The sequence below is a fragment of the Lolium perenne genome, chromosome 2, assembly GCF_019359855.2.
Source record: "Lolium perenne isolate Kyuss_39 chromosome 2, Kyuss_2.0, whole genome shotgun sequence".
Taxonomy (NCBI): Eukaryota; Viridiplantae; Streptophyta; class Magnoliopsida; order Poales; family Poaceae; genus Lolium; species Lolium perenne.
Window position 1 is genome coordinate 13914848 of NC_067245.2, and position 72089 is coordinate 13986936.

At 41.2% G+C, this 72089-nt stretch overlaps 3 protein-coding genes, 1 long non-coding RNA gene and 1 other non-coding gene across 9 annotated transcripts in view; 2 read left to right on the top strand and 3 right to left on the bottom strand.

The window, feature by feature from the left end:
* LOC127331243 (uncharacterized) overlaps window positions 1-1587 on the top strand; it is a 3808-nt gene extending 2221 nt beyond the window's left edge. Inside the window, exon 4 of the mRNA XM_051357321.2 lies at window positions 1197-1587. Coding sequence (XP_051213281.1) covers window positions 1197-1568 — 372 coding nt within the window. The 3' untranslated portion in view covers window positions 1569-1587. The remainder of the gene's footprint in view (window positions 1-1196) is intronic.
* A 1582-nt stretch (window positions 1588-3169) lies between these two features.
* LOC127331244 (probable cleavage and polyadenylation specificity factor subunit 1) lies at window positions 3170-21356 on the bottom strand. 3 transcript variants are annotated; one of them, XR_007869674.2, is made up of 27 exons: window positions 20926-21356; window positions 20679-20816; window positions 20022-20175; window positions 19618-19753; window positions 18020-18165; window positions 17476-17571; window positions 17327-17379; window positions 16559-16690; window positions 16395-16446; window positions 16176-16292; window positions 15178-15318; window positions 14822-14947; window positions 14222-14299; window positions 13266-13385; window positions 12240-12334; window positions 11072-11271; window positions 9166-9908; window positions 8263-8343; window positions 8117-8182; window positions 7954-8031; window positions 7579-7809; window positions 7222-7350; window positions 6951-7124; window positions 5444-5629; window positions 4381-4739; window positions 3727-4044; window positions 3170-3304 (listed from the first exon to the last, which is right to left on the bottom strand). XR_007869674.2 is itself a non-coding variant. In XM_051357322.2 (26 exons), the coding sequence occupies exons 1-26, from the start codon at window positions 21252-21254 to the stop codon at window positions 3930-3932; spliced, it is 4275 nt and encodes a 1424-aa protein (XP_051213282.1). In that variant the 5' UTR covers window positions 21255-21356; the 3' UTR covers window positions 3405-3929. The 3 variants fall into 3 exon arrangements, 1 of the variants encoding a protein (XP_051213282.1); XR_007869673.2 differs by lacking the exon at window positions 3170-3304 and adding an exon at window positions 3405-3633; XM_051357322.2 differs by lacking the exon at window positions 3170-3304 and having other exon boundaries at window positions 3405-4044.
* Window positions 21357-28570: 7214 nt separating this feature from the next.
* TRNAT-CGU (transfer RNA threonine (anticodon CGU)) lies at window positions 28571-28642 on the bottom strand. The gene has a single exon. It is a non-coding gene; the product is annotated as a tRNA-Thr (tRNA).
* A 690-nt stretch (window positions 28643-29332) lies between these two features.
* Window positions 29333-40250, bottom strand: LOC127331245 (probable protein transport Sec1a). The gene is made up of 21 exons (XM_051357324.2): window positions 39947-40250; window positions 39393-39448; window positions 39206-39287; window positions 38417-38495; window positions 37000-37050; window positions 36822-36918; window positions 36720-36752; window positions 36478-36606; window positions 36156-36347; window positions 35966-36049; window positions 35764-35862; window positions 35589-35680; window positions 34725-34818; window positions 34070-34195; window positions 33888-33983; window positions 32900-33016; window positions 32722-32799; window positions 30456-30658; window positions 29973-30063; window positions 29766-29855; window positions 29333-29683 (listed from the first exon to the last, which is right to left on the bottom strand). The coding sequence occupies exons 1-21, from the start codon at window positions 40026-40028 to the stop codon at window positions 29630-29632; spliced, it is 2025 nt and encodes a 674-aa protein (XP_051213284.1). The 5' UTR covers window positions 40029-40250; the 3' UTR covers window positions 29333-29629.
* Window positions 40251-68193: 27943 nt separating this feature from the next.
* LOC127331246 (uncharacterized) overlaps window positions 68194-72089 on the top strand; it is a 5132-nt gene continuing 1236 nt past the window's right edge. The window contains exons 1-4 of one of the 3 annotated variants that reach the window (XR_011751369.1): window positions 68194-68756; window positions 68881-68955; window positions 69346-70112; window positions 70264-72089. The exon at window positions 70264-72089 is cut by the window's right edge and continues 307 nt beyond it. This is a non-coding gene — a long non-coding RNA (uncharacterized lncRNA). Of the gene's footprint in view, window positions 68757-68880; window positions 68956-69325 lie in introns of all 3 variants that reach the window. The other 2 variants (XR_007869676.1, XR_007869675.2) reach the window with 2 other exon arrangements.

The window sequence follows — 72089 nt, forward strand, 5'->3', positions numbered from 1 at the left end:
TTGTATGCACACATTCAAGTTGGGCATGCTTAAAGTTCGAAAGAAAGAAAATGTCCTTATTTAAAATGAGTTGTTATTTGCATGTTATATTTGCACCTATCTGTCCTGACAAGTAATTTTCTTATAGCTCATTCCCATCAATATATGAGGGAAGAAAAACATGTATGTAGCTATTAATATACGATCACACTAATATAGGACTTGAATATTTGATCACAACCTATTTCATCAACCGTGATAGTGTTGCAGTAGTATAGTACATTGAAATGCACAGTTAACACTACATATGTGGTTGGCCAATTTCTTCATGATTGTTGAATATCCATTCATTATCCATTTTTGAACATTTTAATATGTATTAAAATTCTTTGTTTGATTGTGTTCGTCCTCCATAGCTAGAATAGGCTTGACTCGTTGCCATGTTCCTATGCTTTCTCTGTTAGTATACATTCTTTACTAACTCTTTTAGTACAAATTTTAGTACTCTAAATTTATGCTATGTAAGTAAGAAAAAAAATCTAAGCTGATGAATTATGGTCAACCAATTCAGCTTACTGTATGCTACTTGCTGTGTGTTACATAGTAATAACATAGAATTAAAACCCAGGGAGTTTTGCTGACGTTTTGGCGGAAAAGATGGGAGCGGAGAACACAATGAGTTTTGGGCTGATAACTAGTATGGTATAGATTAGATGAAGTTTATAGGACCAACTGATTCAACTTGAATTGAACTCAACCTCCTAATGCAAATTGGATCACCTAGTTTAGTGAAGGAAAACTTTTAGGATTTTTTTTTTCTGTTGGGTTTCATATTTGGGCTACCCCAACTTGCTTGGGACAAAGGCTTTCATGTTGTTGTAGTAACCGAATCTGCCTACTCTATAACATGTAATCTTACAAGATAATGTTTCCGACATGGATACTTCAAAAATTAACACTTCCCCAATCTACTGCCTTCTGACTCTCAAGCAGCTGCATGCTAGTCCTTGTCCCTTTTCAGTTGTGAGCTGATAGTTGTGCTCATTAAAATACCAAACAGTTGTTCTGTGTGGACTAAAAGTGTCTGTTCCATGTTGATGGATCTTGGATTAGATGGTAAAATCATGTTATTTCAGGGAATGTATTTTGTGAGCTGTCATATGGGACTGAATAATCACATTGCCACTTGACACTAATCACACTTTTTTTTATCACAGATTTATACAGAAGCATTCACCTGTCCTTGTGTGAGATATCACCCCTACGAAGCTTCTTTTGTTGCTCAATCCAATGGTAACTACATCGCGATTTTCTCAGCTAGGCCACCATTCAAGTTAAACAGGTATACGCGGTTCGAAGGACATGGGGTATGGGGTTTCCCAATAAAGTGCAGTTTCTCTCTAAGTGGGAGGGAACTTGCATCTGGTTCATCTGATGGTTCTATCTATTTTTATGATTATAAATCATCAAAGCTTCTAAGGAAAATTGAAGCCTTCAAAGAAGCGTGTACCTATGTTGCGTACCACCCTGTAATACCTAATGTGATTGCTTCATGTGGCTGGACTGGTGAGATATCCGTTTTTGAATGAAAAAACAATGATTCTTACAGTGCTTCTCCTTCTCCCCGAATCACTAACCAGAGATTCAGACTAATGTGGCCGGACTCGTGAGATATCCGTTTATGTATGAAATAACACTAATTCTTACAGTGCTTCTCCTTCTCCCCGAGTCACTAACCACAGGTTCAGACTAGTGTAGCTGGACTGGTCAGTGGATCTGCTTTTGAATGAAGGGAGAGAAAAGCAATCCTGATCTGATCTAGGATTTTCGTCCCCTTGTCGGTGATGCTGCGGTCTGTCCTGCCTCCGGCGGCCCTTGGGGCCTTGGAGATGCGGTGGGACACAGCTCCTCACCAGTGAGAGGATTTCCGTCATTTTAGGAAGTTTCAATGTCTTCTTTTTGATGATGAAGCGGCAGCGACATCCAAACTTAAAATAAGACTCTTCTGCTCTATCCTCACTATAGATGGAGGACATGTGGAGTTGTGTATTCGGTGGATCACCTCGGATCCGGTAGATTTCCGTCTTTGTTGGTTGGTTGTAGGTATGCCTTTTCCAATCTATGGTTCTCATCATTGGCTATGGTTGCTTTTGTGTTGATCCTTCATGGCCTAACACGACGACTTTCCATTTATCTATTACAGCAAACTCTACTACGATAAGCTTTGTCACGCTCCTAGGACGAGAACGGCGTGACTTTGGCTTGCTCTACTACGATAAGCTTTGTCACGCTCCTAGGGCGAGAACAGCGTGACTTCGACTTGCTCTACTACGATAAGCTTTGCCACGCTCCAGTGACGAAGGGCGAGGACAGGCGTCGCGACTTTGGCTTGCTCGTAGTCATGGCTAGGTAGTCATGTAACCTATTTGTAACTTCTTTTTTTGGGATTATTTGTACTGCCGTTGATTACTGGCAGGTGATTTTCGCAAAAGAAAAGTTAGCTAGCTCTCTGAATCTGGATAATTGCGACTAAGGAAAGTTAGATAGAATACTCACATGATAATAAGCTAGGCGTGTGCACCCCTTCGATCAACTCAAGTCAAGGATAACCAACTTAATTTGAGGCACAACAATACTAGTTCATTTTAAGGGAGTGTTATGCCTTGTGTGATGTCTGTGAAGAATCTTTTGCAACGTTTACCAACGAGTGAACCTTTTCTTACATAGAGGTTCTACAAACTTTGATCTTTTCGGTTTTCAAAAAAAAACGACATGAGAAAACCCATATAAGGCCAGCAGAAAACTTTTTTGCTGATTGCTAGCGTTTATAGGATTATATAACTGATGAGGTTTTGCTCTGCCTTCTGATAGATTGAAAATTATAGCTGATTACTAGCGTTTGTAGCAAAAAGACAGAAACCCATATAAAGACAGCCACCCCTTGTCAAACGAATTTTTTTTTGCGTTTGGAAATTGTATGACTAGAAGTCTACAACAGGTAGATATACCTCATCACTCGTCACAGATGTGTCCTACAGGAACTACCGGCTGGTAGGAGTAACTAGCGGTTCAAAACGTTGGCAGGTTGAATCAGTTTAGTAGAAGAACCTGCATAAACTGCGACCTTTTTTACCAAGTATTTTTACAAGAAAAATGACCACAATTTCTTAGTCATGGCATAATATCATGTCATTTGGCTTCACAATCGCATGCACAGTCAAGATGAAGTTATTATCCGTGCAAAGAGAAGAAAAGGGTCAAGGAATCTTGACGTGCCGAGCACCCTAGTTTGGAAAACAAGGAGGGCCACTTCCACCAATGCATCCTAACACGAGAGCCGATAAGTTCAATTAGAGGAGCATACGATTAACATTTTATGTGGAGAGATAAAAGACTATCCAACAGAATCAACATGGACAAATGAATTTCACAAATGATAATTCTTTGGGGATGAGCAAGAGTAGAACAATTTGATCTACAAAAAATGCAGAATAAAACTACAAAAGACATCTACTCCCAGAGATTAACAGGTCTCTCAGCAGCTAAGCAGCATGTGGAAACCCAATCTTTTACATCCTAATAGAAAATTGCATCACGAGTCCTTAAGATGGTAAATTACAGTCCCCAAGGAGACATCAGCTAGCTAAAAGCAACCTGCAAGACGCTCAGGTAAATAGTGTGAAACCGCCATGAGCATCTACAATGCGCTTTGAAATGCTAAATCATATGCCTGTGGTCATAACTTACCGAGTAAGATCAAACTGGCCAGGCAATGATTGTTCCCTTGGTTACACTACATAATCCTAGCCTGCAGACATGATCTTAATGAGAAGGCTGGTGCCAGAGTGCAAGGGTCACTGCAGTTCCGAAGAATCACCAAGCGGCAAGCAGCTTTGGATGCATTTACCATCTGTATCATGGTGTTGCTTTCAGCACCTCCCATCTTTAGCTCACAGAAAACTAGTGCCCAGCGAAAAATCACTGAAGTTGGAAAGGATCTGTGAGCGGGTGGTTCCAATCTGCTGTGCAATGTCAAGCTGCTCTTCTAGCGATAACATCTCGTAGCTACAAAAAGAGAGTAAAATGTGGATTAGAAAACAATATAGCGTAATATAGGATTAAAATAGAACAACATTCTACAGTAGCGAAGTTAACAGGCTCTACAATCTAGTGATAAATGGTCAGCTGGAACAGAGTCAGCAGGATTCAGTCACAGGTGCGATTAGTACCTGGTTTCTTACAGAAGCTGGGTTAATCTGAGTTTTTACCAATCATATTGATTTTCACAATATGATATTTAAAGCATATGATTTTGGATATATTTAATAAGATTGCATAGAACATAAGAGTCGAATAACAAGTTGTTAATGCAATAAACTGATGTGTGGGAGCTTCACTTACTATGAAAGAAGCTCAAAGTCAATGATGTTATCTGGTCCAGGACGATGCGCCTTCCCGTTAGATTTAAACTGCCTGAATGATTTTGGATTCAGGCCGCACACATGGGAGACAGCATCCACAAGCTTCCTTTGTAAGCTCTGGAGCCGGCGGAATGTCAACTCATCAACAGGTGCGATGCATCCGATGCCACCATCTAGAGTACTAAACAGAAGAGCAAAACGATTTGTCTTCTCAGATGCTATGGGAAGCATCTGCAACCTCAGAAACTTGCTTATATGGGCTCCAACATGAAATTCTGCTCTGGAAAGGAGCTTCTGCCCCTTCCAGCTCTCCACCATTTTGGGAGCATAGTACAAAATCTGCAGATGTAAAGTGCAGTGAGTAATAAGGTGAACAGAGGAAGCATATGCCATATAAGTCAATGAAATAGTATCCCCATTTCTATTAGCAAATGTAGCACACAAGCAACATCAATGTGTCAAATGGTAGATCAACTAACTATTGGCAGCGTAGTTTCGCTGAAATGGAGTACTGCAAAGTGCTCAATCATATCCAGCTAGCTCAAGTAGATGGACTTGAAGTGTCATTTAACACTAGTAACATGATTAATTACTTGATTCCGTACTACCAGTTGATTTTCTGATATCAAGTCGGCCACTAAAAAAAGTTCTGTAGGTTTAGAGTTATTACTTGATACATGTTTACTGTTAAGCCCTGGTAATTGATACTCCTAGTAAAATTACTACTCCCTCCGTCTCACAAAACATGTCGAAGGTTTGTCAAAGTTTGGCTGTATCTATTACTATTTAGTGTCTAGATACATCTAAATTTTGATAAACTTTCGACATCTTTGTGGGACGGAGGGAGTACTACCTCTGTCCATAAAAAGATGTCGCAAGTTTTTCTATGAACGGAGGGGGTATTACAGGAGCCAATCTGGCAGTATCGATGCAATTTTGATTTAGTACCATCAAGAACTCAATAGATCACTTGCTGATGGATTTAGCAAGAATGAACATTGAACATAAGCCAGTAATACAAAAGATTATAAGGAAGAAATAACCTGCACATTCTTGTCAGAGTCAGAAACTATAAGGCTCAATGTGCTTCCATCAATTAGGAACTCAGTCGCGAAGCAATCAAGAGATCCAAAGTCCTTTGCAAGCAGAGTCAGCTGAGAACCTTGCTCCTTCCAACTAAGAAAATACACACTTTTATGGATGTCACCGAACAAAACGAAATTTTTGACCTGAAAATTAAAAGAATATCAAAGGACTGCACAATTTTCAGACCACACTGACCAAAAAACCAAGCGTAAATGGCTACTTCGCATGTCGCTTGAAAAATCACCCTACAAACAGGTCGTTACAGCATGCAATAGCTAACTGTAAGGCAACATCAAATACAAGAAGAAATATACCATCATAAAGAATATGAAATCAAGACAGTAGGGTAAGGCGTAGTATCCAAAGCTTAAATAGATACAAACTTTAAATAAAGACAGCATGTCAGTGGACCATATAATTTGCCACCAAATGAATATATGAATCACAGCCCTGAACGAGGCTGCAAGTGGTGAAGTCAGGTGGTGAAAGAGGAGCTCATGCGCCTGCTCAAGTAAGAGCAGATACATACAGCGTGCCGGCTCTTGAGGAAGAGCGACACAGCATCCCAAAGAACAGAGAGATCACAAGCGGTAAAATTATCCACTGGCAAAAAATCACTTGGGGGACATGGAGGCACGGACCTTCTACATGAGGCTCTGATCAGTTTGTCAGAACAGAAAACATGGCTCAGATATCACATTCGCTCTCCGAAGTGAGAACCACTTGACTGAAATGACTCGTTGAAGTATAATACAGAGGAACTGGCAAGCAGAAAAGGTCCAAATCAAACATTCAATTTTGCCCCAAAAAAACTAGCTCAACCAACACGCGGAAAGTGCATGCAGCAAGCAGAGAGATGGGGGCGCATGCATTCAGATCAAGCGATGGGAGGGCCAGTGAGAAGGCGTAAAAGATTCGATTTGAACATTAAACTGTGCACGGCTGTAGAATACATCCATCCATGGTAGACGCTTCATTTGAGAATTCATAGTGAACTTCTTAAAATGATCTCCACAGAATTTGCTTCAAAACTTGTCCAATTGCACGCGAACTAGCATCACAGCAGAAACTCTATGATGGGGAGACACTAACAAAGTAGGACAAGAGAAAACTCTGGGAATTAGCCAAAAGCAATATTCATCTACTGGCCGGGTTCCTGTGTGCCACCTAAGCATGGTATTTCAGTTTAGTCTTCCAAGCAGTCAAGAACAGAATAGATTATATGTTCGTGGTTTTGGAGAAGGGACAGATAAATTCACTCCTTATTTGCTTTCCTTAACTAATTTGTTCTTGAAACATTGGAAACAAAAGGATTTCACTTTGTAGGAGGGAGGCTAATTACATAGATAAGAATTTAATGTTCACATTGGACAAAATGATGTCTAGAGAAACCAAAACAAGTAATTAAGCACCCAATTGCGTGCTTAAGGATGTAAAGTGAACCAAAGGTTGTGCAATACTCACAATGTTCAAGCTCACGACATGCAAAGGGGCATCATAGAATGCAACAGCTGTCAATTCAGAACCAGACCATTTGTTCAATGTGATTTTTGGGCCAGAAGCTATCACAAGATGACCTTGAAGCGATGCAACAGCTGATACAGCACCTTTACTCTCTTTTGAGTAGACTTCGGTCACCTGAAATTAATCTATACATGTTAAAAAATAATACAGCGGTAATTTAGATGTAAGTAGGAAACATTTTCACATGATTGGCAGTTCTCCCGTGCAATACCAGATTTTGAGAATTTTCACTTTTCGTGAAAGAGAACAGAAGCACCCGTCCTCTAGCAGCTACGTCCTCCCCTTGGACATAAGCAGTCCCGATGGCCATCAGGGTTTCATTTTCCTTGGTGGTTGTGTTCTGAAGTCAAAATGCATAACCTTTTGGTGATTAATAAGTACATATGGACATTTGGTCATCAGATTTTGGGCCCAAACAAACTTTAAGACCAAATATAGAAGGTAGCAAAGATGAAGATAGAGCATGTGGCTACTCAATCTGTCTGATTTTTGTTTAAGCAAAGACTAATAACTGAACTGGAACGAGCTGAACTAGCTTGAAGTGTGGAAGGAGAAAAGAAGTGCATACATGTAATGTAACAATGCGCACAGTCAGAGCATTTTCAAATGATTGCATTGGAATAGTGGACCTTGTCTCCCAACGTCCACCAGGTTTCTCCAACTCCAAAACGCGAACCTCGAATTCCTCAACAGTATAAGTCTTTTGGAGGTCATCAGCACTTGTAGCATCGTTATCCATGTGTTGAACCAATTCTTGATCAGCCATAATAGAAAGCACTTGATTTAAGGGGCGCACAACCTGCAAGAAACATAAATTACATATCTTGAAAAGGTAAGTGTGCATATTTTGTTATTTGATACTACCAGGTAAGTGCAATCAAAGATGGCAACAACGAAACAACGTTATCAATTATCAATGAAGTAGCAGGTGCATACTACTTACAGGAATAGACACAATAAGTGGATACAGGGACTGTTCTGCATAATATGTGACCTGATGTGGGGTACCATGCAAAGGTACCTGCAAAGTGCAATATGTGAAAAGCCTGCAAATAATCGTAGAGATACAACTTATGTGTAGTTGTGTACATAAAAACAAAATTTACCTTCTGAACAGGCCAGTAGTTGTCATAGTTATACGCTGAGGGCAATTGGCATATCTTCAGAAAACCCTACAGAGGCACGAAAAAATCATCAATCCAAAAATTCTAATAAGTTGTGAGAACGATAAAATATCCAGATAACTCTTTACCAGTGATGTAACATATATAAGTCCATGAAAACAATTTACGTTGTGGAGAACAGTGAAAGCTTCAATGGGACCATCACATAACTGCAAAACGGAATAAGCTTAAGACAGGATGGCTCCATTGACAAGAAGTAAATATAGGAATACTTGAAGTTGCATACAAATGCAGTGTATTGCTAGATTTCGAGATGCATAATATACCATAAAAGATTTGGATGTTGTAAGAAAGACCACACCAAGTCATGTCAATTTGGCATTATCAGCTTAAGTGTGATGAGTTGTGGACACATCTCATCATGCAGATGACAAATTGCGAATATATTTTTTCAGAGCAAAGGAAAATAGCGAATATATAAATTAGCTTCCTACAAAAAAAAAAGTGATGATAGTGTATGCGGTCATTTAAATCTTTGGAGAACTTGAAATGTTGAAACATTTCAATATCATCTATGGCTGTGTTTGACATTGCAGTGGCTTTTCAGAAGCAGTGGTTTAATTATCCTTCCATATATTGAAGTTAGTACTTACTAGAAAGACTCTTTCAATTAGATGTACCAGCAAAATCTTGCTGGAAAAGTAGAAAATTCCGAACTGACTTAATTCCACAGTTCAGTACATCACACTTACGCAACCACAAACTAAGCCTAATTGGAGAACTACACTCTTTCTCAAAGTGTTGTGTCATAACACTAACAGCGATTAGAGAACTAGAGGCATCTACTTGAATAACTTCAGGTGATATTGTTTTCGAAATTTTATTCAGAGTCAGATTTAAAAACTATACATTTCAGCATGCAAAGGAATTAAATTAGTGTGAAATACTTGTAAACAAGCATGGAATCATAGAATGAAGCAAAGAAAGAGATCGAATACAAGACAGCAAAATACTTCAGCTTAACAACATACCTGTGGATGCACCCGAAGTCGTTGTCGACAAACCATAACCCAGACTGGCTTCGTGCCACTAAGAAACAATCCCTCATAACCTCCAATATTGTTAAAAATCGTGATTCTTGGTCGTGCAAGATTTGATATGTCTTCGCGTGACGGGAAGTCAACAGAAACCCGGTGAAATCTCAGATTTCTTAGTCTCGTGTCACTGGTGTTGCCAACATCCGCAGAACCATCAGGTGAAAATGAATTAGCTTTCATATTGCCTTCCAAGCCTTCATAGCAATAAGCATGGTAACACAACAATGTCCCATCGTTCAACAAGCCAAAAAGGAATGGGCGACTGAACTGACCAGACCATCTATTCATTGCAAGCTCAACTATCCGAATGTTATTTGCTGCTTCTTTCTTCAGAGAAACCTTAGTGGCATCCGGTCCTTTTGCACCATCAACCAGAAGTGACTCGCCAGAGAAGAAACTTTCCACAGAGAAAACACATCTGAAGGTAGGCACTTCGAATATTTCTAGTTTACCACTTTCATAGCAAACGATACAGTATATATCAGACTGATCCTGAGATGAACTACCACTACCATCAATCGCCTCTGTAATGCCACTAGATAGCCATGCATCACTACGCGTTTTTCTCAGCCATGGCTCGGGGCCTCTGTCACGATAAAGTGTGCATGCAGATATTCTTTCACTTGAGCTTGTGAAAATACTGGGAGCATTGATGGAAAGAGCACAAGTAGACTGATCTGAAACAGGCAATAAACAGATGTATTTAGTTTTTTTTCATGATTGGAGATAATACAAGTCAGAAAATAAGATGTAGTAGTCAACTTTTTTGTTAACTGGGCATGACTTTTATGGTGGTCATAGGATGGGAAGCCTGGCAGCAAGAGATGTGACTTGATGAGAAACCAAACCCCAAGGGCTGGGAGGAACTACGAAGAAGAGAACCAGAAATTATATTGGTTTATTCTTGCTTGATAATTCCTCAATGACATATCCTTTATACTGGAAAAGGCTGATACCATAAGAGTACTCCCTCCGTTACATATTAATTCACGCTGAGGGAGTACGAAACGAACAAACCAGACTGCTAGATGAAAGGAAATTACTGAAAAGGATATATAGGTCCTAGCTCAACTAGATACCTAAAGCATGTCTACTGCTTCCTAGATTGGGCATGGCCCATGGGAGATGACTTGCATAACATAGGCCAAATAAATTAAATGATTGTCTTAGCTTTGACCTATTAGTAGTGACTCAGGATTATGGGGGCGAAAATCAGGCTATTCTATGGAAGGGGGGTACCTAGCATGATGATGTAAAAAATCTTCTAGTACTAAAAAGAGAACATCACACATGTGACAGTTCATAACGAAAATATGAGGTTTTAAGGAGGGGCAGTAATTCATATATGGTCTCTTTATCTATGAAGTATGAACATGATCTTCACAAAGCATCATTCTGCATTGCCTGAGAACTGAGATTAGCCTTTTTATTCCATCCAGACCTCACCAGATCACAGGTTTGGCGCTGAAATAAGGATTTAAAATAGATACTTCCCTTTTACAGACATGTTAAAATAGCTGAATACACAACTTTATAAATAGTTTAACTAATGAGAGAGCTTTGCTACACAGTATTCAACGTCCTGAAAACCATGCATGTTACTTTTCCTATAAAGCCATATGAAGCTAGATGAGTAATTTGTACCACTCCCCTCTTATTTAGTCGCTACTAGGATCTCTGCAAAAACAATTGTTTTGGAGCTAAGTTTTTCACACTGCTGACAAATTTGGCCCAGTTTATGACTGGCCAAGTTTAAAATTTCAAAGTTTGACTAAATTTTGAAAGACCACAGCAAAAAAGCATGAAGTCAAAGAATGCTGCAGTAGTGGATATACTATACCCCCAACAAGAAGTTGAATAGTTCCATCAACCATTTTCAAAAGAACGTATGGATCTGCGATGGAAGCAGATGCCACTCCAAGAGGCTCAGAACTTGACGACGACGATTCTGAAGAATGCGCGGTAAAGTTTAGCTCTTGCGTCATGAAAGAACCATCAAGCACACGAGCACCTGTGGCATATACCTGTATGACACGCCTCCTGCAAAGATTCAAACAGCATAAGAATGATAAAAACCACTAAATAATAATCTTGCACTGTGACAAACATAATTCAAAACTAAATCACGAAACATCTCCATCCATTGTTATAGAAAGATGCCAAAAATTTGCTCTCCAGGCTCCAAACTGGCTTAAATCTAACCCGCTACTATGCTGGTCACACATACGTAGCAACCAGCATGCATTCGTCCTCACTTCACATAAAAAGGTTAACTGGGAGTGCCGAGTGGCAGCCTTCCAAAACATGGGTATATAATGCCGATGCTCTACCTTCCTAAGAAATGTGGGACTATTACTTATGCATGCCATTTTCATGGTCTGCGCATAGGTGTGAGCTCAACTAGGCTGGTTGTCAGTTTGCCACACAAGACCTGTATTACACTTGCCTGATGATATAAATAACTACTCCCTCCGATCCAAAAAAACAAAAGTGTGAGAACTTAGTACAAAATTTCCGACAATTTTTATGGATCGGAGGGAGTAAAATAATATAAGTAATAGTGACTGACTTTAGACGTTTACAGTTTACATGCTTTAAGATTTGAGAAAGATTCTCATGGAGCAAGGAAGCATTTCCGTTGATTTTTAGCTTTATCACATGAGGGAAACCTTCCAATCAGTCTTCAATATAGAATTACTTTGAGTAAATAAATGCAATGACAAATTAGACGCCTCAAGAGTTTGAGCAGGCTTTAGTAGCTCATGCAGCCCAGGCAACAGATCACCATCAGCATGTCATTGGGCTGTGCTGACCTGGCTGGCTCATGCAGACGGCAGACCAGGCATCCAATTCCCCAAGATACATGCAACCCAGTCGGTATGTCTGTACATTCTATAAGGCTACTGATGATCTAATACACTGTGCAAATTATGTCAATGTGCTGTGTCAACCCTGTATAGGGTAGTGTCATATAAATTTAGAAAAAAAAAAAGTAATCATCGGCATACCTTCCAAACAAATTACCAGCAGCAATGGTTGCCCCTTGAACATAATAGTCAACTGTTTCAGTGACTTCCCCTAGATCATCACCTGTCTCGAGTACCTTGCATAACATAAGTACAGACAATTCAGTGAGAACATACGTTAAAAGAAAACTATGTCACACACAGCTGACAGAAACTTACAAAATCTAGTACAATCAAACTAACCCACTGAGGTTTATAAGCAGGTGGCCAACCCCCTAATCATTGCAAAACCGTTCAAATAGGATGTCGATTGGTTGCCAACATGGAATGCCACATCAATGTGGACCCAAATTGTCATAAGTTCCTTCACCTCTCTCTCTCGATTGGTTGCCAACATGGAATGCCACATCAATGTGGACCCAAATTGTCATAAGTTCCTTCACCTCTCTCTCTCTCGATTGGTTGCCAACATGGAATGCCACATCAATGTGGACCCAAATTGTCATAAGTTCCTTCACCTCTCATACTGGAACACATGGCAACTTCAAAAATACCTTTCCCATTTTCCTTCAGGCCCTGCTTGGAATGTAGGTTTAATATTCCTGGCCTGTTTTGTTGTGCCCACGAACGGCCGGATTTGGAGCAGGGCCTCAGCAGGCCCGTGAAGTTTTCTGGGTCTGCCGTGCACTAAACGCACGGGCAAAAAAACGGAGCGGCAGAAAATAAGACGAAACAAGCGATGATTCCGGGAACAGATACGGCACCTAACTTTTAGGTCTGTTTCGCTAAAAGAACGCAGAAATAGGCAGGGCCTCATGATTTTTAGTGAACCGAGATTCTGGTTTACTAGGAACAGATGGCTGGTCCTATTTTGAAACTAGTCCTGATGTTCTCTATAGCCATGAATCATTTTTAGAATTTTTGAAGCTTTTAGAGATGGGAGCGGTCAGCTTCCATGCAAAATGCTATGTTTAGTTCCACGTGACACACAGATAAAAAAATATCATAAGCATTTAAGTTTAGAATACATGTGCAAGGAAATGGTACCAAAAATCAAATTTATGTTACCATTGTCCGGCTCTCCAGACTTATTATCAGATACGCATGATATTCATTATATTCAGTGGTATGTCCACGGGAGCTTTTATAGTAGACTGTCCAAATACCTCTGCAACTTGGTAATTCCACCTACACAAGTAAAGAACAAATGTAAGTAAAGATAGAAGTAACATGAAGTTTCCATGAAAATAATGAGAAACAACATTGCGACATAGATCTCAACTGAATACCACTAAAAGGCATGGGATTTAAGGTGAAATCTGCTGTTCAAGTTCTTCAAAATGCATTGATGGAATTATTAAGAGTCCGAATTGAACAAGATATGACCCAGTGGTAACACTCTCCTATGTTAATAGGGATTGTCATTAGATATGCTCCCATAGATTTACTTATTTTTGGATAGTCGCACAAAATTAGCATCACATCCCACCAGGTTCAATGTAAAAGTACGGCAGATTAACACGATGTCACATTAGCATCACAGCAAGAGTCTGAATTTCTGTGATTGTCTATGGCAATATTACCTTTCCCGCAAACATCTACTACTACCTCCATAAAAAATAACTGTCTTAGTTATGTCTATATACAGATGTATCTAGACACATCTTAATTGTAGATATTCCGTGTATAGAAAAAGTTGAGACACTTATTTTTGGATGGAGGGAGTACCAAATTAGCAATAAGTAACCAACCACGTGTTTCAAATCACTATTTACCATAGTATGTTATTGTGCGTAGTACAATGTTTAAAGTGGCCCAGTCTGATCTATCTCATGCCTAAAGTCCAAAACAATAGGCCACCAAACAGATAGAGGTCCAACAATATCTGCTGATCGGCTATCAGAAAGCCAACAGATCACAGTGATATCAGATGAACAAAGGAAGCAAATAACATAGTAAAGCATTAACTTCTATCCAAAAGAATGAGCACATGTACCGGGATGAAAAAAAGGAAGAAAATGCACCTCAGTAATTAAATCAGGCCGAATAGATTGTTGAAGCACAGAAAGTGCTCCATTCTTTCCATGACCAGAACAGCACACCTAAAATAGAGTTATTAATGTTACAACGAGAGTAGCTGAAATGGAGAAACTAAGGTCACATATAATAAGTTAACGGTACTGACACATTCATGCATGATGTGCAATTTCGTGTATATTGAGAAACATTGGAAAGTAACACACAAAGTAAGGACACAAAAACAAATATTCTGATGATAAACCCGTTCCTCATTTATGTTCTATTACATTTTTCACATGCGTTCCACTGCTTGTCAGGGTTCAATCTACCCATTCTTTGACTTTCTTATTATTTATTAAGTGTTTTCTTGACCCCAACATCATATGAGATTGTAAATTCTTAATAGAACCACATAAGAGGCTAGTACTGAACTACTAATACCATAAACCATCAGGCAAGCAGGATTTGGGTCCTTAGTTGTAATGCAGTAGTGATTCTCTAAATAACAAATAGGCAACATGCATATGTAACAACAAAAGCTTGTACAACTCGAACAAGATAGATCTAATTATAACAAAAGACAGGTGAAGTCCCATGCAACTGACCAACTCATAATTGCTTTGCTTCGCATTTCCTGTCGCATTGGGATCTGCATTGGCTCTTAAACCATATGAAAAATCTTTCAGAGGACCAACATTGATCAACGAATCTCTCACAATGTATGAGATTTTCTGTAAAGTATAAGTGAAACAAATCAGTGACACAAAAGAAAAAATAGCAAGCAACCACCATCATGTGTTCCGTAAATTCATCATGCATACTCTAAGAAAACAGTACATGGAAGTTGTAACTAACAGGAGGATACATAAAGGATATCTATAGTTCTACACACAGCATGATTTTAGCGCTAGAGAGTTACATATAGAACAGATTACCATGCAACCGAAAGTAACATTCAGACCTGTGCTGACTCTAGACTGTTTGGCAACATATTATTCTGAAAAGAAAGTTCCTCAACACTGGTTACATCCTGTAAAACATCAGAAGGCACCCTCTTTAGGCGCTTCGAAAATGGGAGATCACCTTCAATATCAGCAGACCGCTGCACAAGTAGATCACCATATATCAGCAACCAAATGATGTGTTTCAAACCTATTAAGGAAAGAACGATCATATAAATTTGTGAAATGAGTGCACTGATTAGTTTTGGTTCAACGTCAGTTGTATGCAATATCTCAAAAACAATCACACATTCCATATAACTACCGTATACTGGTTTTATGCAGAATGAAGAAAGTGAGCACATAGAGACAACCCAAAGTTGTGGTTCCACATGCTAGTAGTACTGTGGGAGAAGTGAACTCAACACGAACTCAAAATTTCATACAGTAAATATGCGCATATGTTCAGTTATACAGTAAATATAACTGAACATATGCGGAAAGCTTTAATTAAGTAGAAGTAAGAATTCCATGTCTGCTTCGTAGGTCATTTTCATCGAGCACACCGGAGTATCAATGTTTTGGATCCCATTTTGAACATATCAACAGTACTTGAGTGTCACATTAAGTCAAATCATGTAGAATGTGTGCTTGGGTGTGCAATGGAGAGATTGCATTGGCAGAGGCCTGCCATACCCTAGTACTACAAAAGGAGGAAACCTCGGTCAAGATACAAAAACAAATTGGCATGGTTCTCGGCTCTCAAAAACCTAGCAGTTCATCTGGTTGTTTTCACTTTTCAAGAAATATTGTGTTGAAGATATTTGAAGCAAAACAAGCCTGTGTCGCCCATGGTTTTGCACTTCTCCAGTTTAAACGAAGGTCTGATCGGTTTTAGCAACTAAGCTTAAAACATTAGGTAGAAAGCCATTACAAAATCAAAATATAGCCCATGTACAGCACATACGAAAAGTATTTCTTGCACATGACAAGTAGAAGGAGGAGTCTCAGAACATACGTCGTCTGTCAAATCTGGTAACACAGATGCTGGCAAGCCACAGGAAAATTGCACAAGAAGGCTGTCTCCCAGACGGCTACCGAGGAAGAAGAATGAACTTCCAATAGTCGTAACACCCTGCAGACAAATGGATCAATAATATAAGAGAAAACCCTTCGGTTGGTAATTAACAAATATAAAAAAAGGCATATAAAGCAAAAAAGTGTGTAGGTAACCAACCGAACTGATGACAGATGCTTTTGACTTCATTAGATCTAATCTATGCACAGTTCTGCAAAAAAATTGAAGCAGATGATGAGATGATGTTTAACTCTGGCATGCCAATAAAATCTAGAACAGTCGCACAAATAATAGGACAGACAATGATATGTATAATATCATACCTCCCATCATAGACTACTGTAAGTAACAGCATTTCTCCAGTCTTTGTCGAGAACATTACAATGTCATTGGATAACCACGTCGCTTTAGCTGCATCAAGCTCCACATGGAAATTTATTTTAGGAATTTCTGGGCTGCAAAGTTGGCAAAGGAACATAAGGTTGCCAGCTTTGGCATATACTGGATGGGGAAGAACTAAGGTATATGAATATATGGTACTGCTTGGGGCTAGTAAATACACTATTCCGCAGAACCTGTCCAGCTGAAATATTCAGTATTAAGAGAACCATGGAAAAACTAGGTACGTCCTTTCATCTTCTAATGTTTAAAAGCTGATTTCTCCAATTTTGACAACCAAGGCTCCAATATCCAATAATGGAGAAATGCTTTAGCAAGCTGTGTCTGTTAATACTGGTATTTATTGACGAATAGGTGGAGATGGAGGTTCGAACAGTCAACAAGTGTGCATATATGACATTCATTAGCAAGCAATGGTGGATGGCTATGCCAGACAGCTTAAGCATATAAGAAGCACCACAAAGCAGGTTTAAGAGCTGTAACTTTTTTTTCCCGGACAAGCTTTAACTTAGTTGTTAGCCACATATAGACCAAAATGTATGTTATGCAGACAAACAATCAACAACCAAGCAAGTTACTGAAAATTCACTTTCAAATCCACCCAATGGACATCTTCGATAGATCAGGTATTCAGGTGTGCTCAATTGCCAGTTGGATCCAACCTATATCAAAAAGGGAGTCACAAATAGTACCTGCCATCTGTCTGTGATGAGAAATTGTTGAGGGCAAGGGAACAAGAAGTGGACTGCAACAACAACAAAACTTAAAGTTCAATAACTCAGGATCAGCAAATGAAAAATAAAGTAAGCACATCCACCAGGTGTATTTAGAGGGACCAAACCTGACTATGATAATGGATCGAATTTGCACAGACCACAAGAACACCGCTAATAGGTGGAGGGACAGAAAGAATTTGATATGCATCATGCGGTAGGTTCTGGAAGCAAAATATCACCAATGTAATTTAAACTGAAAGAAATATAATGCGCAGCAGACAGAAAATGCCAAACATACAATCAATGTTACACCTCACTATGTTACAAAAATTATTAATGAAAGAACATACCCTCCGTTCCGCAAAAGAAGTCTTATTAAATTTTGTAAGAAGTCTAACCATGCTAAGTTTGACTAAGTTTATAGAACAAATTATTGAGGATTATAATATATAAATATAATATGAAAATATATTTAATAATGTATCCAATAAGACTAATTCAATGGTGTAGAGGTTGACAACTTTTTCTTGAAGTTTGGTCAAACTTTACATTGTTTGATTATTGACAAAATTTATACGCCTTCTTTTACGGAACAGAGGGAGTAGAAATCGATGTGGAAGATACAGAAGGCAGGAAATGTCAAAGGTACAATCAATTTTATATACTTACAGTAGCGGACCATATCATGGGGTGTTGCTTCAATGTCATGCTTATACTAAATGCAGATATCATACATGTGTGGTGCTTTGATGCGATACGCCCAGCCCATGTAGGCTCTCGCTCATGTAGTATGACCAATACAGGCTCAATATAACCTGAAGAAATCATAAGAGAAAAATGGTATGAATAGCGCTGTTTCACATTTGAATTATAAATGAAGTGAACAAGCACTAGTATGATATTTCACTAGAGGCTGTTTTGGATTTTTTTTTTTTTTGAACACGGAGCGCCCCGAAGGGTGAAGAAGCTTCATTGATCACAAACGGTGGGTGTACAATACATTACAAAGGACCCCATGAAATAGTAAATAACACATAGGTCCCTGATATTTGGACGGGCCGGATCTGGCCAAGAAGATCCCACCACCTACTCCAATACTCCACAAGGGTAGCAGACAGTACTAGGAACCCTAGACTACTATATACATCTGGCCAGGCTCCTCTCCTTCCTCCGCTCCACACGGCATCGCCGGCGGAGAAGAATCCGGATCGGGCCGGCAACAGGGGAGAAGAGCGGCAGACTCTCAAAGCGGCCTGGCTACTGTAGCGCCTTGAGAGGAGAAAAGGGGGAAAGCGCTTAGCCCCGGCTGTTTTGGATCAAACAAGTGAATTACGAATAAAGGACTAGGAACGAAAAGAAGGGTTTCAGATGGTTCGTGCTCAACATGCAAAGGCAGGACACATTTTTGGAGTCATCCCTACAATAAACAGAACCATGTGAAAAATTCTACTCCTTAGAACGTGAGATGATAGTAACAACTATATCCTAGCATGAAATAAGGACCCTAAGAACGTGTGGGAATGTGTGATTCCCTCCAAAATCCTTTCATTCAAACAGGCCTTTGTTTTAGTTGATTTTAACAATATAGAAGATTATTTAAGAACTTTAAGCCCTAGTATTGGACGTGTTAACGACTTTTTATGCATTTGGTGTCCTCCATAGATATCAGATATGTAGGGCACAGACCACAACACCAGCTAATGTTCTACAATCTACACTGAGGATTCCATACTAACAATTATGACTGTAATTGATGTGATAGATCTTTTAATGGTTTAGCAAGGAATGCAACAATTTGTTACACTACCTGGTAATGCAAGTAGGTTGAAAATATTTATCTAGTCCTCTTTGTGTAAATAAAAAAAAAAGTTCAGGCTACCTACTTATTCATTGTGAGATCCATCCCGCTAATTAGTAGTGTAACACACAAGACACAGCTATACGATGGTGATTAAGCTGTGAAATGCAAAATAGCACTCAGATATGATAATTAAAACAAATAGTTAAAACTCGAAAGACAACTGAAATTCATGGCATGGAGCCTCTCATGGGAGAATAAATATAAACATAATGGCAGTGTGAACTACTGAATACATATTTGAAAGTGATTTAAGGCAATTTCAAAAGCCTGACAGAAAATATGCCACTACACCCTAATGGCATACGTATGCACTAAAGTCCAGCAGAATTTATAAAATCATAGAAGTTAATACTGTAAATATAGGATGTGCAACCAATCTATATGCAAATGAGAGATCTTATCTCACCATGTACAAATGTAAAATCTTTGACATGACTCGTATCTAAAGCACGTAGGTCAATCGAATATGATGACTCAATACGGACAGCAGTAGAACTCAGTGCACGTGTAGGTTCATCTTCTCCTACTAAGCTCTGCCCGACCTAAGTACACAAAGCCAGAAGTTACAAATCAATATGCGCAATGTAGGAGTATAGAGAACAATAACATATTGGTAATTCTACTGGCCAGAAAAAGAAACCATGGTGCACCGAACTAACTTTAAATGATGAATCTAAAATCTAGAAACAAGTTAACGAGATGATAGGAACCTCCTGCTACTAGAGAAAAATGATAAAAGGGAACAAGAGACAGAAAAAAGTACCAAAAACTATGCACTTGATGAAATGAGATGAGTCGATGGAATATAACCTGGGCAGCTTTCAGAATGGTCATCTGTTGTCCGTAAACAAGTGCAGCCCCACATCTGCCTAGCGGATCGGCTTTTATGTCAGGACCCCAGGCAAATGATTCCCTGCCTCTTTTCAGATGCTGCCATTCTGGGCCCTCAAAGCAATGCATTGAGCTGAAATATCAAGAGAAGTAATCTGATAAGGTAGTGTGGCATTTGTAGCAAGGGCAAGATAGCAAACCAGCTTCAGCAAAAAAATAAGAATTGTAGGGTTCTTTTGATACCCAGGATTCGAAAATTGAGAGTTTGTATTTTCATGCCACCTTGAATCCCACAGGATGGGAAGGTTGTCAGAGAAATAGATAAGTTGAGTGAATGGAAATAACCAACAAACAAAGGGAATGGGGATGCTGTAGTTCAACCATGACAGCCTCTTGATCGTGTAATGCTGTAATACCTACTGTATTAACTAGACTGTACAAAGGAGATACTTTTTCCTAATAATTCACAACTATTGTGCCTACTGCTCTTGTGGTTGCAAAGTTTTCCAAGTGCCAAAACTACATTTTTTTTAATAGGTTTTTCTGTTCAGCTATGTATGGCAAACGAGAAAGCTACAGCCTCAATAATCAAATAATTTATCAATTACAATGAAACTAAGAAACCAGTGTGCATACCTAGTCCGCAGGCCATGGACGGCGTCATCGAATTCCAAACAAGTTATCTTGGCATCTCTGAAAGCAAGCGCAATGGAGTCTCGCCTATTTTCCGCCCCGTCCGACAAGATGGCCATCGACTCAATGTTGCCATGCAGCCTGCGCGCCATTCAGAGAGTTAGTCGACTGAAAGTCTGAAACTAACACAAGCTCCAATTCCAGAAATCCAAACGGGGAGGTAAATGCGAGAGCCCCAGGTGGTCCGCACCTGTAGTGGCACACCAGCTCCAGGCGCGCCCCCGAGATCCCGTCGAACACGGCGCCGGATGAGGAGGACGGCTGCGCGCCATCGTCGGCGACCGCCTCCGCCCTCACGGCGTAGACCTCCAGCACGTTGGCGGCCGCCACGACGAGGTTGGGGGTCGGCCCCAGGCGCTTCGGCCGGCTCGCCGAGTCGACGTCGCCCTCGGGCCCGGAGGCCGCCGCCGCCGCCGTGGAGAAGGCGGCGGCGTCGGAGGGGCAGTGGGTGATGAAGCCGGCGGCGCAGTGGTCGATGCCCGTGGGGCAGTGCATCATCTTGTACGCCACGTAGCTCATCTTGGCGGAGGTGGGGAGCTAGCTAGGGTTTTGGAGCGTGGTTTCGAACGTTCAGTAGGAAGAGGCGCCGCGAAGACGACGGAGGGGGAGGGGGAGGGGGATCGGGAGGTCAGCACCAGATTTGTCAAAGCCCTAAGAGCATCCCAGCCGTTGGCCTCCCAGGGACGAAATCCCGCGCTATTTAGCGGCGGATTGGACGAAACTTTTAACTTTGGCCCACGGAGCGCCGAAGTTTCAGCCGTCTCCCTAGTAGACACCCGGGTTCGCCGTTTTTTAGAGAAAAACATACCTGGATGATAAATTTCATGCATAATTCGGCGAATTTGACCACTTTTGCCAACATTTGGCTTATTTTTACAAATAAACGTTACAGTTTAACAAAATAAGACAAGTTTTCAAACAAATCAAATGGAAACTAGTTCGTGTTGCCTCGAAGCGTCCATAAGTGCTCCACCAGATCATCCTGCAGCTGTTGATGCATTGTGGAGTCTCGAATCTCCTGACGCGTGACAGACTCGGCGTACAAGCCGGACAGGCAAGCGAGGATGAGCAGGTGCTCCTCGTCTTGGGTGGCGGCAGCCGTTTCTTCTTCAAGAATCTCGGCGAACATCTGCTCCTCCTCCTCGTCGGAGTCCATGTCCGGCCGGGCAGTTGGACGAACACCTGCCGGGCGTGTCGACGAGGAGCGACGCGGGAGAGCTGCCTGGCGGCGGAAAATAGGCAGAGGGTACGACGGGCGGCGGAATATAGGCTGATGCCTGTTGGATGGAGGAACGGCGGTGTTGGGGCAACCCGCCGGCGGATTGGCGAGGGGTGGTGCCGGCGGCTAGAGAGCAAAGGGAGGGGAGGAGGGATTTGCGTCGACAAAGTGGTGGGGTTCGTCTGTTCTCTCGCCGACGAAGCGGGCCCGTCCCTGCTTTTCTCTCGTCCAGAGTCCCCGAGCGCTCCCCGGAGGGCCGGGGATGGCCTGGGCTCTCCGGACGGATGAAAGGCCTAATCCGGAAGAAATCGAGGAGTCGGGGGCGCAACTGGGCCATTTTCGTCCATCCGGATGACAAAAAGGCGTCCTGGGGGCCTCGTCGAGGAGACGGTTGGAGATGCTCTAACTTCTTTTTTTTAAAAAAAAATCAAAGCCCTAACTTCACTTTGGCACCTTAGAGCATCTCTAAGGTGTATATTATATTGGTGGAATCTCATGGTTTTACTTATCTACTCTTTTATAAAGATTTAATGGATTTAAATAATTTATAAGTTATATTATGTTAATGGAATCTCATATTGTGAAATAAGTATTTGTATGAGTATTATGTCCTAACATAGAGATGATGCAACACAATCTCTCTTATACTCTTTCAGAAGGGAAAACTCCAAGCAATTCGGTATTTTAGAATTAACACATCTCTCTTATACTCCTCTTATACTCCTTCGAAATGTTTGGATCTCAAATATAATACCTTAATTTAACAAGACTACGTAGAATGTCACTAGATGAAATTATAGCACACGTATCAATTTAATCCCTAGCGAGTCAACGGAAAAAAAAGGTAAAACCCAAAGTAGATCTTGAATTTTATGTCACTATTCAATTACTACCCCATGTTACTCCATCTATCACACACGTTCCTCACAAATCTTCTCTCATACAAGTTGGATAAAAAAGTACTTAAGAAGGGGTACATAATATGCATCTACTTATACATCTCACATAAAATGTAAGGGTACATTGCCCCTATGTGTGGTTTTGGTAATTAATGATAACCCCTATGGACTAATGTTTTCATTGAGTTTATATGAAGGAATATTCCATAGGTACTACTTGTAGTTCATGTGTTGGATTCAAGTATGGATGCCATGATGATAAAAGATATACCTTGAGTATCGGCATCAAGATCATTGATTTACAGTCATATATGTGATATGATCAAGCAGAAGAAATGAAGATGGAGTTCTTATGTGGAACTCAATATTATCCATGCTCTAGCTTATGTGTTAAGCAATGAATGATCAAGATCTTGAGTGCTTGATTCCAAGTGAAGAACTCAAGATATGGCTCTAAGTGGGTGTCATGATAGGCTCATGAGTTGAGCTATGGTTGACTAAGATTTAGAGCATGCAAATAAATGAAGAGTTCTTTATACACCTCAAGATAGTATGATAGAGCATGAGAAGATACAAGGTTGACCAATACAAAGAGTGAAGAATAGATTCAAGTTTGGTCAACACATGAAGCATGAAGAATGTGCCACGTGAAGTCATGTGGTATGGTAAGCCTTGTCAATTATGCTTCATGAACTAACTCATCATATATATGTCCTTGTGTTGTCTATATGGGTTAGGTATCTTTCCATGGGCATGCATCAAAAGTGAGATCTCATATAGCCCATGAGAGGATGACATCAAGTGGTGATCGTCATCAAGGTTGAGTTGGGCAAGTTCAAGTTGAGCATCTCAGGAGGATCACATGCTTGAAGCTTGCCGTCCATTTAGTGATAATGGACATGTGAAAATGTGCATCAATGGAGTTTTCCCATCATGTTGTATGGGGGAGCATTTATGAGTCTTCACGAAGCAACAATGATCAAGTAAGCCATTCCAGCTTGAGTGAAGCTTGAAGAGTTATCATCAAGATCAAGCGGGATGCGCAAGGCAAAGGTATGGCCTTGCTAGATTTTCCTTTTACCGGTCTCAAGGTGGTTGTTGGGAGACCGGGTTATAGGATAGATAGCCGCACTATCAAGAGGGGTTTTCGATTGGGTAACTTGATCACATCGTCTTAGGGAGTTCAACCCTTTGCATACTTTGCATATCCCTAGCTAATACTTATTGGTGTTTCTATGTGTGAGGTTCTTGAGCTTGTTGCTAGCTTTACAACAAGCCCAAATTCATCGAAAACGGAATCCGCATGCATCTTCTATTGCGTTTTCGAGTTTGGACGTCTTCACCGTTTCTTGACGGTGGGAGACTCCCTCTCTAGAACCATCTAAAAATATTCTGTGAGGAGTCTCCAGCTTTGTCGTTATCTTTCCAACAAAATTGGTTTCATGTCAATCGGAATTCAGGTTTTAAAGAAAAAGAAAAAGGTTTTGGCCTGAAGCAGTCCGGCCCACCGACTGGCACCGTCGGGCCTGCCACCGGCCCATCCGGTGCGCACCGGCCCACCGACTGGCACCGCCAGGCCTGCCACCGGCCCACGAAGGAGTTCAGAAACGTTTTCATCTTCGCCCGGATCTGGCCCCGCGCACGGTCCGGTTTGGTCCGGCCCTTGGCCCAGCCGAACTGCCTCTGGTTCGGATGGTCCGGCTCCTAGCCCGGCCGAATCGGCCCCTCCGGTTGGGCTCTTTTGGCCACCATCGGCCTGCTGCACCCCATCCGGCCTATCGGTCGGCGCTGCCGGCCTGTGCGCCGGCTTGTCCGGCGCCCAGCCCGGTGGACCGGCTGGGTCATTTTTCTGCCCGTTTTATTCCCCAACGACTCTATTTTTCCTTAGGCTATAAACAAGCTTTCTTCCACCTTCGACCGGAAAAGTTCTTCCACTCCCTCTCCTCCATTGTTGACTTTGATGAACTTGTCCTATCTCTTGATTCCCCCCATGATTCTTGCTCATTCTTGAGGGATCTAAGAGAGGAGATCTAGATCTACAATCCCCACCAATTCATTTCTCCTCTAAGTGAGGGGAACACTTTGGATCTAGATCTTGGAGTCATTTGTTGATGTCCTCTTTGTTATTCCTCTCTAATCTCATCCTACCATTTGTTGGTTTGGTGGGATTTGAGTGTGAAGGATTTGAACACCTTTGGTGTTCTTGCTTTGCATCATTGCATAGTGTTGAGCTCTCCACCATGATTAGTTCGAGTGAGAGACTGTGAACTTGTTACTCTTGGAGGGTGACTTCCTAGTTGGCTTGGTTGTTGTCCCGGTGATCTCTTCGTGGAAGATTGTGAAGAGGCCCGGGCTTCTCCTTCGTGGAGCTTGTGAAGTGGTTGTGGAGCTTGCCATCTCCGGAGTGGGGGAATAGCTAACCATAAGGAAAGGGACATTATCCTTCGTGGTTTTGGCTCGAAGAAGAAGGTGAGCCTTCGTGGCATTGGGGAATCCTTCGTGGAACCCCCACCTCTCCAAACGTGGCGTACCTTCTTGCAAAGGAAGGGAACACGGGAATACATCTTCGTCTCCGTGTGCCTCGGTGATTTCTATACCGGAGCTTACTTTCCTTATGATAGCCATCGTGCTTGAAGTACATATATCTTGCTATCACTTGTTGTTCATATATATATTGTGTCTATCTTGCTTAGCTCTAGTTGTTGCTGTTGCACTTAGTTGAGCCTAGCATATTTAGGGTTTGTGCTTGTAAACTAAACATTAGTTTAATTCCACATTCTTACAAGCTAAATCCGTAAGAGTTTTTAAACGCCTATTCACCCCCCTCTAGGCGACATCTCGCCCTTTCACAAAAGAGGATTCCAATCTCAAATATCAACTCATAGAAAAGAGGCCCACCACAAAAAGGTTACATAGATGATCATAATCATGTTTGGTAGATCATATGGTGCTAATACAATGATAAAACAAGAGAGAGATAGAACAAGATACTTCCACAAACCCATAGTCCAGAAGTGGATTATTCCCTTCTCATCATGGTGGTGTTGATGCAGATCTTCAAGGGGGTAGGAGATCTCTCTAGCAGGGCCTCCGGCAGAGGTTCCCCCCTCCAATCTTTGTTGGTGCTGACTCTATTTCGGTGTTTCTGATCTACGCTCCGCCTCCTTTATGATACACGGCGGAGGTCCTTTGTATAGGGGGTTTTATGCCAGGACCATAAGCTGGGGCTCTTGATGGCCGGCTGAGGATGCTCGAGGCGCCCAATCCTATGGATGGTGCGACCTAGGGTGGGGGTCGTGCCAGCTATAGGATTTTGGGCCTCCTGGCTCCGTTTGCGTGAAATATCATCAGTCCTTGTAAAATATTGATTCTCGAAAAAGCCCAGGTCCATTCACTCCGTATAGATCACTGAAAGTAAAAAATACACAAAACAAGATATTCCTGATTTGCAAACTTATAACTAAAATAAATAGGATCATTAGAAAATCCCCCAAAACAATATAAAACATTGATATAATCTTATATGAGATGCAAATACGAAGTAAGTACTATGTGGGAATAAACTACAAAGCTCATGTATGCATTTTAGATGCATCATCCGCCTGTTTCAACTTTGATCCAATCTCCTAAACAGAAACATTGCACAAAAAAGATGGTTTCCTCTAGATGTTGAATCTTCACTTCCTTCGCAGGACTCCAAGCAACTCTCATATGCTACTCAAATGTTTGAGGACTATAGAAATTTTTGGTATGAACCCTAGCAAGGGCAGTCCACTTCATACCTTCCTTCCTTCGGCGCAGCCTCTCCATCTTCAAAGATCAGATCGTCCAATTCATCGTCCTCTATCCCAAGGCGCTGAAGCAGATCATCAAACGCCTCCTCTTTTTCGCTTCTCGATCCTCCAGTTTGGCTCGAAACACTCACCGCCAGACTTTTCATCGCAAAAGTTGAAACAACCCTTGCCAAGATCTTGAGAAATCCCAAGGGGATAGGAACGGTATGGTGATTGGGACTTGAGACGATCTATTAATACCCAGAGGTATCGAAGGATCGGCCGTGGAGGATTGGAACTCCGTGTCGGGGTTGAAACCGGCACCGAAGGCTTAAACCCTGGTCGCCCTGACTTCCGCTAGAGCACTAGGTCTCGTGTCACACAAAAAGGCGTAGCTAAAACACCATCCCATTTAAACCTAGTTTCGAAACTAGCTATACAAGCAACCATCTTAGTTAGTTTTTCTATAAAAGTGGACTCGAGTGAGCAAAAACTAGAGTTGACTTACAAAAAGGGACTAACTCTAGGGCTGCACACCTGTTTAGTTGGCGCTGCACGAGGAGTCAAATCTAATACGAAAAAACTAGAGTCGGTTACTTTGGCGAAACCTGTTTTGACTATATTTGCCAGAACACTAAGCAATGTTGTTAGTGTGTCACATCTCCACCAAGTCAAATGTTTGAGAGGACTATAGAAATTTTTGGTATGAACCCTAGCAAGGGCAGTCCACTTCATACCTTCCTTCCTTCGGCGCAGCCTCTCCATCTTCAAAGATCAGATCGTTCAATTCATCGTCCTCTATCCCAAGGCGCTGAAGCAGATCATCAAACGCCTCCTCTTTTTTGCTTCTCGATCTTCCAGTTTGGCTCGAAACACTCACCGCCATACTTTTCATCGCGAAAGTTGAAACAACCCTTGCCAAGCTCTTGAGAAATACCAAGGGGATAGGAAGGGTATGGTGATTGGGAGTTGAGACGATCTATCAATACCCAGAGGAGTCGAAGGATCGGCCGGGGAGGATTGGAACTCCGTGTCGGGGTTGCAACCGGCACCGGAGGCTTAAACCCTGGTCGCCCTGACTTCCGCTAGAGCACTAGGTCTCGTGTCACACAAAAAGGCGTAGCTAAAACAACATCCCATTTAAACCTAGTTTCGAAACTAGCTATACAAGCGACCATCTTAGTTAGTTTTTCTATAAAAGTGGACTCGAGTGAGCAGAAACTAGAGTTGACTTACAAAAAGGGACTAACTCTAGGGCCGCACACATGTTTAGTTGGCGCTGCACGAGGAGTCAAATCTAATACGAAAAAACTAGAGTCGGTTACTTTGGCGAAACCTGTTTTGACTATATTTGCCAGAACACTAAAGCAATGTTGTTAGTGTGTCACATCTCCACCAAGTCAATTGGAGTTTCAAAAACTGCATGTTTACATTACAGTCACAATCACATCACCTTAAGAATGTGGAAATTCATCAAAATATGAAACTTGATCTATATATTCATCACTTCATTAGTAATCAAGGCGTCATTTTGTAATTCCGTGCATGCATATCATGCCAAACTTTCATGGGAGGTGGAGCGGGAGCTCCTCGAACCGATGAGTTTGCAGTAGTTGAACTGTGATGTGTTGTACTTATTTTTACCTTTTGTTGCCATAAAATTGATAAAAGCATGGAAAACAAGCACTAAAGAAAATCAAAATAACAAGGTCAAATAGGATGATGACAATCCACCACAATGTCAATCCTGCAAATAAGTGATTATAGTTCATTTAGTTTTAGCAGTTAAGTAGCAGGAAAACACAATGTAACCATCGAAATAACTAGGTCAAACAGGTTTACGAGAATCCACCAATACCAATTCCGCGGAGAAGTGATTATAGTTTTATCCATTCTGATTTTCAAAGCAGCACAAAAAAACACAGGGGAAGAAAAACATAAATCAGCCCCCGGTGAGGATCGAACTCACGACCTTTCCCTTACGAAGGGAACGCACTACCACTATGCTACGGAGGCTTTGTTGTATGGTGATCCGTCTTATTATTTTCTATTTATGGTTATTTTCAACACTATGCTTGACCCAACGTCACTCTGAACAAGATTTATCTAGCCTTCATCTGGAGTTGTGCGACGGGGTTACCAAATCGAGTAACCAAACTAAACTAAATCCGGAGCATACTGAAATTCAGGGGAGCAAAACATCTTACTCAGCCACGAATTCAATTGATTGTGTCGTGTAAGTGAAATGCTGGCGTCAATATGGCACGAGAACAGCACACCCTTCTCTTTAGATCTTATCTTGATCATGGTAAGAAAACACTGGTCCAACGCATCTCACAAAGCAGATCAGACAGAAGCAAGATGAGCTGTAAACGTCTGTATCCAGTGCGTTAGAACCCTCTAAAAGATGAGCCTTTTGATCTGAGTTATTCCCCTCCAATCCATAATAAGTGTCGTGGTTTTAGTTTAAACAACACTTGTTATGGATTAGAGGGAGTACTTTCTTTGTTCACTAATGTAATTTTTTTAGATATTTTTAAGCAGACTAGATACAAATCAAAATAAGTGCTAAAATACATCTAGATACATTTACGAAAAAAGATAAAAGATCTTAGATTAGTGAACGGAGGGAGTATTTATGTGCACTAACTTCTTTCGAAGAAAAGAAGACTTCTCTCATCAGATATACTCAGTGCTACCCGCCAATAAACAAAAATGAACACCCCATTCACTGGTAATAATTGTCATCAGATATGTTACACCCGCTAGCCAATGTTATGTACACTAAATTATGAGAAACTAACGGAGGGCTTGCCCTGCCATGTGAATAGCATGCCCCTCCAGCCAGCCTGAGAACCTATGCCCTGTGTAATGTTCAGCTACATCTAGAGCCGAGACTGACAACTTTAGTAGATAATAATTACACAGTCGATTTTCTCTCTCTGAATCTTAGTGACAGTTTCATCGTTCTGAAACCTGAACCTGTCAGTTCCCTTCCTATTGTTATATCTGCAGATCGTCCAATGTAAATTCCTCGGTTGATAGCATCTTCAGTTTCTGCAAATAAGGGACCAGTCAGGTTGGCAGGTGTATATAGCTAGCATGTCAGAAAGGAGACAAGCACAATCAACTGACTCACAGTCATGAACTTGGGTGGATCATCAAGACTAGAGGAGCCAAGGATAATATCTCTCTTTAGTTTTGATGACAGTTTGTGAGCAGCACGCAACTGCAATATCCATCGACATAAAACGTGCATCGGAGAATGAAGGGAGTTAATAAGTTAAATAATAAAACACTATGGCTGGAAAAAGAGAAGTAAATTCGAGAGGCAATGAAAACATACTTCAGACCGGGTAGCACCCCCAATGATAAAAATAAATAAGCGCTGGCCCAACTTTCTCATATCACTTGATGTATGCTTCAGTACAGAGTCACTGTAAAAAGATTATTTGGACATCATATAAGAAACTCCTACTGGCAAACCAAATTATTACCAACTCTGATTTGCCATATCTGTGCAGCTACGGAAACACCGCTCTGCACATTTCTCTTTGGTCCCACTAGATAGCATGCGAGTAAAATTGCTCATAATAGAACATTAATTTGGTCCCACTACAGTAAATTGAACTGGGCAGTGGGTTTAAAACTAAATTATACCCAACCACAACCACACGAATTAACCAACCGAGCCAAACCCAACTGAACTCACTCAATGTCTGGTATATACCATTTCATAATATACACATCCACGTACAATCAACTTAAACAGAAATGAATGATTGAAAGTAGAAACAGAGGAAAGTCCATGGAAGTTACTACGACCAACCTTGAATAGCCATCATCAGAGTTTCTAGGCCTAGCCCATGTGCCACCTGTCCATTTAGACCTCATGGATTGAGCTGGCTGATGAGCTGGGCTTGCTCGAGCGGATGAGCTGCTTGAAAATCCACGGGAGCTAGAACTAGGCTCACTCATACAATGATACTCATCTTTTGGAAGCTCTCCTTTACTAAGTTTCTCGATCAACTCCTACAAAAAAATCACATTCTTGTAAAAGCCTATAAGCCAAAAATAAAAAATTGGCCACCAATCAACCCTTCGTACTACAGTACTTTTTTTGAAACATGTTCATGCTAAATTGGCCACCAAATCTAGGGATGATTTTCAAGTTTGAAAATGCACTTAATTTCTTGATTTACACAGAAGTTTACATAGAAAGTAAGAGGAAAAATAATTTGCTTGGCCAAGATCCATCGATGCCCAGCAGCAATTTCTTGATTTCCTATGAAACTGGAATACTAAGCGAGCTGTAGTTCTATTTGTAACTAAAAAAAAGGAGCTAACCCCAAGATCTACCTATGGCCAGCAGGGAAAAAACATGAAGAATCAGCCCATGGCCCAAGCCCCAAGGTTAAACAAAAGAAAAACCTACTGCTATTAGATTGGGCACCCATCAGGGCCCATCGGGTCAAACAGGCCACAGCCAATGACAATCTAGACACCAGCCACCAAATGCGCCGAAGTGTGAAAGAAGTGCAGGATGAAAACAGAGGCCTATTTCTCTTCCTGCGCTGTGCTTGATTGGCAAGTGGGAAACAAAAGCTTGCCAAGTACTCCCTCCATCCCAAAATATAAGGCGTCTAAGGATTAGTCAAAAGTCAACGTTTTTTAAGTTTGACCAAGTTTATACACAAAAATATAAACATTTACAATACTGAATCAGCACGAATAGATTCACCATAAAGTATATTTTCTTAATATGTCCATCCGATATTGTAGATGTAAATATTTTTTTCTAAATATTTGGTCAAAGTTGGCAAAATTTGACTTTTGACCAATTCTTAGACACCTTACATTTTGGGACGGAGGGAGTACTGTAGAAACAAAAGACAAAGTATGCCTAGTTGCGTTTTGGAAGGGGTTTGTAGCCCAGTTTCGCCTCCAAGTCGCTCCGCCCATGGATGCAAGTATAAGATGTTTCACAGCTACCAGCCAATTCTTTAGGGCATCTCCAGCGGGCTGAAGCGAAAGGACCGCGCGTGTCCGTTTCGGTCCGCGCGGACCGGGAATGGGTAAAGAGCAAGCCCAAAGGCCTGACGCAAAGTAACCGGCCTGTCCGTGCCGACGCATTCACGGCCCAAATTTGGGCTGGCAATGCGTCAGCGTGGACGCCCCACGGACTGATTTGGTGTCTGCCTGACTCCTCTCCTGGCCCGCCCATCATTGACACGTGATAATAAGTAGTTCTTCATTAATATTAGTTGGCCAAAATGACCATCTATAAACAGATGGTTACAGGTTTAGTTAACCTAAACTACGGCGGCCCTACCATGGCCAGGCTACTTGCAGTCGCGTGGCCTACTAGCCGCCAACGGGCCCCAACCATCGGAGCTCAGCCGCATAACCGAATGGGTCGCGCTGTGTAACTCGAGATTATACAGTAGCAGCTAGGGGCACATGTCCCTTGTAGATGGCCAAGTGACCCCTTTTCATGACTGTTCAATACCTAGTATGGACTTACCGTCATTTACTCAACTGGTGACCCATAACAAAAATAGCTCTGCTTTGCCATAATACTGAAGGGAGGAATAAGGAGCAACAGGCATGCATTCATATACTGTTTCTACAACAGTGCATATGTTTTAGTGGAGAACAACAATGTCTTTTTTTGTGCCCAGATACTTTCACATAATTGATTAGTTCAAATAAGGAACAAGTATCTCCACAGAAGCAAATCAAAACGTTGTTGACCAACACGGGATGGATCCCTCCCTTGGCCAGGCACATTAATGATGGGACCAAAGATGGGCACAATTATAACTGAAAGAAACCAACCGACTAATCCTGAGGCCTCTAAACAGCAAACCATCGGTTGACAAAATGAGGTAAGATGGTGGAAAAAATAAAACTAATGGAGAATAAAGGAAAACTGAGAATAAGGAAACAGGGATGAAGACAAGTTATCTAAAAATCTCAAATACAGAACAATACTGCATGCAAAAAAGTTTATTGTATGAAACAGTATCAAGAACTTCAAAACATTTTACTGCTACGATTGATCAGATATACATAACTATTTGCTAAAATTTTACCTCCAGGATGGGATAAAACCGGGATAACGTCCATGTTGAGTCTTCCCCTATTCGTTCTTTTCTAATACCACGCTTTTTCTGAAAATTGCAGAATTGATTGAATAATTTCCAATAATATAATTATTCAAAGCTACATGGTTTGAAGAGCTAAGACATAACTTAATAATTGGCACAATACCTTACGCAATTCAAATTTCATAGTAAAGCCACTCCTTGAAGACTTTTTAGTATCATGAGCACATAGGCAACGCATATTCTTCACTGGGATCATGTCGTCAGTAGATAATCCAGCCAGCTATAAAAATAGACCTCTTTACTGAATTTTGATATTATTCATAAAATAGCTATAACAAATTAACAACTGACTGATCGGAGAATTGATGCTAGAAGCATCTGATGCATGAATTCTTAGGACATGTCTGTCTACTGTACACCTTTTGACAGACATATCAGTTATTGGAATTTCAGATGAACAAAGAAATATGAGGTAATTTTAAAAATGCATCATTTCAACAGAAATGCCCCCTCTCGTCACAAAAGGTAACAATTGGAATTCCTGAAGTCTTCAAGATATAACTTGGACTATTATCCTTTTTAATCATATATTTTCCATGATATAGAGTCCTTAGACAGATCGACTTCATTTTTATGTGGAAATTTAAGATAATTCCAAACATATAGAAGCTCAAAGTTCATGTTATTTGACAATACACTTCCATAGCAACACTTTTTTTCTTGATGGGGTACACAAGTTACTACTGCATGTCAACTAGTCAGTGCAGAAGGTATGAACAGACATGGTTTAGCTTACTAGTAAACAAGTGAACAGTTTGAGCTTCTGTTCATGTTAACACTTCGCATAGTAGACAGAGCCGTGCCTGTATTCTTCCAGAAGAAACAGAATGCGCAAAAACAATAGACACTGCAAACTTGGCACTGCCTACTATAACAGGTGCTAGTGAACAAGACATATCACAATCACTCAAGAGCTCATGAGTAATCTCTCATTGACATTGAAATACCATTCATGTTGGAAAATAGCATCACATTACTTACAGGCTGCCCCATAGTACAGTTGTCATTAACCCAAGGCCCATTTGTCAAACCCAAATAAAATGTACTTTCCAAATTAATGAGCTACTTTTTCAATATAAAACTTAAGTTACCTGCATCAGCTTTCCCCCCTTGTCACTTTGGATCTTCTCTGGGTTAATTGCAGCATACACCATTAGCAAACGTAGCTTGTTTTCACGACTTATATCCTGCATTAAATCAGTAAAATATCAATACAATGTCCACACAAGATTAGAACCAGCATTTCATTGGTTATAGTGCAATGAATAATTACCCGACGCGTCCTAAAGAAATCGATTAGTTCTTTCGTCCCAGCATCACCAAACACAAGATCCTGCTCAAGCTGGCCAACATCTTTCAAATGTTGTTGTTTGATTATCTCAAAGAGCTTATCTGCAATCTGTAGCAAAAATGAGTAACACAAACTTAAGTATGTATTGCTATATCCAAACAGCTGATATTCAGGAAGCCAGTTCAAATGATGCAATTCCTATCCTAGTGCAAACTTTGGAGATCACACCAGAGTCGCTAGCATGAGGCAATGCTAGACTCACGATGCTAGGAAAGCAACACCTAGTGGAACTGTATGCTTGTCATAACGGAGAAAAGCTGTGGCTAGCTTAAGGAGAAATGGGAATTAGTGAAATTGCGCTAGTATGGCTTGACAGTCTAGGCAATAAAAGATACCCCACGTCATCAAGCCATCTCAGTTGTAACGTTAGTTGCCATGTACAAGCATCTGTGGTTCATATACTGATGAAAAATCAAGTACACTTTAATTTAAAAAATAATTTAATGTATCCTAAATTGAGTGACAATTCGGTAATCTTAGAACTGACTTATTCAACTATACAGGTCCATGAGAAATAATTACTTCTAAGTTCACATATGCAGCACACACAAACACACCAGAGACAAAAATTACAAACCTCAACATGGAGTGAAAGCTTGTCCATTTGATCACTGTATTGTGGAAGAGCTTGGACCATTTTTTGCATTTCTTTTGCAGATAGCTCTCCGCCTCTGCAAATCAAACAAGAGCGTTCAACATTACAAAAGAAGAGAACATCTTGTCAACTACAAGAATGAATTCATCATAGAACAAACCTTACTGATCTATTTGCAACACATCACGTTAAGTACATCCTAGATGCCACACTTATTTAGTCTGTCACTCATTATGCATAGCATAAATCTAACTACTCCCGCCGTCCCAAAATACATGGTGTATAAATTTAGTCAAAATTCAAAGCTTATTAAGTTTGACCAAATATATAGAAGGGAATATTAATAACTGCATTGTTGAATAAATACATTATAAATATATATCTTATGGTAGATCTATTAATAATGATTTGATAATTGCTATTGTAGATCTTCATAATTTTGTATATATACTTGGTCAAACTTAGAAAGCATTAAATGTTGACAAAATTTACATGCCATGTATTTCTGGACGGCAAAAAAAGAAGAATCTTAAGCAGAGATTAGTGACAAATTTCACATCCAGATATCATGGCAATATCTAAATCAGATTGATATTGCATTTCTGCACCATTCAGGAGTCCTCTTTTAGGATGCAATGTTTGTTACAGTATGAAACAACCATGGAAAATCGCATGCATTTTGATAGTATGCATTTTAGGATGCAATGTATATACTTGTTATTAAATATAAAATTGTACCGAGAAATTTCCCTACTGTTTCGCATTAAAAACCTAACTGCATACTCTCTTAAGCTAATTGTCAATCACATGACCCCACCTCTCAACAGTTGAATTTGTTGAACTAACCTTGTTTCTTGACCAAATCTTGCTTTGTGTAGTTGAGCTGCTTTATTTTTTGATATAAAATTGGTCAGCTTCTCATGCAATCTTTCATTAGCCTGCAAAACATTGACGCCATTACACAATTGCCAAAACATAAAACAATGTTTGAAGATGAAACTGACAGTGGCAAAAATCTCACATCCGCTACATGTAGGTGCCGAAGCTCAAGCCATAGGGGATCATGATCTTCTAACAACACCTCCTTTTTCTCAGTAGCCGAACCGTTCTTACTTGGGACCTGATGTTTCCAATCCATGCATAGGAACATGATATCAAGGGCACAATAGAACTATAAGCCAAGCCCACACTGAACTGTATTAAAATGGTTTTGATATGCTCACCTCTTGTACATATTTGTTACCATCCATGCATAGTAGATCATGACACATTGCATCATAGGTCCATTCGTGAATGATAGGTGCGATCTGTAAATGTCACGAAAATGTCAAACATTGAAGGGAGTAACCAAAACTCATGTGGCAGTCGCTGGAAACTAAAAAGTATCTCAAACATACAAGAATCATCTCGTACCTGGTCTATTGATCGGTCTACAATAAGTAATTCACATGTCTCTGTTTGAGGAAATTCAGGTATTGCTGATTTATATCTTGCCAGGCAATTCCACACAGAAGCCGCAAGCTTTGTGGGGACTAAATCCCGTACAGTTGTCAAAGTAGAAGCATCAATCGTCCTAGCAACACGATAGTGCACACGAGGAAATTCCTAAAATAATTGAAAACATTCCGTGTTAGTGAAGAACAGAACCCTCTTGTTCTCATATATACTTGAACCCGAGGTGTCAACACAAATTTATGGGCAAAATGAAATAGTAACTGAGCAATAACAGTAATACCCTCATTGATGCAAATACAGTAGCAATACGAGTGGCCATCGTGTTAATACATGAATTGTACTTCATTGAACCTTCTACACTTTCGGTGAAAAGCTCTTCTAGAGCCTTGTCATGGTCAGTTACAAAGCCCTACAAATAACATCAACAGATTCATCGAAACTAAACATAATATTTCATAATGAATAAACAAGAAGATATTTAACTTATATAAACGACAATCTTGAAAGAAGTTGTATGCCTACCTGGCTATCAATAGCAAAATATTCCAGATTCATCTGCAACATAGAACAAAAATTCAGAATTTAAAGAAACTAGCATGCATGCTTGCGAGTAGATAAACAGACCTCACTGAGTGCACCAACGCGTGTTAGAACCTTTGAATTATTTTTTACTTGATCCACCAATTCTTTCTGTACAGGAGAACTGAAAAATATATAGGCTCTGCGACATGCACAACATTGTGTCAACACTTAAAGTAACAGAACAGATATGTATAAGTAAATACATACACTAATGACATACTTCTTGTACAATGGATGTTTCCCGGACATGTCGGAAATAAATATGCGTACACTGCATAATGAACACAATAAATGGTTAGAGAACTGCAAGTGCAAGAAAAAATTCAACATCACCAGCAAGAAAAAGAAACTACAACACTTTATTTCCTGCTGGATTGAAAGACCAAGTGCAACAAAATTAAAAGCTAATATTTCTCAGCACGAGTTAAAAGATGAAAACTAACTTAACATACCATATATTTCACAGGAGAAAATTATGGCTACCATTAATTACTTGCTCTTGCGACAAACATTGTTTTGTAATTTTAACCATACATAAAAGACTAGTCCAAGATATAATCATCAGGAGAGCATTGATAAGAAACCCATCTGTGCTGTCATGGATGCAGGAGGCATGTAGAGTACTATAGAACGCATCAGTTCAAGTAGATGAAGGTTAGTTATCAAGTTATATCTCATAATTTGAGTACTTTCGGATTCCTAGCTTAAGGACAATTTCATAGTGGTAAAGTCATTCGTCCATAAAAGGCTGGAGCTGTAACTTTTAGTGATCAAGAGATGAATAAGCAAGGTTCCTAGCCTGCCCCTCCTTCCTCCAACCTTAAGTGTTCCAAAATTTGCTGGGTGCTAAGTGGGTGTCAGCTGCCTAGGCGGCAATCCAACAAGGAGGTGTCAACAGCATTTGTAAAATCTGCAGAGAAAGGAAAAAAAAAAGGACAGGTCCAGCCTACTTCATTAAAAAATCAAAGACCCAAAATACTATCAACCCTAGTGAAGTTAGGCGAATACAAGTGTGCTGGTTACTCCTAGCAGTCATGAATCCCCTCTTGCACTCTCCCCCTGCTCCACTTTCTCTGCCCACACCGAGATGAACACTCCTGTGGTGGTCATCACCTACCGCACAAGGCATCAGTCAGTAGCAGCTGGAGCAGCGGGGAGCCCAATGAGGCTGCGAGGAACTTTACTCAGCGGCAAGGGGTTGTGTTCAGAGGCAGAGGAGCTTGATTGGAGGTAGCATAGGAGGAGTCAACCAGCGGCAAACGGAAGCTTACTTGATGGCAAACACCCTAGCCTTGGTCCTTGGAGCCATACCCGAGCATGCATGCATGCATGTGTTCTTTATCATAAGACCTAGAACTTAACCATTGAATATCTTTGCCAACACATACATAGTGGCTCAAAAGCTGATCAACTCAACTAGTGCAGCATTGACACCTTGGGTCAGAGGATGGTATGATAGCAATGAAAACAAATTCAGAACTAAGGCATTATTATACAGATTCCTAGGTGAAACCTATCAAGTATTTGAGTAAATGTGGCAGTAATCATAGATTCTGAGAGGTTGCTGCACGGGGAAAACTCTAACTGTGAAAAAACACAACCATGTCAAGGAGGATACATTAGCCAACATAACTTACTTCTCTTGAGTTGGTTGCATGAAATAAATCGCATCCAAAGATGGTAATGGCTGCCTCCGTTTGTATAGGTCCTCAACCACTGCAAAAGAAATATCAATGTGGATATTTTAAACATAGACAATACCGCACGGAGAGTGTCACTAGAACGTTTTGATATAGGATCTCCAACTGAAAGAGCTCCGCGACACGTAGAGATTTGACAAGCTACATGGTAAAAACAACTCGAATGAAATACTTCAATTGTTCAACCAAAAGCTGGCAAGAGCTCTTCAGAATTAGGATCAGTTCCAGTGCTAAATAGCAGAATCAAAAAACTATGTAGCTTGTTTAGACATGGTGCAAGCTATTGAAAAAAATGGATCTTCATAATGCAGTAGCAATCATATTGCCTCATTTAACATTAATTATAGAGGTCTACATTGACACTCCTGAATATTTAGACTGCATCACCAACTGGGGCCAGTTCAAACTTGCATTAAAGCTGTGTTCTTATCACAACTCCGGGACGGCATTACTGTAATAAAACTCTTTCAGTTGAACCACGTAGTGTTAGCCAGAACAGATGCTTCACATTAACCAATGTTCTAGTATACGGATTTACTTGAGTACTTCACATGCCTAGGTTGAACACCTTTTGACCGCCAGGAGCAATCAAATACGCGCGCCATAAGAAACAGCTCCACAAAAAATCCATTTATTTTTACGCTTTAATCCAACACTAATGGCACACGTTTCGATGAGTATGTATTGAGAGAAAGAAGAAGTCCAGATGCTTAACAGCCCACTTACACGAAACCCCTTGTTCTGTGATATCCGTCATGGTGCACGAGTTGGAGACTATCTTGACCGTAAGTCTGTCCATGATCAGAACCTGGGCACAACACAGTTGTACGCATGTCAAACTTTGGTTTTGCAAGGCGGTAGAAGATGGCAGTATCAAAATGGTGAAAAATCATCCAACTCAAAAAAGGGATACCTTCCATGTCGACCGTGAGCTGCTCCGAGTCGATTTTAGCATTTCGTTTAACAAACCTGCGTATGCGCACAGGCAAGCAAGTGTTAAATCGGGAAATTTGTAGGACGCCAGTAAGACGAAGATAAACGAAGTTGTTCTACTGAAGTAGTAACTGAAATTAGAAATAGAGGAAGTTGGGTCAGCTGTAGTATTCACTGGGATTGTGAGCAGTGAGCATAGATTATTGTTAAGCCGCCGATTGTTCAGCCTATACTAATTACTGAAATGCGAAACTCTTACTGTAGAAGAAAGTCAGTCTTAATATATAAGCTGAAAATAACTGCATAATGGCACTGACTACATAGCAGCACTACATGACTTAACATGCCGGGGAAGTTAAAGTTAATTTCTATGATTATGTGTCGATTTGGAACATAAACGTTCCTAGATTAGCTTGTAATTTCACGAGTCCGAAATATTCCCCGCTTCGAGATGCATTGCCCACGGCAAACAGAGTAAGGGAGGGAAGGAGCAGAAATGGAGGCCGGGCGTGTGGGGGCGAGGAGAGCACTCACGGTCCCGGGTGATCTGGCGGAGGCTCCTGTGGTCGGCGCCGCCGCCGCCGCGCGAGTAGTAGGAGTCGGAGTCCGACGACATTGCGCCGCCGCCGCCGGTGACGCTAGGGTTAGGGCCCGCGGCCGGTCGGTCGACCCGCGCGGAAGCCGCGGCGCGGCGCGGCGCGGCGGGGGAGCGGAGCGGAGGACCGCGCTCGCGGCGTGCGGCCGGCGTGAAGGGGAGGAGAGATTTTTCAGTCCGCGGCGGAGTAGCGAGGGTATCTCTGCTGCTTCCAAATTCGCAACGGGGACGGGGAGAAATGGGCCGAGGTGGTGTTGGGGCCGCCCGGGGTTTAAGCTCGGTCCCTGCCGCGTGGACCCGGTCCGGGTCGCGCCGTTGCGGGCCCACACGTCAGTGGGTGTGGGTGGGTCTGGCGGGAGTGGTGAAAGTGACGGGAGTGCGGACGGGAAGGTTCCACGCGGCTGGAGTGTTGAAGGGAGAAGGGAATGCGTGTGGTTTTTCTTCGGATCGAAGGAAGAAGGCTCTTTTTCCCCTTGCGAAGGCAGCGAATTTGGTCGACGAAAGTTCACGGAATTGGAACGCGGAGGAAGTTTTCTTCCCTTCTGGAAGGCAGGAAATTTTGTGATCCACCGAAAAGTTCGCACAAGAATAATCGGCGTGAGGATCCGTGCGAAAAATGTTCACGCCTACACAGACTACCATCCCAAGAAAGTTGCGATTTGTTTCCAACCAAATGGCGGCAGCACATATTTCAAACCAAATCCACGATACCTACTAATCTACTATGGATCGGAGGGAGTATTTTCTATGCCACTCGCGTAGTGGTATGTCAGATCAGGACCTCCGGGTCCACCTGCCAATGACATGAAGTATGTTACGTGTGCCAAATAATAAACAAACAATGTGCTTCATCAAAAATAAAATCCGCGGTGCCAAATGTGTTCCATGTCTCTTACAATACATTTTTCCACGGTCTGTTCAAGCGTCGTTCTTTTTGACACGGCCGTTGGGAGATGAAAGATCTGACACTTGTGCAATTTTTTTCCTGCAAAAGATGGTAACAAAACATTTTTATCTAATGGAATTAAATTTTATTTAGAATGAAAATATTAGATTTGTCCGATACTCTGATGGAAATGTTTGCTCTTCCTGGTACACAAAAACCTTAGAGCATCTTAATTGTTCCAGCCGTTGTTTAGTCCCGTAATACTATGATGAAACATCGTTCTTCAGTCCCTTAACTGTTTCTTCACTAATAATCCAAAACCATAATACGAGGCCAAATTTACATTTAGTTGTGAATTCTAGGAAATAGATATTTCGTATTGTAGCTATTGAATGGTTAGCACTTGGCACTTGTCCAACGATGTTGTAAAACTATATATAGATAGGAGTGCCACTCATCCCTATAAAAATGATAAAGGCAAGGGAAAGTAACAAAAATATCATAGGAAAGCACGAGCTACTATAACTATAAGTGTAGGATGGGAATTACCATAGTATAGCAAATTGTACCAAGTATTAATTTCTGAATGATTGCCCTCATGAGAGGGTGATCTATTTGAGTGTGTTAGGCCCTGAAGTCGTGTGGATAGTAGAGCTACCACCTAACAAGTACCCCCATACACTTGTATCTCTATTGAGGGAGACATGCCTCAAGAGATATTTTAGCTAGTTGTTATACTGATATTGTAAAAAATTATGGACAATCTAGACTAGGATAATAAGCGGAAACAATGTTGTCAAGGGTTATGCTAGCTCAAGTGCCGACTCCTCAATTTATCATGATTTTAGTATCGAATTTTTTCTTCTTTTGTCACAAAAAATAAATATGCTATCTTTTGATGTTGAGTTTTATGTATTGTCATATGTATTTGCTAACAAAATTCTTTAAGTTTAATGGTAGCTACTAAATATTTATGTATGGATTAAATTAATATGCTAATGAAGTCCATCAGATATTTGCATTTTAAGTAATCGGCAATAAAGTGGAACAATTACTTTGTAATACAGTAGGCCACTCCTTCGTTCCAAACACACCAGAGGAGTAAAATAAACAAACAATGTGCTTCATCAAAAATAAAATCCGCTGTGCCAAATGTGTTTCATGTCTGTTACAATATATCTTTCCACGGTCCGTTGAAGCATCGTTCTTTTTGACACGGCCGTTGTGAGATGAAAGATCTTACCCTTGTGCAATTTTTTCCTGCAAAAGATGGTAACAAGACATTTTTATCTAATGGAATTAAATTTTATTTAGAACGGAAATATTAGATTTGTCCGATACTCTGATGGAAATGTTCGTTCTTGTTGGTACAAAAAACCTTAGAGCATCTTAATTGTTCCAGCCGTTGTTTAGTCCCGTAATACTGATGAAACATCGTTCTTCGGTCCCTTAACTGTTTCTTCACTAATAATCCAAAACAATAATACGAGCCCAAATTTACATTTAGTTGTGAATTCTAGGAAATAGATATTTCGTATTATAGCTATTGAATGGTTAGCACTTGGCACTTGCCCAACGATGTTGTAAAACTATAGATAGAAGTGCCACACATCCAACCGGAAAAGCCCCAGTTGAACCTGGGTGCACGTGAACCCAGGTTGGAAATGCATTTTCGAAATGTGAAAAAAATCTGAAATAAAAATATCGGGGTACGATGCATGTTCCATGTGTGCGTAGAAAGTTTTCAAGGAGAAAGCACTTTTTTATTTCAGAATTAAAAAAGACAAAATACGTCACATATATACTGCTACATAGCCCTGTAAAATTTCACTTTTTTGCCGAGGCAAAATAAAATGTTTTTTCAGAACGAAACTTATGTCCAGGGCACATGTTTGAGATCATCTTTGCAATCATTTTGTGTTTCGATTTTTGAAACATGTTTTGACATCACAAACCCACTTTTAAAAAAGTGGGTTCACATACACCCAGGTTCACAAAAGCCGGTCTCCACACATCTGAAGGAGATATGCCCTAGAGGCAATAATAAAGTGGTTATTATTTATATCTTTATGTTTATGATAAATGTTTATATATCATGCTAGAATTGTATTAACCGAAACATTAGTACATGTGTGATATGTAGACAAACAAGAAGTCCCTAGTATGCCTCTTAAACTAGCTTGTTGATTAATGGATGATTAGTTTCATAATCATGAACATTGGATGTTATTAATAACAAGGTTATGTCATTGTGTGAATGATGTAATGGACACACCCAATTAAGCGTAGCATAAGATCTCGTCATTAAGTTATTTGCTATAAGCTTTCGATACATAGTTACCTAGTCCTTATGACCATGAGATCATGTAAATCACTTATACCGGAAAGGTACTTTGATTACACCAAACACCACTGCGTAAATGGGTGGCTATAAAGGTGGGATTAAGTATCCGGAAAGTATGAGTTGAAGCATATGGATCAACAGTGGGATTTGTCCATCCCGATGACGGATAGATATACTCTGGGCCCTCTCGGTGGAATGTCGTCTAATGTCTTGCAAGCATATGAATGAGTTCATAAGAGACCACATACCACGATGCAGTAAAGAGTACTTGTCGGAGACGAGGTTGAACAAGGTATAGAGTGATACCGAAGATCAAACCTCGGACAAGTAAAATATCGCGAGACAAAGGGAATTGGTAATATATGTGTATGGTTCATTCGATCACTAAAGTCATCGTTGAATATGTGGGAGCCATTATGGATCTCCAGATCCCGCTATTGGTTATTGGTCGGAGTGAGTACTCAACCATGTCCGCATAGTTCTCGAACCGTAGGGTGACACACTTAAAGTTGGATGTTGAAATGGTAGCACTTGAATTATGGAATGGAGTTCGAATATTTGTTCGGAGTCCGGATGAGATCCCGGACATCACGAGGAGTTCCTGAATTGTCAGGATAATAAGATTCTTATATAGGATGTAATTTTATGTGAAATAAAATGTCGCGGAAGGTTCTATGGAAGGTTCTAGAAGGTTCTAGAAAAGTCCGGAAGAAACCACCAAGGAAGGTGGAGTCCACAAGGGACTCCACCTCCATGGCCGGCCAGCCCTAGTGGGGGTGGAGTCCCAAGTGGACTCCACCATAGGGGGCCGGCCACCCCCCACATGGGAGGTGGGAATCCCACCTTTGGGTGGGAGTCCTAGTTGGGCTAGGTTTGCCCCCTCCTATGGAAGGTTTTGGTTTCGGGTCGTATTCGAAGACTTGTACACCTACACTTGGGATCCACCTATCTAATGAGGGGCCAAGGGAGGGCCGGCCACCCCAAGACCATAGCTTGCCGCCCCCTTGAGTGGCCGGCCACCCCCTCCCAAACCCTAGCTTTGCTCCTCCACTTCATATTGCCGGTTTGCTTAGCGAAGCTCCGCCGGACTTCTACACCGCCACCGACACCACGCCGTCGTCTTTGTCGGATTCAAGAGGAGCTACTACTTCCGCTGCCGCTGGAACGGGGAGGTGGACGTCGTCTTCATCAACAACCGAACGTGTGACCGAGTACGGAGGTGCTTTGCCCGTTCGTGGCGCCTAACCGATCGTGATCAAGATCTTCTACGCGCTTTTGCAAGCGGCAAGTGATCGTCTACCGCAGCAACAAGAGCCTCCTCTTGTAGGCTTTGGAATCTCTTCAAGGGTGAGACTCGATACCCCCTCGTTGCTACCGTCTTCTAGATTGCATCTTGGCTTGGATTGCGTGTTCGCGGTAGGAAAATTTTTGTTTTCTATGCAACGTTATCCTACGGTGGTATCGAGCCGTGTCTATGCATAGATGGTTGCACGAGTAGAACACAATGGTTTGTGGGCGTTGATGCTCTTGTTATCTTTAGTTTGAGTACTTTGCATCTTTATGGCATAGTGGGATGAAGCGGCTCGGACTAACTTTACATGACCGCGTTCATGAGACTTGTTCCTCGTTCGACATGCAACTTGTATTGCATAAGAGGCTTTGCGGGTGTCTGTCTCTCCTACTATAGTAAAGATTCAATTTACTCTTCTATTGAAAACATTAGTATCAACGTTGTGGTTCATGTTCGTAGGTAGATTAGATCTCTCTCGAAAACCCTAAACCACGTAAAATATGCAAACCAAATTAGAGACGTCTAACTTGTTTTTGCGGGGTTTGGTGATGTGATATGGCCATGATATGATGATGAATATGTATGAGATGATCATTATTGTATTGTGGCAACCGGCGAGCCTTATGGTTGTCTTTAAATTTCATGTTGAGTAGTATTTCAAAGTAGTTGTAATAGTTGCTACATGGAGGACAAACATGAAGGCGGTGCCATTGACCTTGGTGCTACGCCGACGATGATGGAGATCATGCCCGAAGATGATGGAGATCATATCCGTGCTTTGGAGATGAAGATCAAAGGCACAAGAACAAAAGGGCCATATCATATCACATATGAGCGCATGTGATGTTAATCCTTTTTATGCATCTTATTTTGCTTAGATCGCGACGGTAGCATTATAAGATGATCCCTCACTAAAATCTCAAGATAATAAAGTGTTCATCCTTAGTAGCACCGTTATTAAGTCTTATCGTTTGAAGCATCTCGTGATGATCGGGTGTGATAGATTCGATAAGTACATACAACGGGTGCAAGACGATTTGCACATGCGGATACTAAGGTGGCCTTGACGAGCCTAGCATGTACGGACATGGTCTCGGAACACGTGATACCGAAAGGTAGAGCATGAATCATATGGTTGATATGATGAACACTATGAGTGTTCGCCATTGAAATCACACCTTTTCTCGTGATGATCGGGTTTAGGTGCGGTGGATTTGGTTCGTGTGATCACTAAGACAATGCGAGGGATATTGTTTTGAGTGGGAGTTCACCTAGGGTTTTAATTATGTTGAATTAAAATTTGAACTCAATTTGTCATAAACTTAGTCTAAACTATTGCACATATATGTTGTAGAGATGGCGTCCTCAATCAATTTTAATCGGTTCCTAGAGAAAGAGAAACTTAAGAGCAACGGTAGCAACTTCACCGATTGGTTCCGTCATGTGAGGATCTTCCTCTCGGCGGAAATCTGCATTTTGTGCTTGATGCACCGCTAGGTGACCCTCCTGCAGAAGATGAATCCGATGAAGTAAAAGCTGTTTACGCAACTCGGAAAACTCGGTACTCTCAAGTTCGGTGTGCCATCTGTGCGATGCGGAATCCGATCTTCAAAAATGTTTTGAGCACCATGATCCTCATGAGTTGATGAATGAGCTGAAAGCTATATTCGAGACTCATGCGGCGATGGAATGCTATGAAGCATCGAAACATTTCTTCAAATTGTATGATGGAAGAAAGCAGCTCCGTTAGTGAGCACATGCTCGCCATGACCGGGCATGCGAAGAAACTCGATGACTTGGGAATAGTGATTCCTAACGGTGAGGATTAATCGTGTCCTTCAATCAACGCCACCAAGTTACAAGAACTTTGTGATGAACTACAATATGCGAACATGAACAAGGAGTTACCTGAACTCTTTGGCATGCTAAAAGCTGCTGAGATTGAGATCAAGAAAGAGCACCAAGTGTTGATGGTCAACAAGACCACCAGTTTCAAGAAACAGGGCAAGTCTAAGGGAAAATTCAAGAAGGGTGGCAAGAAAGCTGCCACGCCTCCTATGAAACCTAAGAACGGCCCTAAGCACGATCTTGAGTGCTATTATCGCAAGGAGAAGGGACCTGGAAGCGTAATTGCTCCAAGTATCCGGCTGATCTAAAGAGCGGCCTTGTCAAGAAGAAGAAAGAAGGTATATCTGATATACATGTTATAGATGTTTATCTCACTAGTTCTCGTTCTAGTACTGGGTATTTGATACTGGTTCGGTTGCTCATATTTGTAACTCAAAGCAGAACTAAAGAATAAACGACAAGCTGCTGAAAGATGAAGTGACGATGCGCGTTGGAAACGGATCCAAGGTCAATGTGATCGCGATCGGGACACTTCCTCTACATCTACCTTCGGGATTAGTTTTAAGCCTAAATAATTGTTATTATGTACTGCGTTGAGCATGAACATTATATCTGGATCTTGTTTAATGCAAGACGGTTATTCATTCAAGTCTGAGAATAATGGTTGTTCTATTTTTATGAATAATATCTTTTATGGTCGAGCACCACAAAAGAATGGCTTATTTATATTAGATCTCGATAGTAGTGATACACATATACATAACATTGATGCTAAGCGAATTAAACTTAATGATAATTCTACTTATATGTGGCACTTGTCGTCTTGGTCATATTGGAGTGAAACGCATGAAGAAACTCCATCTTGATGGATTACTTGAATCACTTGACTTTGAGTCACTTGATAGATGCGAAGCATGTCTAATGGGAAAAATGACGAGAGACTCCATTCTCTGGTATGATGGAGCGAGCTCTTGACTTATTGGAAATCATACATACCGATGTATGTGGACCAATGAGCGTAGCATCGCGCGGTGTTTATCGTTATGTTCTAACCTTCACAGATGATCTGAGTAGATATGGGTATATCTATTTCATGAAACATAAATCCGAAACTTTCGAGAAGTTTAAGGAATTTCAAAGTGAAGTAGAAAATCAACGTAACAAGAAGATCAAATTTCTACGATCTGATCGTGGAGGTGAATATCTGAGTTATGAGTTTGGCATGCATTTAAAGAAATGCGGAATACTTTCACAATTGACACCGCCGGAACACCTCAACGAAACGGTGTGTCCGAACGTCGTAATCGAACTCTCTTAGATATGGTTCGTAGTATGATGTCTCTTCTTGATTTGCCGTTATCATTTTGGAGTTATGCATTAGAGACAGCCGCATTCACTTTAAATAGAGCACCATCAAAATCCGTAGAAACGACACCGTATGAATTATGGTTTAATAAGAAACCTAAGCTGTCGTTCTGAAAGTTTGGGGTTGCGAAGCCTATGTAAAGAAGTTACAACCGGACAAGCTAGAACCCAAAGCGGAGAAATGCGTCTTCATAGGATACCCTAAGGAAACTATAGGGTACACTTTCTATCACAGATCCGAAGGCAAAATCTTTGTTGCTAAGAACGGAACCTTTCTTGAGAAAGAATTTCTCACTAAAGAAGGGACTGGAAGAAAAGTAGAACTCGAGGAGATTGAAGAATCTATACCCGTTGATCAGAGTAGCGCGATGCGGAAGTTGTACTGTACCGCCTACACCGGCAACGAGAGGAAGCTAATGATAATGATCATGAAACTTGAACGAGGAAACTGAACCTCGCAGGATCGACAAGGGAACGTGCCACTCTGATTGGTATGATCCTTGTCTAAATGTCATGATTGTGGATAACAATGATGAGGACCTGCGACATATGAAGAAGCGATGATGAGCCCAGATTCCAACAAATGGCAAGAAGCCATGAAATCCGAAATGGGATCCATGTATGATAACAAAGTATGGACTTTGGTAGACTTATGATAGCCGAAAGGCTGTCGAGAATAAATGGATCTTCAAGAGAAAAACAGATCTTGATGGTAATATTACTGTCTATAAAGCTCGACTTGTCGCAAAGGGTTTCCGACAAATTCAAGGAGTTGACTACGATGAGACTTTCTCACTGTAGCGAAGCTAAAATCTGTGAGGATTTTGTTAGCAATAGCTGCATTTTTCGATTATGAGATTTGGCGGATGGATGTCAAAACGGCGTTCCTTAATGGAGACATTGAGGAAGAGTTGTATATGGTACAACCCAAAGGTTTTGTCGATCCTAAAAATGCTGACAAAGTATGCAAACTTCAGCGTTCAATCTATGGTGAAGCAAGCATCGAGAAGTTGGAACCGACGCTTTGATAAGGTGATCAAAGACTTCGGGTTTATACGGTGTCATGGAGAGGCCTGTATTTACAAGAAAGTGAGTGGGAGCTCTGTAGCATTCCCGATATTATATGTAGATGACATATTATTGATCGGGAATGATATAGAACTATTAAGCGATGTTAAGGGTTATTTGAATAATAGTTTTTCAATGAAAGACCTTGGTGAAGCATCGTATATATTAGGCATCAAGATTTATAGAGATAGATCAAGACGCCTAATAGGGCTATCACAGTACATATCTGGACAAGATTCTAAAGAAGTTTAGAATGGACGAAAGTAAGAAAGGGTTCTTACCTATGTTACCGAGGCAAGGTATTGAGTAAAACTCAAGGACCGGCTACGAGAAGAAAGAGAAAGGATGAGTAACATCCCCTATGCCTCGGCGATAGGATCTATCATGTATGCCATGCTATGTACTAGACCGGATATAGCACATCCGTTAGTTTGACTAGCGAGATATCAAAGTGATCCAGAATGGAACAACGGACAGCGGTCAAGAATATCCTAAAGTACTTGAAAAGAACTAAGGATATGTTTCTTTGTTATGGAGGTGACCAAGAGCTCGTTGTAAACGGTTACACCGATGCAAGTTGGAACAACGATCCCGATGACTCTAAGTCACAATCTGGGTACGTGTTTATATTGAATGGTGCTGCGATAAGCTGGGCAAGCTCGAAGCGGTGCACGGTGGCGAAGTCTTCAACAGAATCAGAGTACATAAGCGGCTTCGGAGGCTTCATCGAAGCGGTATGGATGAAGAGGTTCATTGTAGAGCTCGGTGTGGTTCCTAGTGCATTGGACCCATTAATCATTTATTGTGATAACATGGGTGCCATCGCCAATGCACAAGAGCCAAGGTCACACAAGAGGCTGAAACATATCAAGCTGCGTTACCACTCGATTCGCGAGTACATCGAAGATGGAGAAGTAAAGATTTGCAAAGTACACACCGATCTGAATGTAGCAGATCCGTTGACTAAAGCTCTCCCTAGGGCAAAGCATGACCAACACGAGAATGCCATGGGTGTTAGGTATATTACAATGTAATCTAGATTATTGACTCTAGTGCAAGTGGGAGGCTGAAGGAGATATGCCCTAGAGGCAATAATAAAGTGGTTATTATTTATATCTTTATGTTTATGATAAATGTTTATATATCATGCTAGAATTGTATTAACCGAAACATTAGTACATGTGTGATATGTAGACAAACAAGAAGTCCCTAGTATGCCTCTTAAACTAGCTTGTTGATTAATGGATGATTAGTTTCATAATCATGAACATTGGATGTTATTAATAACAAGGTTATGTCATTGTGTGAATGATGTAATGGACACACCCAATTAAGCGTAGCATAAGATCTCGTCATTAAGTTATTTGCTATAAGCTTTCGATACATAGTTACCTAGTCCTTATGACCATGAGATCATGTAAATCACTTATACTTAGGAAAGGTACTTTGATTACACCAAACACCACCGCGTAAATGGGTGGCTATAAAGGTGGGATTAAGTATCCAGGAAAGTATGAGTTGAAGCATATGGATCAACGGTGGGATTTGTCCATCCCGATGACGGATAGATATACTCTGGGCCCTCTCGGAGGAATGTCGTCTAATGTCTTGCAAGCATAGGAATGAGTTCATAAGAGACCACATACCACGGTACGAGTACAGAGTACTTGTCCGGAGACGAGGTTGAACAAGGTATAGAGTGATACCGAAGATCAAACCTCGGACAAGTAAAATATCGCGAGACAAAGGGAATTGGTAATATATGTGTATGGTTCATTCGATCACTAAAGTCATCGTTGAATATGTGGGAGCCATTATGGATCTCCAGATCCCGCTATTGGTTATTGGTCGGAGTGAGTACTCAACCATGTCCGCATAGTTCTCGAACCGTAGGGTGACACACTTAAAGTTGGATGTTGAAATGGTAGCACTTGAATTATGGAATGGAGTTCGAATATTTGTTCGAGTCCGGATGAGATCCGGACATCACGAGGAGTTAGGAATGGTCAGGAGAATAAGATTCATATATAGGATGTCATTTTATGTGAAATAAAATGTCGCGGAAGGTTCTATGGAAGGTTCTAGAAGGTTCTAGAAAAGTCCGGAAGAAACCACCAAGGAAGGTGGAGTCCACAAGGGACTCCACCTCCATGGCCGGCCAGCCCTAGTGGGGGTGGAGTACCAAGTGGACTCCACCATAGGGGGCCGGCCACCCCCCACATGGGAGGTGGGAATCCCACCTTTGGGTGGGAGTCCTAGTTGGGCTAGGTTTGCCCCCTCCTATGGAAGGTTTTGGTTTCGGGTCTTATTCGAAGACTTGGACACCAACACTTGGGATCCACCTATATAATGAGGGGCCAAGGGAGGGGGCCGGCCACCCCAAGACCATAGCTTGGCCGCCCCCCTTGAGTGGCCGGCCACCCCCTCCCAAACCCTAGCTTTGCTCCTCCACTTCATATTGCCCGGTTTGCTTAGCGAAGCTCCGCCGGACTTCTACACCGCCACCGACACCACGCCGTCGTGCTGTCGGATTCAAGAGGAGCTACTACTTCCGCTGCCCGCTGGAACGGGGAGGTGGACGTCGTCTTCATCAACAACCGAACGTGTGACCGAGTACGGAGGTGCTGCCCGTTCGTGGCGCCGGAACCGATCGTGATCAAGATCTTCTACGCGCTTTTGCAAGCGGCAAGTGATCGTCTACCGCAGCAACAAGAGCCTCCTCTTGTAGGCTTTGGAATCTCTTCAAGGGTGAGACTCGATACCCCCTCGTTGCTACCGTCTTCTAGATTGCATCTTGGCTTGGATTGCGTGTTCGCGGTAGGAAAATTTTTGTTTTCTATGCAACGTTATCCTACAACATCCCCATAACAATGATACAGACAAAGTAACAAAAAGATCCTAGAAAAGCATGACTGCATGAGCTACTATAACTATTAGTGTAGGGTGGCAATTACCATAGTGTAGAAAAATGTACACATAGTATAGCAAATTGTACCAAGTATTAATTTCTGAATGATTACCCTCATGAGAGGGTGCTCTCTTTGAGTGTGTTAGTCCGTGGATAGTAGAGCTTGAATGAGATATGCCCTAGAGGCAATAATAAAGTGGTTATTATTTATATCTTTATGTTTATGATAAATGTTTATATATCATGCTATAATTGTATTAACCGAAAAATTAGTACATGTGTGATATGTAGACAACAAAGAAGTCCCTAGTATGCCTCTTAACTAGCTTGTTGATTAATGGATGATTAGTTTCATAATCATGAACATTGGATGTTATTAATAACAAGGTTATATCATTGTATGAATGATGTAATGGACACACCCAATTAAGCGTAGCATAAGATCTCGTCATTAAGTTATTTGCTATAAGCTTTCGATACATAGTTACCTAGTCCTTATGACCATGAGATCATGTAAATCACTTATACCGGAAAGGTACTTTGATTACACCAAACGCCACTGCGTAAATGGGTGGTTATAAAGGTGGGATTAAGTATCCGGAAAGTATGAGTTGAGGCATATGGATCAACAGTGGGATTTGTCCATCCCGATGACGGATATATATACTCTGGGCCCTCTCGGTGGAATGTCGTCTAATGTCTTGCAAGCATATGAATGAGTTCATAAGAGACCACATACCACGGTACGAGTAAAGAGTACTTGTCAGGAGACGAGGTTGAACAAGGTATAGAGTGATACCGAAGATCAAACCTCGGACAAGTAAAATATCGCGTGACAAAGGGAATTGGTATTGTATGTGAATGGTTCATTCGATCACTAAAGTCATCGTTGAATATGTGGGAGCCATTATGGATCTCCAGATCCCGCTATTGGTTATTGGTCGGAGTGAGTACTCAACCATGTCCGCATAGTTCACGAACCGTAGGGTGACACACTTAAAGTTGGATGTTGAAATGGTAGAACTTGAATATGGAATGGAGTTCGAATATTTGTTCGGAGTCCCGGATGAGATCCCGGACATCACGAGGAGTTCCGGAATGGTCCGGAGAATAAGATTCATATATAGGATGTCATTTTATGTGAATTAAAATGATGCGGAAGGTTCTATGGAAGGTTCTAGAAGGTTCTAGAAAAGTCCGGAAGAAACCACCAAGGAAGGTGGAGTCCCGGTGGGACTCCACCTCCATGGCCGGCCAACCCTAGTGGGGGAGGAGTCCCAAGTGGACTCCCCCTTAGGCCTTGTTTGGTGCAAGTGTATATGTAGGTGTTAGGAGGTGTTTCATGGAGAGTTTTTGGTGAAATTTTACCCTCCATACTTTTAATACTCTATAGGGCACTAGACCGTGCACGGCAGGTGTGATGGTTGCTGCGGTTTCCGGTGTGAACACACGCTGTGGATGCATGTGCTACCTCCCGCCGGCCACGGCTACATCGATGGTTTTCCGTGTTCACACGGCGCGGAGCCGCGACACGGGTCAGCATGCGCTGTATCCAGTGAGTTCGCTGCGTCGCGAAGTGTAAAAAACGCGAACGATACCTCGCGTTTCGATTCCCTTTCAACCCGACGAGTTTTAGGATCTAAACTCGGTATTACTCGTTCTAATACTCTTCAACCAAACAGCTAGTTTGGTGGATTTGAGAACATTTATCTAATTACACTTGAAATATACACTGCAAAACCGGTCAAAACTTGCTAGCCAAACAAGGCCTTAGGGGGCCGGCCACCCCCCCATATGGAAGGGGGGAATCCCACCCCAAGTGGGATTCCCACCCTAGGTAGGTTTCCTTTTCATATGGAAGGTTTTGGTTTCGGGTCTTATTCGAAGACTTGGAGTCCAACACTTGGGGTTCCACCTATATAATGAGGGGCCAAGGGAGGGGGCCGGCCACCCCAAGACCACAAGCTGGCCGCCCCCCTTGAAGTGGCCGGCCACCCCCTCCCAAACCCTAGCCGCCCCCCTCTCCTCCATATCTCCCGCATAGCTTTAGCGAAGCTCCGCCGGAGTTCTCCACCGCTACCGACACCACGCCGTCGTGCTGTCGGATTCAAGAGGAGCTACTACTTCCACTGCCCGCTGGAACGGGAGGTGGACGTCGTCTTCATCAACAACCGAACGTGTGACTGAGTACGGAGGTGCTGCCCGTTCGTGGCGCCGGAACGATCGTGATCAAGATCTTCTATGCGCTTTTGCAAGCGGCAAGTGAACGTCTACCGCAGCAACAACAGCCTCATCTTGTAGGCTTTGGAATCTCTTCAAGGTTGAGACTCGATACCCCCTCGTTGCTACCGTCTTCTAGATTGCATCTTGGCTTGGATTGCGTTCTCGCGGTAGGAAAATTTTTGTTTTCTATGCAACGAATCCCTACAGTGGTATCAGAGCCGTGTCTATGCATAGATGGTTGCACGAGTAGAACACAATGGTTTTGTGGGCGTTGATGCTCTTGTTATCTTTAGTTTGAGTACTTTGCATCTTTGTGGCATAGTGGGATGAAGCGGCCCGGACTAACTTTACATGACCGCGTTCATGAGACTTGTTCCTCGTTCGACATGCAACTTGTATTGCATAAGAGGCTTTGCGGGTGTCTGTCTCTCCTACTATAGTGAAGATTCAACTTACTCTTCTATTGAAAACATTAGTATCAACGTTGTGGTTCATGTTCGTAGGTAGAATTAGATCTCTCTCGAAAACCCTAAACCACGTAAAATATGCAAACCAAATTAGAGACGTCTAACTTGTTTTTGCAGGGTTTGGTGATATGATATGGCCATAATGTGATGATGAATATGTATGAGATGATCATTATTGTATTGTGGCAACCGGCAGGAGCCTTATGGTTGTCTTTAATTTTCATGTTGAGTAGTATTTCAAAGTAGTTGTAATAGTTGCTACATGAGGTGAACAACCATGAAAACGGCGCCATGGACCTTGACGCTACGCCGACGATGATGGAGATCATGCCCGTTGATGATGGAGATCATGTCCGTGCTTTGGAGATGAAGATCGAAGGCGCAAAGACAAAAGGGCTATATCATATCACATATGAACTGCATGTGATGTTAATCCTTTTATGCATCTTATTTTGCTTAGAACGCGACGGTAGCATTATAAGATGATCCCTCACATTAATATCAAGATAATAAAGTGTTCTCCCCTCGTATGCACCGTTGCATTGTTTGACGTTTTGAAGCATCTCGTGATGATCGGGTGTGATAAACTCAACATACAACGGGTGTAAGCCATGTTGCTCACGCGGAATACTTGGGTTTGCTTGACGAGCCTAGCATGTACAGACATGGCCTTGGGACAACGGAAACCGAAAGGTTGAACATGAGTCATATGGATGATATGATCAACATGTTGATGTTCACCATTGAAGCTACATCATCTCACGTGATGATCGGTTTTGGTGTAGTGGATTTGGATCGTGTACCACTTAACAACTATGAGGGATGTTGTATTAAGTGGGAGTTCATTAGTAATTAGATTAAAACATGAACTAATTATCATAAACATAGTCTGAGTAGTATTTTGAATTAATTTTGTAGTATTGGCATCTGTTTTCTACCATGCGCTAGTCTTGTAATTGAGATAGAAATACTGTTAAGTCTGATAAGAAACTTTACGGACTGGTACCGTATTGTTAAAGAATCAAGAAATGATTAAGTCCTATTGCAAACTTTTAGTAAACCTCATATTGTTGATTCAAAGAGTTGTGGTTTCAATTAGTACCTAAAGTTATCTTGTCTCCGTAAAACTTGAAGTTCAAATCTGTTTGAAAAATAAGGAGCTGAAAATTTAGTTTTCAGAAATAATCAAGGTATGAGATATATGTGATATCTAAGACCTTATTGCAAGACGATAGAATATATTTTGGCGAGACTACATAAACTCATAAGTTTTATGGGAATGTACGAAGGTTGAAGACGCAAGACGTCCCAATCCTCCAACTATTGGGGCACTAAAGATATTCGCATATCCATGAAGTGATTGTCCTTAGTATGCACCGTTGCTAAGACTCGTCGTTTCGAAGCATCACGTGATGATCGGGTGTTATAGATTCTACGTGTGCTTACAACGGGTGCAAGCCAGATTTGCACAAGCGAATACCAAGGTTAAAACTTTATGAGCCTAGCATGTACAGACATGGTCTCAGAAAGTCATCATGATACAATGGATAAAATTATGAGTGAAATTGTTCATCATATTACAAGGTTACTAATAGTGAAATCCGGAACACTTGTCATATGATGATCAACTTCAAAGTAAGAACCTCAAGGTTATTGGTATTTGACCAACAAACCTAGAAGTTATTGATGTTGAAGTGTTTTTCTGAATAATGAGGAAAACTAAAAGAGAAACTGCAAAAGATATTTTGGCAGAAAGAAAGAAAAGACTAGAAAGTCTAGCTCAGGTGTATATAAATGATATACATGTTATGGTTCTATTCCTAGTTAGATCACACAATGAAATTCTTGGGTATTAGTACCATATTGGTTGGTATGAAGTGTCATACAAAACAACACAATACAAGAATACAATGGCCTAAGTGATTGACAAGGAATATGATAGGAATACACGTCTGGAACAAAATAAAGTGTTATTATGTTCGTCGTTGGCATTCTATCTAGCCCTTACAATTTATAATAAAGAACTTAATAATTGTTATTTTGCTCTGGTCAAATGAAAACAATGAGTTGTTCAAATTATGACATTACTCCATATATGATGGATAAGTTATTATAAATCTTAATGGTGAAACACACATACATAACACTGACGCTAAAATGCCATAAGGCAAATGATTTGAATTCCACTTATTTGTGGAACCGCCATTTAGGTCATGTTAGAAAGGAACGCATGAAGGAACTCCATGCAAATGGATTTTTGGAGTCATTTGATTTTTGAATCATTTGGTGCTTGCAAATCTTTTCTAAAGAGAATGATTAAAATACCGTTCATAGGCGAAGAGTTGAACGGGCAACTAACTTAGTGGAAAAATACATGATGATGTATGTGGTTCACTGGACATAGTTGTGTGCGGGAGATTCTTCTACTTCATGAAAACTTTCAACAATGAATTGAGTATATATGGATATATTCGATAAGGAAGAAGTTTGAAACATTTAAATGGATTCAAATAAATTTCAGCATGAAGTGGAAATCATCGTAATAGAAAAGTCAAATATCTATGATTGGATCATGGTGAAAATATTTGAATTACGAGTTTTAGCGAACATCTAAGAGAGTCATGAAATTGTTTTACAACTCACATTTCTTGGAGTATCATAATGATGATATAGTATCCGAGAGATGTATCCAAACCTTGTTGGATTAATGATGAGATAAAATATTATGACGCCATTATATTTTTGTGGATTATGCTTTAGTGACTACCGCTTTTACACTGAATAGAGCATCATCATGATCCGTTGAAATGACACCATACAAGTTATGGTATGGGTATAAACCCTAATAGTCTTTTCTTTAAATTTTGGTCTAAGAGTTTACAACCAAAATCGGATAAATGTTTTTGTTGGTTATCCCAGAGATTTAGTTGGGAATTCTTCCCACGAGACAAAGACAAAAGTGTTTGTCAATGTTTCTTATTTCCAAGAAATTGTTTCTAGTGAAGTATTTGAGTGGGAGGATAATATAATTTGATAAGGTTTATGAACCTGAGCATAATGATCAGAGTAGCGCAGCATCGGAATTGGTTCCGGAAGCGGCCACGACGATCATGGCTCCCATGACTACAAAGTGTTTTAGTCATGGAGATCGAAGTACATATTGAACCTTGTAGGTATGGTTTACTTTGTGATCAAATAAATGATTTGTGGACAAAGGATTGATTTTGAACAATGATAAACCAACTACAAACAAAGAAGTTATGATGGGCCCTGACTCCGTTAAAATGGCTATACGCCATGAAATCCAAGATAGATGAATACTTTTTGAAAGTAAATGGATCTATATAATTGATGGACTTGGATGAAATATCCTTAAAGAAGTTCAACTTGTCGAAAAGTTGTTTACGACAAAGTTCAAAGAGTTGACTACGATAAGATTAGATCTTCCGTAGCAATGCTTATAGTCTATGTGGATTATTCTAGTAATCGCTACATATTTCTTTTATGAGATATGTTAGTAGGATGGCAAAATACATTACTTATCAGAAGTGTGTATTAAAGGTGTATACAAGATACAACCAAGAGTTTTGCTGGTCCGTGGAATACTAGATAGGTATACAAACTTCAATTGAATGAAGTAAGTATCATGGAGTTAGTATCTTCACCAGATGAAATAGTCAAAGAGTTTTTTGATTTCATCAGAGACGATGAAGAGGCTTGCATTTGCAAGAAATTAAGTGGGAGCGCTGAGACATATTTATAATACTTATGTAGATGACATATAGTTGATTATAAATAATGTAATTACATACTTGATTAAAAGGTTTCATTGAAAAATTAACTTCAATGAAAGTGATATGGACTGAAACAAATTTTGTGTCAAGATCTATGAAGATAGATTGAAACACATAATATGTTCAAGTCAAAGTACATAGAATGGATATTGAAATAGTTCAATATAAAAATATTAAGAAAATATTCTTGTCATGTTAAGTTTTAACAAAGACTTGAGTGTATCTGACACTCAATGAGTAAAAACACATGAGTGATTATAGATCACGAATAATATGTATACAATCAGATGTCATGTGCTATAAAGTGTTATGAGCATATACCAGAATGATTCATATGATGATCATTGGACGACAGTAAGAATATTCTTGAGTACTTTAGAAGAACTAAGGATATATATATATATAGTTTTGTATGGGAAATGACAAACAAATCGCTGTAAGATGTTGCACCGATATTTGTTTTGTCACATATGAAAATAAAATTTCAATCTCAAATTAGACTAAGTGTTGTTTAAAAGGTAGCACGATGAGCTAGAAGTTGTCTATGCTAGATTTAGAAGAGTTCTAAATATTATGACGGATTCTACAAAAGAAGGCAGAATATGTCATTGTTTTGACAATGACGAAGGATGTTAAAGTCAAGAGGTTCTTTGAGAACTTGGAATAGTTCCGACAGAGTCAGAACTTTGAAGCTATATTGTGTGTGACAATATTAGTAACATATTTCAGACCGCGGAATTAAGGTTCCACCAGAAGACCAAACATACTTAATGCCGACTCATTTGGAAATGAGTGATGCGTTGAGACGCAAATGAATTACAAAATACATACGTTTCTGAGCATGTCAGATCCGTTGACTAAAACCTCTCCCGTGAGCAAAACATGATAAAGCACCGGAAGGCCAAGGTGTTATATCTTTACAAATGTAAACTAGATTATTGACTCTAGTGCAAGTGGGAGACTAAAGGAGATATGCCCTAGAGGCAATAATAAAGTGGTTATTATTTATATCTTTATGTTTATGATAAATGTTTATATATCATGCTATAATTGTATTAACCGAAACATTAGTACATGTGTGATATGTAGACAACAAAGAAGTCCCTAGTATGCCTCTTAACTAGCTTGTTGATTAATGGATGATTAGTTTCATAATCATGAACATTGGATGTTATTAATAACAAGGTTATATCATTGTATGAATGATGTAATGGACACACCCAATTAAGCGTAGCATAAGATCTCGTCATTAAGTTATTTGCTATAAGCTTTCGATACATAGTTACCTAGTCCTTATGACCATGAGATCATGTAAATCACTTATACCGGAAAGGTACTTTGATTACACCAAACGCCACTGCGTAAATGGGTGGTTATAAAGGTGGGATTAAGTATCCGGAAAGTATGAGTTGAGGCATATGGATCAACAGTGGGATTTGTCCATCCCGATGACGGATATATATACTCTGGGCCCTCTCGGTGGAATGTCGTCTAATGTCTTGCAAGCATATGAATGAGTTCATAAGAGACCACATACCACGGTACGAGTAAAGAGTACTTGTCAGGAGACGAGGTTGAACAAGGTATAGAGTGATACCGAAGATCAAACCTCGGACAAGTAAAATATCGCGTGACAAAGGGAATTGGTATTGTATGTGAATGGTTCATTCGATCACTAAAGTCATCGTTGAATATGTGGGAGCCATTATGGATCTCCAGATCCCGCTATTGGTTATTGGTCGGAGTGAGTACTCAACCATGTCCGCATAGTTCACGAACCGTAGGGTGACACACTTAAAGTTGGATGTTGAAATGGTAGAACTTGAATATGGAATGGAGTTCGAATATTTGTTCGGAGTCCCGGATGAGATCCCGGACATCACGAGGAGTTTCGGAATGGTCCGAAGAATAAGATTCATATATAGGATGTCATTTTATGTGAATTAAAATGATGCGGAAGGTTCTATGGAAGGTTCTAGAAGGTTCTAGAAAAGTCCGGAAGAAACCACCAAGGAAGGTGGAGTCCCGGTGGGACTCCACCTCCATGGCCGGCCAACCCTAGTGGGGGAGGAGTCCCAAGTGGACTCCCCCTTAGGGGGCCGGCCACCCCCCCATATGGAAGGGGGGAATCCCACCCCAAGTGGGATTCCCACCCTAGGTAGGTTTCCTTTTCATATGGAAGGTTTTGGTTTCGGGTCTTATTCGAAGACTTGGAGTCCAACACTTGGGGTTCCACCTATATAATGAGGGGCCAAGGGAGGGGGCCAGCCACCCCAAGACCACAAGCTGGCCGCCCCCCTTGAAGTGGCCGGCCACCCCCTCCCAAACCCTAGCCGCCCCCCTCTCCTCCATATCTCCCGCGTAGCTTTAGCGAAGCTCCGCCGGAGTTCTCCACCGCCACCGACACCACGCCGTCGTGCTGTCGGATTCAAGAGGAGCTACTACTTCCGCTGCCCGCTGGAACGGGAGGTGGACGTCGTCTTCATCAACAACCGAACGTGTGACCGAGTACGGAGGTGCTGCCCGTTCGTGGCGCCGGAGCGATCGTGATCAAGATCTTCTGCGCGCTTTTGCAAGCGGCAAGTGAACGTCTACCGCAGCAACAAGAGCCTCATCTTGTAGGCTTTGGAATCTCTTCAAGGGTGAGACTCGATACCCCCTCGTTGCTACCGTCTTCTAGATTGCATCTTGGCTTGGATTGCGTTCTCGCGGTAGGAATTTTTTTGTTTTCTATGCAACGAATCCCTACAGAGCTACCACCTAACAAGTACCCCCATACACTTGGTATCTATGTTGAGGGATAATAAGCGGAAATAAGGTTGTCAGGGTTATGCTGGCTCAAGTGCCGACTCCTCAATTTATCATGATTTTCGTATCAAAATTCTTCTTTTGTCACAAAAAAAAGAAGAAATATGCAATCTTTTGATGTTGGGCTTTATGTGTTATCATATGTATTTGCTAATAAAATTCTTTAAGTTTAATGGTAGCTAGCAAATGAGCACTCGACAATAAAGTAAAAAAAATTAGCTTGTAATACCGTAGACTATTCCTTGGTTCCGAACACACCAAAGGAGTAAAGATGCCACATAAACGGTGCTCATCTGAAATACCTCCACAATTGCTATGTAACGAATGGGCCCTCAATCTAAAATGATTACAAACATAATAATGATGGGATTCGTAGCATAGAAAACAAAAAAATTCCTACCGCAAGAACGAAAACCAAGCCAAGATGCAATCTAGAAGATGATAGCAACGAGGGGATCACGAGACTAACCCTTCAAGATTTCCAAAGCCTACAAGATTACATCTCGTTGTTGCAGAAGATGATCACTTGCCACTTTCAAAAGCGCGTAGAAGATCTTGACGGTGCCACAGTCGGGCAGCACCTCCGTACTCGGTCACACGTTCGGTGTTGATGAAGACGTCCTTCTCCCCATTCCAGCGGGCAGCGGAAGTAGTAGATCCTCCTCGGAATCCCGACAGCACGACGGCGTGGTGGCGGTGGTGGTGGAGATCTCCGGCAGAGCTTCGCCAAACCGTATGCGGGAGAGGTGGTGGAGGAGGGCGGCTAGGGTTTGGGGAGAGGGGGCGCCGACCACTATGGGGTGCGGCCAAGGCTTTGGTGTGGCCGACCCCCTCCCCTTGCTCCTCGTTATATAGGTGGAACCCCCAAGAGTTTGACTCAAAGTCTTCGAATAAGACCCCAACCCAAAACTTGCCATAAGGACGAAACCTACCCAAGGTGGGACTCCTACTCAAGGTGGGACTCCCACCCCTTCCTTGGGGGGGGGGGGGCGGCCACCTATGGTGGAGTCCACCTGGGACTCCTCCACCCCTTGGTTGGCCGGCCATGCTAGGTGGAGTCCCGGGACTCCACCTTCTATGGTGATTTCTTCCGGACTTTTCTAGAACCTTCTAGAACCTTCCATAAATACACCGGATCATTTTCAAACTTAGAAAATGACTTCCGATATATGAATCTTATTCTTCGGACCATTCCGGACCTCCTCGTGATGTCCTGGATCCCATCCGAGACTCCGAACAGAACTTCGAACTCCATTCCATATTCCATATCTACTTAAACAACATCAAACCTTAAGTGTGTCACCCTACGGTTCGTGAACTATGCAGACATGGTTGAGACTTCTCTCCGACCAATAACCAATAGCGGGATCTGGAGATCCATAATAGCTCCCACATATTCAACGATGACTTAATGATCGATTGAACCATTTACATATGATACTGATTCCCTTTATCAGGCGATATGTTACTTGTCCGAGGTTTGATCATTGGTATCTCTATACCTTGTTCAACCTCGTCTCCGACAAGTACTCTTTACTCGTACCGTGGTATGTCATCTCTTATGAACCATTCATATGCTTGCAAGCTAATTAGACGACATTCCACCGAGAGGGCCCAGAGTATATCTATCCGTCATCGGGATGGACAATATCCCACTCTTGATCCATATGCCTCAACTCATACTTTCCGAATACTTAATCCCACCTTTATAACCACCCATTTACGCAGTGGCGTTTGATGTAATCAAAGTACCCTTCCGGCATAAGTGATTTACATGATCTCATGGTTAAAGGACTAGGTAACTATGTATTGAAAAGCTTATAGCAAATGAACTTAATGACGTGATCTTATGCTACGCTTAATTGGGTGTATGTCCATTACATCATTCATCAATGACATAACCTTGTTATCAATAACATCCAATGTTCATGATCATGAAACTATGATCATCTATTAATCAACAAGCTAGTTATACAAGAGGCTTACTAGGGACTCCTTTTTGTTTACATAACACACATGTATCAATGTTTCGGTTAATACAATTATAGCATGGTATGCAAACATTTATCATAAACATAAAGATATATAATAACCACTTTATTATTGCCTCTTGGGCATATCTCCAACATAAAACAGATGTACATGCTTAGTTAGGATAACAATACATGTAAACTTTTGGCTCCTATTAACTAGTTAATATCCGTGTAAGATCTTTCGATTATTATATAAATTTCTACTACGGGTGCCATTATCACATAGAAATAAAATGGTACCTAAAAAGAATCTTCTTAGGACACGTGGGTAGAGTATACTATTGTTGGAAATTGGTGCAACCACAAAGCATGTGGATCGTTCATACTACCTGTTCTCCCCCTTTCTCCCTCTCGTTGTGCTACAGTTCTCTAGTCGCCACCTCTCTTAGACCCGGCCGATCCAAGGCCGATCCACCGGAATAGCCGGCCGGAGTTGGTTGCGGTGACGCGCTTGAGTAGTTTAGGGTTAGTTTAGGCTTAGTCCTTGTCTAGTTTTTCTTGTTTAACCTCGTGGATCTTGGCGTCATGCCCATAGGGAGGTGGCGGCGGTGGAGTTTGAGCTACTCCATGCAGCCTGCGGTGGTGGTGCTGCTGCTCGTGGTACTCTGGTGGTCGGAGCCGGAGGGGGGGGGGGGTCAGAGCTCCGACAGCCTCTCCAATAAACCTCATCTGCTGCTCAGTGGATCTGGGCAGTTTCGTTTTGGATTCTCCCCTCTCAGGCCACCGTGGTGGTGGAGATGCTGAGGGGCCTCCAGATGAAGCCGTTGTTGTCCAATCTACCGAGCAGCGCCCTGGAGCGGTTCTTCCTCGCGTGCAACACGCGGTGACCGAGTTCATCACTGCGATCTTCAGCCAAGACGGTGGTCCATCTTCTTCCTATATGGCAGTGCGGGGTTTAAGCTTGGTCCCTGCCGCGTGGACCCGGTCTGGGTCGCGCTATTCCGGGCCCACGCGTCAGTGGGTGTGGGTTGGTCTGGCGGGAGTGGTGAAAGTGACGGGAGTGCGGACGGGAAGGTTCCATCCACGCGGCTGCAGTGTTGAAGGGAGAAGGAAATGCGTGTGGTTTTTCTTCCTTGAGAGCCAAGGAATAAGGAAGGCTCTTTTGATCGACCAAAGTTCACGGTATTGGAACGGGGCCAAGTTTCTTCCGGAAGGCAGGCAGGAAATCTTGTGATCCACCGAATATTCGCACGAGAAGAGTAGTCGATGCAAAAAAATGTTGACGGCTATACCTACACCGCGCCTACCATCGGAACGAAGTTGCGATTTGTTTGCAAGCAAATAATAGCCCCGGCAGGTAACTTCCATCCCATGCTCCTATGTGAAAAAAAACTCCCATCTGACACGTAATGTCGGGTTAAATTCGAACTAAACCTCCGACACTTACTATGCATCGGAAAGAGTATTTTTCATCCAGCTATTCGCCAAACTAACGTGCCGACCCGTGCACAAATATAAGTTCATGGCTGCACCGCCTACCAAAGTTGTGATTCATTTCCGAACAGAGATCTGAGCACCACTGCTCTCGTTTTTTTTAGAAAAAATCATAAAATGTAATTATTGAGTTCCAAAGAAATTCTGGAAAGAAAATGTATATGTATGTAGTCGGATGATGTATCCTGCAAACATGCAGGAAAATCATTTCTAGATACCCTATATTTTGAGCTACACAGAAATGAAAAAGGTGTAGATCTGATTCTGAGTAGCGCATTTTTTAATAAAATCTCTAACATACGTCAGATTTTGTATTTTTTTTGGTCTAGCACAAAAATAAAAGAATTTTAGGTTGAGGTTCTGCCTGATTGCGCTGACAATGTCCAAATTTATTTTTAGATATTTTTATAACTTGCGATTTTTTTTAAAAAAAAATAGTGAGAGCAGTGTAGCTCTAGAGGCAAAAAACACTTCCCGCCGGTCTCCAAGCAAATAACACTGGAGGATAACTTCCCACCCGAAATACATTCTTTCATAAGCAATTTTGCCAACTATCGCAAAAAAAGCAATTTTGCCAAGCTGACACATCGCTCTGTTGCTCGCATAGCGGTATCTAAAGATGTAAACGGTGCACCCCGCAAGGCCTGGGCGTTGGCTCGCTTCGTTTCCCCGACTTGCCCGGAAACATTAAGCAAATAATAACATCAGCAGGAAAACTTCTACATTGTGCAAAAACAACACCCTAGCCTATTCCGAAATCTAAGTCTCTGCTTTCTTCAAAATTCTTACGTTTCAGAACGGAGGGTAGCGGTATATTTGTACTGGTTGTTACGTCAGATGATGGTATCCATATCGGCATGTTGTTGTCGTTTTGTTATGTGGGAAATAAAAAAAAGTATAGCCCATTTTTTTTGTCAAAAATAAACCGCGGGTGCCAAATAAGTTTCCTGTCTCCTAGAACATATTCTCCTTGGTACGTTGAAACATTGTTCTTTTTTAACGCAATCGTTGTGAGATGAAAGATTTAATGCTTGTGCAATATTTTTTTCTCCAAAATAAGGTAATAAACATTTTGTGTAACGGAAATACGAAAATTATGTATAATGGAAATATTTAATTTGTCATATACTCTGATGGAAATGTTAGATATGTCTGGTAGGAAAAAAACCTTAGAGCATCTTAATTGTTTCAGCAAGCATTACGGACTTGATACCCGAAATACTCAACCAACTCATTAGTCACTTACCACTTTTTTCACTAACAATCCAAAATCCTAATGCCAGCCTAAATGCACATTTAGTCGTGAATTCTAGGAAAGAGAATTTCGTATTATAGCTATTGAATGGTTACCGCTTGGCATTTGTCCAACGATGTTGTAAATCTATAATAGGGGTGCCACGCCTCCCCATAAAAATGATAAAAGCAAGGTAACAAGAAGATCATAGGGAAGCACGGACTACCATGACTGTAAGAGTGTCGGATGGCCATTTCATTCTCACTTATGTTTCACATTGCCTCTTTCTCCCTCCCCCATTCTAGCCAGTGAACATAGTAATCGTGCAATGCACGTGTTGACGAAATTAAATATTATAAATTTCTGAGATTGTGCTACTACATAATAATTCATTAACATAGTAACATGTAGCATTTTTAACAAAAAAAGTGTAGATAATGTGCATTATTGTAAATAAATTACTCTGTAGATATATCCTTTGATTCAAAAGAGTAGGACTTTTGAAACATACAAACTATGGATATCGTTCAATTTCTTTTCTAATTATTCATTGGTATTGTACTTTCAAGGAAAAACAGATCCACTCGAAACCCTTGTGACAATTACTTTGCTTTGCTATGCAACTTTTCCAATATACTCGATCATGTTGGCTCACATTGTCACTTCCTTCAATTTTACACTATAATCAGGATAGAAAGCTCCGTCACCATAATTAATTTTGCATAAGATAATAATATGTTGCAAGTAGTGGGAGTACTGGGTTTTTTCTTGGATCTAATAGATGCTAGGGTTCCAAATCTTGATGCAAGCATTGTCACGAATTCATACTTGAAAAAAAACAAATCATGCTATTTTCCACTTACAATACATACATGCGTATAGTACACCGCATATTCCATTTTCTTTGATCCTTCTCTCCAGAAATAGCTTTATATCTATCTCTACCTGTAATGCCACATACCGCATCTCCAAAAGGAAAATTAATTAATGAAGTAAGTTTTGTGCATTGACCTAAACCAAATAATATGCTATAAGAGAAGCAAAAGATGGAGGTATGGTTTTAGCAGCGAACCAAAATTATTCAATGAGGAGGCATTCGTTAGTGTTTGGATCATCACCACCAATAATAAGAAGTCATTCCAAATCAAGTTTGGTCAGCTTCTTCAACTACAAAAACACCAAACATAAATAAAATAAAATTAGCACGGTATCACTTGGATCAGAAATGGAAAAGAAGGATTTAGTAGGCAATCATGTATAAGCACACAAATAGACAGACATACTTTGATGTTTCAATATTGTCCTTTCTACGACATATCATGTCAAATCCACTCTGCTGAACACCAAAAGCAAAATTAAAATGTGTCACCATAGTAATAGCAAACAAATTGTAAAGGGACCTTATGATCAACAATAATTGCAAAGGTGAACAAACTTCGAAATTTCGACAAGATTTCATGGTAAAGGCTATTTTGCTATACCTTCGTGACCTCAGCTTGGCTAGCTCCCCGGCCTTGAATCCATACATCGTGCTGCCTTTGCATGCTCTTGCAGGTAATCTGATAAGCCTTCTTAGATCTTTCATCATAGAAGATGCTTGCATAGTGGCACCAAACCCTCTATAATGATGAACAAAAAAATACAACTTAAATTTGTCTCATCTAATGTTACTGCTAAGATTTTTGTAGATAGGCCACTCCCACTCACCGAAGATGCCACATATCATATTGTGCCTTGCCACCAGAAAAAACGACACCGATATGGAGTGGCTTCACTACCACCGGCGCGACCGATGGAAACACCGCCGTCGATGGCTGCCCGAAAAGGTTGGTGAATAGCTTGGTGATCTCATTTGCAAACAAAACGGCAGGCCATGCATGCACCACGGGCGGCGCGTGAGTAGCGGCGAGCGATGCACCGGAGGCTGGCGGCGGCGAGTGAGTATCGGTGGGCGGGGACGTGTGAAACGCACGCACGGAGGTGCGGCAGCTTACATGGCGTGATTACAGGAGATGACGAGATGGTCACGCGGGTGGCGTGGTCTTCATGTAGAGGATGGTTAGACGTGATGCTTTATTACTGCTATATAAAGACCCAAACCATTGGATAGATGAGGTATTTTTGGCAAGTGCGAGACGCTGACAGAATTTATGGGGAGTTAGAGGTGACATTATTTGCTTTCCTTTCCAAAAAAATTGTGATTGTCAATCTCTCTACTCTTTGCAGTACATAATATACTTCCTTAACTGTTTTAGATCAAACGTTGGTGTTATGATCATAGATTTTTGATTGAACGGTCAAGATGTCTTTAATCTTTGACATCAAATACTTTTAATCCAGTTGCTAAAAAGTGCTCGGATGCTGGTTGTCCAACCGAGCATCCTTTTTCTGGCCGTCCGATGCGAAAGAAACGTCCCAGATCACGGCGTCCCGCGATGCTTAGAGGAGCCCTATCCAGACCGACCGACACCTGGGACCCGACCGTTCACACCTGAGACCCAACCGTTCACACCTAGGCCCGCGTGACGTGTCGCCGCTCTCCCTTCTTCTCTTCCCATTCCGTCCGCGATGTGCGGCGATATCTAGGGTCCCTGACAAGTTTCCGGCGATTCTCCGGTGATTTGCCTAGCGAATCTCTCGGCGGCGAGGTTGGTGTTTCTCGGGAGGTTCGCGGGCTAGTTGGTGTGGGCGTGGGGGAGGTCGTCGTCCTCCAGGCTGGAGATCGAGACGTGCGGGAGGTCGTCATCCTCCAGGCCGGAGATCGAGACGCGCGGGAGGTCGTCGTCCTCCGGGCCGGAGATCGAGACACGCGGGAGGATGTCTTCCTTCAGGCCTAAGAGCGAGCCGTGCGTCAGGGTTGCGTGCTCGGCGGCGAGAGTTAGGGCGCGCTGGTGAACGGGATTTCGTCACCAGAGAGTGTCGCACGCGAGAGAGCGGTGGAAGCTCATCTGTGTTCATATATTCACCGGTGGAGGGTTTCCTGCGGGCAAGGGCTTCACAGATGGGCAACACGTAGGCTGTTGGGCATCACAGATCTGAAATTCAGGTACGGCACACCCTGTTTTGTGTTCTCATAGATGCCATGTTTTTGGTGCTCTCAGTTCAAATTTATGCCATGGAATGGTGCGATTTTCTATGTACTTGAGCATTGCATGCAATTTCCTGTGTAGTGGATTTTTTGCTCTGCACAAGTGCTTCAGGGATTGACTGTGGAGGTTCGTGGGCATCCGATATCTGCAATTCAGGTATGAATATGCATGCCCTGTTCTGTGTTTCTCGTTGATGCCATGTTTGCTCGTGTAATAACATATCTGCTCTAGAGATATCTGCAATTCAGGGATTGACTGTTGACTTTCATCGCTTTTCAAGTTCATCAAACCTGTTTGTTTCTCGTTGATACCTCTAGCCATTGTGCTTTTTTGTTTCATCAACATGCATAAACGGGGCTAATGGTTTAATTAAGTTGCTTTACTAATATGCTTAAGTTGGATACTGGAATTAGTTAAGGTGCTTATTGTGTAAATTTAATTCTAAGCTGCATACTGGTAGTTGTTTAAGTTATTTTAATAATTCGGACACAAATAAATCACACCCTAATTAGTAATTACACCATAGCCATTTACTTCTTTTTCTAGCAACGTTGTCTCCATGGAGGAGCAAATCCCTTCACTAGCTCATCGCGGCACCCGGGCTGTCCGTGCACTGACGCGGCGGTTAGAGAATTGGAAGGATACACGGCGGCGGGTTCAGGAGTGCCAGGGATAAGGGCTACGGCTGACTGCTAAGTGCATCTCGCTGCCTTCTCTTCTGTTAAATCGCTTGAACTCTCTTTAGTAGAGTTGCTAGCCACTTCAGTTGAGTAGATTATCCTTGGTAATTAAATTGTCCATATCCTTAAGTAAGTTGTTTACTACTCATTTTTATCAAGTTTTGTTTTGATGCAATATCCATGCTATGTTTCACTTTAGTAGAGTTTCTAGTCACTTAATTAAGTTGCCCATACCCTTAAGTAAGTTTTTTGCTGCTCATTTTTATCAAGCATCAATGCTACGTCTCGCCAAGTAGAGAGCAATTTTTTAGGTAAAATGTTGATGTCTATTACCTCTAGTAGTTACTGATTATTGGCAAAAACGTTGGGTGAATTGTTGATGTCCACTACCTTTATTAGTACTGATTTTGGGGTACTCCATCTGATCCATATAAGTGTCATGGTTGTATTTCAAATTCAACTAAAAATGAACTAAAACCACGACAATTATTATGAATTGGAGGAACTAAATGTTTTCTGCCTTATTAATGCCTTTCTTAAAGAATGGTTTATTTGCCCGATTATGACCAAGTTGTTTTGCTAATATGATGATGTTCGTTATTAGTTTGTAACTAAGTTACTTTTTCTCTGTATGCATGATCTTATAGTTTTTAGCTTGATGCTTAGCAACATCATTTTTAAGTTGCATATTGATTTCGATTGAGTTGTTTATTCAACATGTGTAAGTTGGTTTTTATTTTTAACTAAGTTAATTTTTGCCATCATGTTTAACTAAGTTCTGTAGGTATCATGTTAATTTTTGAGTTACAAGCAAATTTCCTGAAGTAGTATGGTGAATTCAGCCAAGTTGCCTTCTTGTTAGCTAGCTGTTTTTTTTGAAATAGGGGAGCTCCAGCCTCTGCATCAAAGTGATGCAGACAACTTTTATTTCCACAATATGCTAAGTTGTTTTTCGACAATATGCAATAAAAGTTGACTTGGCATCATTATTATGTTGCATATGCGATACTTCTGTTTACTACAGCTATATTCATGAAGGTGAGCATAAGGTCAAGTTACGCTGAATTGCCCTCATGATTTAAGTTGTTTTTCTAAATACCTAACTTGCCTATGGGCTAGCTGTTTTTAGTAAAGCTAATTCATAAAGGTGGGCATAATGTTCATTTTAAGTTGATTGCCATCATAATTATGTTGCTTTTTGCTAAATACCTAAGTTGCATATGGGCTAGACTGTGGGGATTTTAGCTTGCGGTGCGCTCATTTTTATGTGTGCTCCGCCCCGTTCCTGATGATTCGGCTATGTAGGATGTAGATGTCCTGTAAAAATCATCATAATGCCCACGATTTAGCTAGATATTTGATCTTATATTGCTGCTGTCCTAGTGATAGTGAGCATTCATGTGCACGAATGTTGCCATGTATGAAAAAATTCACTTGTGAGTAAGGGATGCCCGCCACATTAATCGCATTCCCATCCAGCTAGCACTCTGTATCATTGAATCACTAGACACCAAGTGCTTCAACTTATTCTGCATTGTTGCAAACACGTCTAGCTGCAAGTACCACTTTACATCCATGATAATTCATATAGTATTGACCTGCCTGCAGAGTGGGCATCCTGTATTTTTTTAGCTGTCACATGTTTGTACTTTGTAGGAAAAGTAAGTATTTTCAATATATTAATAGATGAATTATTTTCTCAAGGGTATCTCTGTAGGAGGAGAAGTGAGATGATTCTGCATAAAATACAAAAGATATGTAAACGGTGCCCATGCTACTACATGTTCAGAATCCTATAAAATTGTCAACCGCTGAATTGACCCATTCTGCAATGTTAGTCTTCTTGTTCTTCGCTGGTGGTCACCTGCTCGAGCTGCTGTTTGACTAAATGGTTAAGTTGCTACTGCTTTCAGTAAATTTGATTGTTCATCATGCTTAAGTTGGTTACAAAAAGTAACTAAGTTCCTTTTTTGCTTTTTATGGTTCAACATGCTTAACTTTCATACTGTTTTTCATTGAGTTGTTCGTACAACATGGTTAAGTTATGTACTACATATAGCTAAGTTTGATTTTCACATCATGGGTTTAAGTTGCCACGGGGTTTTTTCCTAGGAGGTATAAAACCACCTGTAGCTTTTCGAGCCTTTTCCATTTCATCAACATGCATAAGTTGGTTCATGGTTTTAATTAAGTTGTTTTAATTGTTATGGTTAAGTTGGTACTGAATTTGGTTAAATTGATTCTTACAAAAAAATGTTGTCCTTTACATTATATCTAGGTTTTTATTTCCCTCAGCTAGAGATGCAAGTGGGCCAAGATTAGGGTACCCTCTACCCTATTTGGTTAAAAAATGAACTAATAATTTTGGATGACATCATCATTTTAGTTCAACTTTTGCAGAAAAGAGGGTAAAGGGTACCCTAATGTTGCCCCACTTGCATCTATACCCTCAGCTAACCTATACAAGTTGGCTCTTGTTTTTTAAGTTAGTTTCCTTTGTTAGAATGCTCAAGTTCAAAGCTGAAAGTTATTAAGTTGGTTTTCCTGCTAGTCACGTTTTTCCTTTTTTAGTTTGTGCTTCAAATTGTAGGTAGTTGGATACTATAGTTT

Coding starts and splice junctions, on each gene's coding strand:
- LOC127331245 (XM_051357324.2), bottom strand. CDS start 40,028: ATGTCGTCGGACTCCGACTCCTACTACTCGCGCGGCGGCGGCGGCGCC. Junction 37,051..38,416: donor ATGCAACCAACTCAAGAGAA/GTAAGTTATGTT, acceptor TTCATTATGCAG/TGTACGCATATTTATTTCCG. Junction 34,196..34,724: donor AGCTTTCACTCCATGTTGAG/GTTTGTAATTTT, acceptor TTTTTGCTACAG/ATTGCAGATAAGCTCTTTGA.
- LOC127331244 (XM_051357322.2), bottom strand. CDS start 21,254: ATGAGCTACGTGGCGTACAAGATGATGCACTGCCCCACGGGCATCGAC. Junction 16,447..16,558: donor ACAGTAGTCTATGATGGGAG/GTATGATATTAT, acceptor ATTTTTTTGCAG/AACTGTGCATAGATTAGATC. Junction 4,045..4,380: donor GACTTTGAGCTTCTTTCATA/GTAAGTGAAGCT, acceptor CTCTTTTTGTAG/CTACGAGATGTTATCGCTAG.